The sequence below is a fragment of the Mobula hypostoma genome, chromosome 24 (genome assembly GCF_963921235.1).
Source record: "Mobula hypostoma chromosome 24, sMobHyp1.1, whole genome shotgun sequence".
NCBI lineage: Eukaryota > Metazoa > Chordata > Chondrichthyes > Myliobatiformes > Myliobatidae > Mobula > Mobula hypostoma.
Window position 1 is genome coordinate 6,827,815 of NC_086120.1, and position 60,948 is coordinate 6,888,762.

Sequence of the window (60,948 nt, forward strand, 5' to 3'; positions counted from 1 at the left end):
AAAGATAGTGGTAAGGTTGTAAGTCTATATTCAAAACCGTTGAAATAATATGAAAAATGTCTTCCCAATATTTTTTCAACAAAGGACATGACCAAAACATGTGAGTTAAAGAAGTTGTCTCGAAATGACACCTATCACATATAGGATTTATATAAGAGTAATAACGAGATAATTTATCTTTGGGCATATGAGCCCTGAGTGCTACTTTAAACTGTATCAATGCACGCTTAGCACAGATAGAGGATGAACTAACTAGTTGAAGAATTTTTTCCCATTTTTCAATAGTATAATAATCTTAAGTTCTCTTTCCCAATCAGTTTTAATTTTATTAGATACATCAGGACATAAATTCATAATTATATTATAAATAATTGCTACAACACTTCCTGAGAAAGGTTCAACTCTAAAATTTTTTCCAAAATGTCCAAACTTCCAATTCTCTGGTACTTCTCCTGTCCCTATTGATGATGCAAAGATCATCACCAGAGGCTCAGAAATCTCCTCCCTCGCTTCCCACAGTAGTCTGGTCTCAGTGACTTACCTAACTTAATACCTCTCGACAGCTCCAGACTCCTTCTTAATGTCTATACACTCAAGCATTTCAGTTTACTGGAAGTCATCCCCACAAATGCCAAGGTCCCTTTCCCTGGTGAATACTGAAGCAAAGTATTCATTAAGTACCTCTGCTACCTCCTCTGGTTCTATGTACACATTTCCACTATCACACCTGATTGGTCCTATTCCCACACGGCTCATCCCCTTGCTCTTCACATACTTGTAGAATGCCTTGGGGTTTTCCTTAATCCTGCTCACCAAGACCTTCTCATGGCACCTTCTAGCTCTTCAAATTTCATTTTTGAGCTCCTTCCTGGCACCCTTGTAATTTTCTAGAGCTCTAACAGTACCTAGATTTTTGAATATTTCATAGGCTTTTTTTTTCTTCTTAACTAGATTTTCTACATCCTTTGTACACCATGTTTCTTTTACCCTACCATCCTTACCCTGCCTCAGTGGAACATACCTATGCAGAACTTCATGCAAATGTTCCATGAAAATTTCTGCCTGGCATTTCCCTGAGAACATCTGCTCCCAATTTATGTTCCCAAGTTCCTGTTTAATTGCATCATTTTTCTCCAACCCTAATTAAATGTTTTCCCAATTTTTCTGCTCCTATCTCTCTGTTTCTTTCTCCAGATTTATGGTAAAGGAGAGAATTGTGATCACTATCTCCAAAATGCTCTCCCACCAAGAGATCTAACACTTGACCAGGTTCATTTCCCAATACCAGATCAAGTACAGCCTCTCCTCTAGTTGGCTTATCTACATATTGCATCAAGAAACCTTCCTGAATACACTTAACAAACTCCACCCCATCTAAACCCCTTGCTCTACGAAGATGCCAGTCAATACTAGGAAGGTTAAAATCAGCCATCACAACAACTCTATATTATTGAACCGTTCCAGAATCTGCTTCCTTATCTGCTCCTCGATGTCTCTGTTACTATTGAGGGGAGTCCATAAAAAACACCCAGTCGAGTTATTGGCTCCTTCCTGTTTCTGACTTACACCTACAATGACTCAGTAGACTTCCTCCTTTTCTGCAGCCGTGATACTATCCTTGATTAGCAATGTCACTCCCCCACCTCTTTTGCCTCCCTCCCTGTCTCTTTTGAAACATCTAAAGCCCAGCATATTCAGCAGCCATCCTTGCCCTGAGGCATCCAAGTCTCTGTAATGGCCACAACGTCATAGTTCTACGTATTGATCCACGCTCTAAGTTCATCTGCCTTGTTTATGATACTCCTTGAGTTAAAATAGACACATCTCAAACCATCTGGCTGAGCGCAACTTTGCTCTATCATCTGCTTATCCTTCCTCACAAATTCCCTTCAAGCTGTCTCTACTTGTGTGCCAACTGCCCCACCTTCTGCCTCTTTCACTTCGGTTCCCACCTCTTTTCAAATCTAGTTCAAACCCTCCAGTTCAGGTGCAAACCGTCCCTCTTGTACAGGTCACTCCTTCCCCAGAAAAAGTTCCGATGATCCACGGACTTGAAACACTGGCCCCTGCACCATCTCCTCAACCAGTCATTCATCTGAGCTATCTTCCTGTTCTGATCTTCCCCAGCTCATGGCACCGGGAGTAATCCAGAGATTACCACCGTGGAGGTCCTGCTCTTTAGCCTCCTTCCTAACTCCCTAAACTTACTGCGCAGGACCTCTACCCCTCTCCAGCCTATGTCATTGGTACCAACATGTACCATGACCTCTGGCTGCTCACTCTCCCCTTCAAGAATATTCTGCAACAGCTCAGAGACATCCTGGACCCTAGCACCAGGGAGGCAACTCACTATCTTGGCATCTCTTTTGATACCGCAGAATCTCTTACCTGTCCACCTAACGACTGAGCTCCCTTTAAATATTGCTCTGACAGACTTCACCTTACCCTTCTGAGGCTGAGAGGTGACCACAGTGCTATTGGCCTGGCTGCTGCTGGCTTGCCCAAAGGGGCATACCTGTTGCTGAGGGGAATGGCCACAGGGGAACCCTGCACTGACTACTTTCTCCCTTTATCTCTCCTGGTGTTCACCTATCTACTCCCCGAATTCTGCACTCTGGCTGTAACCACCTGCTCAAAAGTCACATCTACCAATTTCTCTGCCTCCTGGATGATCCCAATTTCATCCAACTTCAGCTTCAGCTCCTTAATGCAGTCTTCCATGAGCCGGAGTTGGTTGCACTTCCTGTAGGTATAGTCATCAGGGGGACTATCAGATTCCATGAATTTCCACATCCTACAGGAGGAGCATTCCACTGCCATATCTGCTATCCTGCCTGCACTGTACAATGGGGAACCAACACCCAATCTTCTAATCTGTTTTGTTGGCCTCAGCCTCTTCAAAGCCTCTTGAGTCAAAGCCTGACACTCCCACTCTCACCGTTGGCCTACTCCCAACAATGGCTGCCCCGCTTGACCCTTCCGTACTTTTATTTACTTCGGAGCGCTCTGCTCCTGATGATGATTGGGCCTCTGGAATGCCGTTGCTTCCCTCACCACAGACTCAACTTGCAATTAGCCTTTAGGGAATCCTGCACAAGGTCTCTCAAGTCCCTTTGCAGCTCAGTTTTTTGTATTTTCTCTTTCATTTCTTCTACTGAAGTTTATGACCACACATTTTCTGATGCTATATTCCATCTGCCATTTCTTTGCCCATTCACCTAATCTTTCTAAGTCTTTCCGTAGTCTCTCCACTTCTTCAACACTACCTGCCTCTCCACCTATCTTCATATCATCTGCAAACTTTGCAACAAAGCCATTAATTCCAGTATCCAAATCATTGACATATAATGTAAAAAGAATTGGTCCCAATGCAGGTCCCTGTGGAACACCACTACTCTAGCAGCCAGCTAGAAAAGGCTCTCTTTATTCCCACTTGTTGCTTCCTGCCAGTCAACCACTGTTTTGTCCATGCTAGTATCTTTCCTGTAATACTAAAGGCTCTTAAATTGTTTAGCAGCCTCATGTGTAGCACCTTGTCAAAGGCCTTGTGAAAATCCAAGTGCACAAAATCAACTGATACTCCTTTGTTTATCCTGCTTGTTATTTCTTCAAAGAATTCCAACAGATTTGTCAGGCAAGATTTTCGCTTGAGGAAACTACGGCTTATTTTATCATATGCATCCAAGTACCCTCAAACCTTATCCTTATTAATTGACTCCAATATCTTCCCAAACACTGAGGTCAGACTAACTGGCCTATAGTTTCCTTTCTCCTCTCTCCCTTCTTGAAGAGTGGAGTGACATTTGGATTTTTTCTGTCTCTGGAACCATGTAGAACCAATTGATTCTTTAAAGATAATTACTAAAGCCTCCACAATCTCTTCAGGAACCTCTTTCAGAACTCTGGCGCATATACCATCTGGTCCCGGTGACTTATCTACCATCAGACCTATCATTTTTCCAAGCACCTTCTCTCTAGTAGTGGTAACTTCACACACCTCATATCCCCTGACACCTGGAACTTCACCATACTACTAGTGTCTTCCTGCATGAAGATTGATGCAAAATACCTGTTCAGTTCATCTGCTTTTTCATTGTCTTCCATTTCTACCTTTCCAGTGTAGTTTTCCAGCAGTCCAATATCTATTCTTGCCTCTTTTTTTACACTTTGTGTATCTGAAGAAGCTTCTGGTATCCTCTTCAATATCACTGGCTAGCTGAATTTCATATTCCATCTTTACATTCTTAATGACTTTTTAGTTGCCTTCTGTTGGTGTTTTAAAAGCTTGCCAATCCTCTAACTTGCCACTAATTTTTGCTCTATTATATGCCCTCGCTTTGCCTTTTATGTTGGCTTTGACTTCTCCTGTTAGCCACAGTTGTATCTTCTTTCCTTCAGAATATTTTTCCTCTTGTATATAACCTGTGCCTTTTGAATTACTTCAAGAAATTTCAGACATTGCTGCAATGCTGTCATCCCTGCCAGTGTTCTTTTCTAGTCAATTTTGGTCAACTCCTCTCTCATGCCTCTGTAATTCCCTTTACTCCACTGTAATACTGATACATTTGACTTTAGCTTCTCCTCAAATTTCAGGGTGAATTCAATCATATTATGATCACTTACTCCAAAGGGTTCTTTTACTTTAAGCTCGCTAGACAATTCTGGTTCTTTGCACATCTCCCAATCCAGAATAGCTGATCCTCTAGTGGGATCAATAGGCTGCTCTAAAAAGCAATCTCATAAGCACTCTAGAAATTCTCCCTCCTATAATCTAGCACCAATCCGATTTTCCCAATCTACCTGCATATTGATATCACCCATGACTATCGTAACACTGCTGTTTTGCATTTTCTATCTCCTGTTGTAATTTGTAGGCCTTGCTACTGTTTTGGGGTCTGTATATAATTCCCATCAGGGTTTTTTTTACCGTTGCAGTTCCCTAGCTCTAGCGACAATGGATCAACACCTTCCGACCCTATATCACCTAATGATTTGTTTTCATTTTTTACCAACAGAGCAATGCTATCTTTCAGCCATGATTCAGTGATGCCTACAGCATCCTACCTGCAAATCTGCAATTGTGCTGCAAGTTTATCTACCTTGTCCTGTATACTGCATGCTTTCAAATATAACACCTTGATTTTGGCAGCCTTTTAAGTTGCAACTCATCCTGTTGACTGCAATTTTGCCCTGTCGACAATCTCGCCTCACTACACATTGCCTCTGTTTGTAAACCAGCTACCTTATCTTCAGCGCTATTGTCCACCTTTCCTACCATTCTTCTTGCACTGAAATAGATGCAGTTCAGGATACCAGTAGCACCATGCTCAACCTTCTGATTCCCAGCTTTGTCTGAGGTTTTACCAGGATCTGCCTCCACAACCTCTCCACTAACTGTTCTAGCACTCTGGTTCCCATCCCCCTGCAACTCTAGCTTAAATCCCACCATGCAGCATTAACAAACTTTCCTACTATGATATTAGTTCCCCTCCAGTTCAGGTACAGATTTGTACGGAAGGGATGATTAAAGGGATATCTCTCTAATTTTAAAAGTGCCAGTGAGAGAAATGTAGGTAATTAGCATACAAGTTTATTGATCAGATTTCAATTTAGTTGTAATTAAGTTTCAATTTTCTTGATTGTTAAAACCGTTGAGTTGACAGCACTTTTAGACTGTGTGATCCTGGATTTGAACTGTTCCTTTGGGATTGATTTGTTTTAATACTTCACATCTGGAGTTTTGCCTACATCTAAAACAGATTGAGCTACCTCTCTGTATGTCCTATCTATCACCCCTTCAGCCTCCCGAATAATCTGGAGTTCATCACTAGGTTCCCTGAGTAATAGATTAAGAGAGGCCTAAACTCACAGTCACCCTTGGCTTTGCCTCCAAGAAGATGATAATGGCGACCTTCAGCTGCCCTAAAGCTTGGCGCAGTTTTCTTGGCCTTGAGGCTAACTCTTCCAATAGGGCCCTGTCTCACCCACATTAAATACCTGTTGGGAGGATAGCCTCTTCCTCAATATGTTTCAGCCAGTTGGACATATTTTCTGCTGCCTCTGGATCTATACTTGCTGCTTTCCCTGCAAGAAACTTATTGTACAGATGAGCACGTTTGTTGAAATGTTCAAACTGGTCAGGGCTGCCCTTCTACAAAATCATTAACCCCGTGTTCTTTCAAATCTTGCTGTAACAACGTTGCTTTTCACTGGATCATCATCAAACTCAGGGGCACGTGCCAATGGCCGTGATAAGCCCCATGTTTAATATTTTTCCATTCTCTCCATTGTAGTGAACAGAACTCAGTGGGTCGAGATGCATCTGTGGGGGGTGGGCAAGGAATATCGAGGTTTTCAGTTGAAACCCTGCATCAGGACTGAGAATGGAGTGGGGAGGTTGCTGCTACAGGGAGGAGAGTGGGTGGGCTGACTTCGGGGCTGGTAATAGGTGGGTGGAAGAAGTGTGTATGACGACAGGTGGGGAGAGGAATGGGTGAAGGTGGAGAAAAAGGCTGGAGGGTGATAAACGGGAACACAAAGCTGAGTGCTGTAGCCTGGTAAATAAGGAAGGTGGTAATGAGACCCATGGAAAGAGAATTAAGGGTTGGGGGAGGAGATCTGGTTGGGTGAAGTGTGGATGGGACTAAGAGCGGGGAGGTTGAAAATGAGCAAGTGGTTTTGGAAGGAGAGTATGGAGGAGGAGAAAGATGAATGAGAAGTAGAGGGAGAGGGGAAGACAAGAAGTAAGGGTTAATTCAATGGAGAAAATGCAATGAAGACTCAAGAGACTGCATGGAATATGAGCTGTTGCTCCTCTAGTTTGTGCTGGTCAGTGTGGGAATGGGAAGTGGAATTGAAATGGCTGAGAGTTGGGGATGGCCTTTGCAGACAAAGCAGAGGTGCTCTGTGAACCGGTCATTCAGTCAGGACTTGTGCAGGAGGCAACATCAGGAGACCTGAATGCAATAGGCAAGGCTGGAGGTGGTGCATGTGCATCTCTGCCTCACCTGGAAAGTCTGCTTAGGTCCCTGGATGGTGATGAGAGAGCAGGTGTACGGGGGTTGACTGGATCAGGGAGTCACAGAAGGAATGATCCCTGCAGAAGATGGTAGGGAGGAGAAGATGTGGCGAGTGGCGGGAAGCCATTGCAGCGGTCGGAAATGTTGAAGGATAGAAACATAGAAACATAGAAAACCAGCAGCACAATACAGGCCCTTCGGCCCACAAAGTTGTGCTGAACATGTCCTAGGCTTACCCATAGCCCTCTATTTTTCTAAGCTCCACGTACCCACCCAGGAGTCTCTTAAAAGACCCTATCGTATCCGCCTCCACCATTGCCGCCAGCAGCCCATTTCACGCACTCATCACTCTCTGTGTAAAAAAACTTACCCCTGACATCCCCTCGATACCTACTTCCAAGCACCTTAAAACTATGCCTCTCATGCTAGTCATTTCAGCCCTGGGAAAAAGCTTCTAACTATCCACACGATCAATGCCTCTCATCATCTTATACACTAGATGATGTGCTGGAAGTGAAAGTACATTGGATAACTATTGATGCTCTGTCTAGAGGGAGGCAGGGTGAGGGCAGAATTCTGAGAGAGTGCAGAAATGTGAAAGTGGGCTCCATCAACCACAGCAGAAGGGAAGGGACAATTTCAGATGTTCCAGGATGAAAGGCCTCATCTTGAGAATCATTACAGCAGAAGTGGAGAAACTGGGAGAAACGAGTGACATCCTTATAAAAGACATTGTGTGTGGGAGGGGGGTAGAGAAATGTTGTCCAGGTAATTGTGGGGATTACTGTGTCTCCACTAGAGGATCTCTGCCCTTTTGTAACACATAATAACGTGTCCTGGTACAGTCAGTTGTTAATTGTGTGAATTATTAATTGTGACTATAGATCGTGGATTCTTTCAAAAAGTACTTATCCCAAAAGTTTGTGTAAATTGTAGTGTATTTCAGAGCAATATGAGTGGATGGTGAACTTTGTTGATACCGCTATCTGGGATATTAATTTCTACCATTGCTAATATTGTTATAATCTTGCAGTTTCCCCAAACATTAAGGAATGTTTTTTGATTTATAGTGAGAAAATATTTGTAAATTGAGGGAAAAAAAAACAAAACTGTCAGCTCTTTGTAAATTGAATGTTCAAAAATTGAGGGTTATTCATAGATACAGGTGACCAGAGGATATGGTGTACTTGGACTTTCAGGTGCTCTTCAATGAATGCCGTATAAAAAAGTATGGTGTCAGAGCTAATATTTTGGCATGGAATGAGAATTGGTTGATGGACAGAAAGCAGTTAGTGAGAATAAACGGATAATTTCTTGGGTTGTAAAGTTGTGCCAAGTGAGATGGCATGGAAACCCCATTTGGGGTCTCAGCAGTTCAATCATTCCATGAGGGGCCTGTGTAAATCATCCAGGCTGCAGGTGGCAAACACTGGTGGACGTGGCAGTGTGAGTTGTAAGAAGGATGCTAAGAGCATCTGGGGAGAGTTAGGCAAGTTCAGTGAATGGCTAAAATACATGTGGTCATCTTTCCTTGCTGGAGTGACTTGACTCACTACTGTGCCAACACCTTTGGACTTTAGCTCTCTTGGATGCCCTTTCCACGAACATAGCAAATTTGCATATACGTTCACTTGCTTTGAATTTGAACTGGTTAATCCACAAGCCCAAACCCACGGCATGAGCCAAAACGTTGCCAACACTGCAATGGCAGAACAAGTTCTTCGGTGAACCCACATATCCACTGATTGCTCAATTACTGAATATAGAATCTTTTTATGCCATTTCAGTGGGTTGAATCCCAACATTTTCACATGGACATTAAGCACTTCCATCTCCAATTGTTTTTAAAGATCCTCATCAAGGCAACCAGGGAAGAGATGGGAAGTAATTTGTTAAATTCCAAGCTGTGATGTACAAATGCAACTATTTGGCAAAGCGGTGGAATAACAATTTCATTTGCAAAGATGGAGCAACAGTTTCAGAGTACATGGGAGCAGGTGAAGTGGAGTATAGATTATTGAAAAATGACTATGATTATTTTCTTTTATTAACTGTCTGATATAAATGTTTTGTTCTTTTAAATATCTTAACTGTAGGTTTTATCTAAGCATCAGCAGAGGGCAACATTGTACTCTGAACATGAGTAACCTACACTCTTTGACTGTGCTGCAGATTTTGTGATGCCTGAATGTTCCAGTATCTAGACAGCATCTCAAATCTTTAGCAATCACTGCTGATTGGTGCATGTGCTGACATTACATTCAGCTGGGCCTGTGACCTATGGGTTTTATTAATAAAATTCCCCAAATTTTTGCACCTCTTTCTTGTTTAAGAAGGCAAATGACCCTACAAGTAACACTTACATTAAAACGGTGTATGGTCATGGAAGTGGACTTATCTACATCTTTATCATGGGACAGAAGACATGGGCCGAGCTCACACCTTATACGTAGGGAGGCCCTCTTGCTCAGGTTTAGAGAAGACTGGAATCAGGAGCCCGATAATGTCAGCTACGGACTCCAACCTAAGGTGAGCATAATGTGTTGACTGTTGGCCTATTTCCTATCCATTCCCCTCCCTGTTCCGTGATAAGACCAATGAAACAGGAGCAGAATTAGGCCATTCAGCCCATCAAGTCTGCTCTGCCATTCCATCATGGCTGATTTATTATTCCTCTCAACCTTATTCTCATCCCTTCTCCCAATAAACTTTGAATATCTGACTAACCAAGAACCCTTCAACCTATGCTTTAAATATACTCAATAACTTGGTCTCCACAGCCATCCGTGGCAATAAATTCCACAGATTCACCACTCTCTGGCTAAAGAAATTTCATCTTATCTCTGTTCTAAATGGACACCACTCTATTCTGTAGCTTTGCCATCTAGTCCTATTTTAAAGAGTGGAGTGACAATTGCAATTTTCCAGTCCTCCAGAAGAATTCCAAAACGTAGTAAATCTTGAAAGATCATAACTAATGCCTCCACAATCTCTTCAGCCACCTCTTTCAGAACCCTGGGGTGCAGTCCATCTGGTCCAGGTAACTTACCTACCTTCAGATTTTTTCACCTCTCCCTAGTAATAGCAACTATACTCACTTCTGCCCCCTGACATTCTCAAATCTGTGACATACTGCTAGTCTCTTCCACAGCGAAGACCGACACAAAACACTTATTAGGTTCGCCTGCATTTCTTTGTCCTCCATTACTATTTCTCCAGCAGCATTTTACAGTGGTCCTGTATCCATTTTTGCCTCTCTTTTACTCTCTGGATATCTGAAAGACCTTGCGGTATCCTCTTTGATATTATAGGCTAACTTATCTTCACATCTCCCCTTTCCGATGCCTCTTTCTCCCTCCCTGGAGACAAGCTGTCTATTGACACTTTCTATAGACCAGCTGATTCCCTGACTATCTTGATTATGCCTCTTCCCACCCTATCTCCTCTAAAACTGCTATTCCCTTTTCTCAGTCCCTTCATTTAGCTGTACCTGTTCTCAGGACATCAGAGCTGTCCTTCTTTTTCAAAGAATGGGGTTTCACATTGATACTAACCTCACCCATGTCCCCTCCATTTCCTAGACATCTGCACTCACCCCATCTTCCCGCTGCTTTAACGCAGACAGAGTTACTCTTGTCCTAACCTGCCACCTAATGAACCTCCGCATCCAACACATCGTTCTTTGCAGCCTCAGTCATCTCGAACAGGATCCTACCACCAAAAATATGTTTACCTCCCCACACCACTCTTCATTTTCCCCAGGGATTTCTCCCTCTATGATTCCTTTGTCCATTGTCCCTCCCCACTAATTTCCCTCCTAGTATCTATCCCTGCAAGCAACAGAAATGTTACACCAGCCCATTTACCTCCTCTTTCACCTGTATCCGGGGCCCCAAACAGTCCTTCCAGGTGAGCCAACAATTCACCTGCAAATCTTTTGGGGTTCTCTATTTTATCCAGTGCTCCTGGATGTGGCCTTCTCTACTTTGGTAAGATCCGTAATAAACTGGGGAACCGCTTTGTCAAGCACCCTCACTCCATCTGACAAAAATGAAATTTCCTGGTGGCCAGTCTTCTTAATTCATTTTCCCATTCCCCTTCTGACACAGTGGTCCATGACCTCCTCTTGTGCCACAATGAAGCTATTTTCAGGGTGAAGGAGCAACACATATTCCATCAGCGTAGCCTTGAACCTGATGGCATGAATGTCGATTTCTCCTTCCAGTAAAAAGTATTTTCCCTCCCCCTTCCCTCTTCTTCTATTCTTATCTCTGCGCTCTTACCTCTTCTCATCTGCCTAAAACCTCCCCTCAGGTGCCTCTCCTTCATCCCTTTCTATCACGGTCAACTCTCCTGTTCTGTCAGATTCCTTCCTCTCCACCCCTTTACCTTTCCCACCCACCTGGTTTCACCCATCAACATGTGGCTATTCCTGCTCCCACTCCCCCACTTTATTCTGGCATCTTCCCCCTTCTTTTCCAGCCTGAATTGTCAGTTTTTTAAATTCATTTCCTGCAATTCAGAAGAATAAGGGGAGATCTTATAGAAACATATAAAGTTATGAAAAGGATAGATAAGATAGAGGCAGGAAAGTTTTTCCACTGGTAGGTGAGACTCGAACTAGGGGACATAGCCTCAGGATTCGGGGGAGTAGATTTAGGATGGAGATGAGGAGGGACTGCTTTTCCCAGAGAGTGTTAAATCTGTAGAATTCTCTGCCCAATGAAGCAGTGGAGGCTACCTCAGTAAATATATTGAAGACAAATTGGATAGATTTTTGCATAGTACGGGAATTAAAGGTTATGGGGGGAAAAGGCAGGTAGGTGGAGATGAATCCAGGGCCAGATCAGCCATGATCTTATTGAATGGTGGAGCAGGCTCGACAGGCCAGATGGCCGACTCCTGCTCCTATTTCTTATGTTCTTATGCCTGACCTGCTGAGTCCCTCTAGCATTTTATGTGTGTGTTACTTTGGATTTCTAGCATCTGTAGATTTTCTTGTATTAAGGAGGTAATACATTTCCTCTTCCACATTGTAGAAATGGTGTTGGTTACATATTTTGGAAGGCTCACAAGTAGCCTGAAAATCACCAACAAGATGGCAGAATGGCATAGAATAGACCTAGTCTCTCAGCAACGATCACCACCTAACCAGCTTCCGAAACACAAGCATCATGAAGTGAAACACACTGAGGAAGATAGCTGATTCTGCCTGCTGTGCAGCTGGCAGATGGATGAACCAATGTGGTACATTTCATACCAGGAGCACTTCATTTTTGGAAACTATTAACTAGTAAGCGATCCACATGATGTAAAGAACGGGACACTGAGACGCATTTCAAAGTTCCCACCCTGCTAAAGTAAAGCCCTTACATTCAGAGACCAGACTCTTGTAGGTTCTCTGCAGCAAACGTTCAGATTTTAGGGTGGGAAGGAGATCCCTGGGATGAGAATCACTCTTTCTGAATTGATAATAACTTCAGGTACAATTTGAGGATAAATAATTGTGTGTTGTATTAGAATCTTGTGATTGCAGAGGTACAAACATTATTTCTGCAATGACCACTTTGGGTAAACTTCGGTAAGGCAGCGCAGCACAACTCTAGTATACATACAGGAGTCTCAGCCATTGTTATAACAAGGTTACATGATGCTCATGTTCTGGACTGAACATAACCTTGTGGAGTTTTTAACAAAGCATACGGACAAGCTGAGGCTAGGCTCCATAAACGGTTTCACAAATGAAGAACTCTTGTTTGGGAGTCACAGCTGGAGATAAACTTCAGCAGAACACTGATGGCTGGTAAGTTTTCATTTGTTCAGCTGCTCTGGAGAGATGAAGTCACCCTTAAAGGCGTGGCCCAGCTGTAATGGAGCTTCAGTTCTCTAGTGAAGCCTTGGGGAACTTTATTAGCGCTTTGGAAGGTGGCTGATGCTGGCTGTGTTTCACTGGATTTTATCTAAATGGCTTCACAGACTATTTTAAATGACAGTAATATTTAACCACATACTCTGGAAATTTAGCCCCATACAGACCAACCAAAGTAGTTAGGGCAGCTGCTTGTCCCTGCAGAATTTGACTAATTCAGCTAAACTTTTAAAAGGAACTTAGAAACTTTCTTGCCTGTTTCTTCTAGAATCAGGATGTAAAAATATCAAAAGTGTTGTACCATTTCTGGCTGTTGGTAGCTGGCAGTTTTGATGGGAATGGATGGAATTCAGCCATTTGAACAGAAGTAATTCCTAGATCCAAGTGCAAGGAATGCTTATTGACACATCTGTGACGGTGGGTGGTGATGGGGGGGTGAGGGTGAGCGGGTGAACTGAATCTGTCAGATCCATTAAAAATAATCACTTACATACTAACAGTTTTAGAAGTATCTCACTATGACTCCTTGAGACTCTATACACAGTTAAATCTCCAATCAGCCTCCACCATTCTAAAGTATCAGATTTATATTTTTCATAACATAGGACACCATTCAGCCGATCAAATCAATTCGCGTTCTCACAGCTTTTCCATCGATCCCATGCTCCGGTTTATTTCTTGCAGCCCAATATTAACCGAGCCTTGTCAATCAACCCTGGTAAAATGTCCCATCCTGGGCAACACACTCAAATATTTTTTTAATGCCCCCTCTAGTCCCACACTGAGTTGACGAAACCACATATACTGCTCCAGATCAACGTAAGATCAGGTTCCTCTGCAGTAACAAAATTAAGGAACAGTGTTGAATGCCACAGCAAGCTTTCTGAGATTACTTTCCCTAGGGACCCAGTCTAATCAGCATTTTGTGCAAAAATAAAGAAAAAAAATCTGGAGTGAACCTTAAACCTTTATTTAAATTATTCACATGTATTAAAGTTTCCTGAGTGTCAATGGTTATATATCAAAGAAGCTTATTTAAAGATTAGAAAAATGTACACTTATACAGCATCCTAAAACATCTTTTGCAAAGTTCTTGGTGCTGCCTATGAATTACTTTTTGAAGTGCAGTGACTTTGCTCTGTACTGGAAAGGATAAAAAAACTTATTCAGCAGCATTTATGTAATATACTCTCCCATAACGCACAGGTAATATTACTTGTTGTATTAGTGACCCCGACCTTTCCAATCAGTTTTGTTACAGCAGCTTCTTGGCAAGAGACGGACAAGCAAGAGTACATAAACAGCGCAGACTTTCTCTGGTACATTCACAGCAAGGGGAACTGCAGGATAAAACTGAGAGGTAAGCTTAGTGTCTTCTTTCTGATTCTGTAAGAATTAGTATTCTATTTTCCAGGCAATGATGTGTGCAAGGAGTAGAGAAAGGAAGCACAGTAAATTACAAGCTGCTTCATTTAGTTCATATGGTAAAATCACATTCATTTAAACACTGAAATTCAAAATAAAAAGTCAGCAGGTGCTAAACATCTGAAACATAAATGGAGAATGCTGGAAAACTCAGCAGGACAGGCAATATCTGTGGAGAGACAAACAGTTAACCTTTCAGGTCAGGGACCCATATTTCAGAACTGGGAAAGAAGCAAAATCTAGTTATCTGCTACTGAAACGTGATTTGTTTTACTCTCTCCCCATTTTTTCACAAGGTCCTTTTAATGGTTTCTCTTTCCAGAGATGCTTCCTAACCTACTGAGAATCTCCAGTACTTTTTCTTTTTGCTTTTTGGGAATTCAAAGGCCAAATCTGTATCTCCGCTGAAAATTTCACTAAGGAGGTGGGAGAAGGGTTCACAGAAACAATGGGTACAGTGCCCAAAAAGCTGAGGGCACTCCCATTTTATGACTAAAATATTTTGATGTACTAAAACAAAGTTTACGCTCCATGTTACTGAAATAGATTTTGCAGAAGGATCATTCCTGTAGATGTCACACCACTGGTTTTTTTCCATCATGAAACTCCTTCTGCTCTTGGCCTGTGAGATGGTCTCCACTGGGGCGGCACGCTCCAGCTCAATGTTTGACCCAACGTTAGATGAAGGTTGGAAGAGCTGGAAGTCATTCCATAAAAAGCAATACGAAGAGGTAAGAAGCAATAAATGGATTCCTTCGGGTTATCATAGCTGGTGGGGGCAGGGGTGTGGCGGGAAGAAGTTCCGAATCCCAATCAGAATCAGGTTTAATATCACTGGCATATGTCGTGAAATTCGTTGGTGTACGTTGCAATACACAATAAAACTATGAATTGCAATAAGAAGCATGTATAAAGAGAAGATTAAAGTTTTGCAACATGAGCGGAACAATAATGAGGTAGTGTTCAGGGGTTCCTCGCCCATACGGAAATCTGATGGCGGAGGGGAAGAAGCCACTCCTGAAATTTTGAGTGTGTTTCTTTAAGCTCCTGTACCACCTCCTTGATGTGGCAATGAGAGAGGGCATGTCCTGTGTGATCGGAGTCCTTGATGTGGCAATGAGAAGAGGGCATGTCCTGTGTGATCGGAGTCCTTGATGTGGCAATGAGAAGAGGGCATGTCCTGTGTGATCGGAGTCCTTGATGTGGCAATGAGAAGAGGGCATGTCCTGTGTGATCGGAGTCCTTGATGTGGCAATGAGAAGAGGGCATGTCCTGTGTGATCGGAGTCCTTGATGTGGCAATGAGAAGAGGGCATGTCCTGTGTGATCGGAGTCCTTGATGTGGCAATGAAAAGAGGGCATGTTCTGTGTGATCGGAGTCCTTGATGTGGCAATGAGAAGAGGGCATGTCCTGTGTGATCGGAGTCCTTGATGTGGCAATGAGAGAGGGCATGTCCTGTGTGATCGGAGTCCTTTAGAGGCATCTCCTTTTTAAGGTGCACTGGATGCTGGGGAGGCCAGTGCCCATGATGGAGCTGGCTGAGTTTACAACTTTCTGCAGCTTTTCCCAATGAAGTATAGCTAATGTCTTTGTAATTGCATCAACATGTTGGTCTTGGGATAGATCCACAGAGAAGATGACAGCCAGGCACTTGGAAATGCTTACCCTTTCCTTTCTGATACCTCGGAGAAGACTTCCCCTTCCTGAAGTCCACAATCAATTCCTTGGCCTTACTGACATTGTCTGTAAGGTTGTTGCTGCAACATCACTCAACTAGTTGATCTATCTTGCTCCTCTTCACCCTCTGAAATTCTGCCATGCCAATAATAGTTGTGTCATTGGAAAATTTATCGATGGCATTTAAGTTGTGCCCAGCGACACAATCGTGGTTGAATTGAATTGAATTGACTTTACTATTTGCATCCTTCGCATACATGAGGTGTAAAAATCTTTATGCTACATCTCCGTCTAAATATACAATGTGTAATTTATAATAAATAGTATGTACAACAGAACAGTTAATATAGGAGGAGGCAAGAGATAGCAGCGTGCCGTGTGCGCGTGGCCCTCCGGTGAAAATGATATCGTATCCGTTAAATAGGGGCCGTGGACAATTCTGATTTGATGGAGACAGATGTGAAAGCACAGAGGAACATCTGGAGAAATTTCTGAAATGCCAGTTTGCTGCCGTGACATCTTCCGGAGGGAAGGCCCCAAAATCCCCGGCTTTGCCCGCTGCTGGCGACCGAGATTGAGGTCAAATCGTCCAGATAGAGATGGTGCTCAGTGCTCGATATCGGAGGGCTGATCGGAGGGTCCCTCAACACTACCTACCCCACCACTTTTCTTTGTATCATCTGCATACTTGGCCACAAAGCCATTGATTCCTTTATCTAAATCATTGATACATATAACATGAAAAGAAGCTGTCCCAAAAGTGGCCCCATTTAGCTGCAGCCAACCAGAAAAAGCCCCTTTTCTCCCCCCACTCTTTGCCTCTAGCCACTCAGCCAGTCTTCCATCCATGCTAGTATCTTTTCTGTAATACTATGGGCTCTTAAACTATTGAGCAGCCTCATGTGTGGTACCTTGTCAAAGGGCTTCTGAAAATCCAAGTAAACGACATCCACTGACTCTCCGTTGTCTATCCTGCCTGTTTTTTCCCTCAAAGAATTCCAACAGATTTGTCAGGCAAGATTTCCCCGTAATGAAACCATGCTGACTTTGACTTATTTTGTCATGTGTCTCCAAATGCCCTGAAGCCTCATCCATAATAATACGCTCTGAAATCTGTCCAACCACTGAAGTCAGGCTAACTGGCCTATAATTTCCTTTTCTTCTGCCTCCCTCCCTTCTTAAAGAGTGGAGTACATTTGTAATGCTCCAGTCCTCTAATGATTCTTGAAAGATCATTACTAATGCCTCCACAATCCCTTCTACTGCCTTTTTCAGAACCCTGAGGTGTAGTCCATCTGGTCCAGGCGATTTATTTACCTTTAGACCTTTCAACTTCCCAAGAACCTTCTCCATAGGGCAATGGCACTCACTTATGCTCCTGACATTCTCACATTTCTGGCATTCTACCAGTGTCTTCCACAGTGAAGACCAATGCAAAATACTTCGTCTGCCGTATCTTTGTCTCCAAGTACTTCTTTAACAGCAGTCCAATATCCACTTTCATCTTTCTTTTACTCTTTAGATGTCTGAAAGACTTTTTGTATCCTCTTTTATATTATTGGCTGGCTTAGCTTCATATTCCATCTTTTCTCTCTCAATATTTTTTTTAGTTCCCTTCCGTTGGTTTTTTAAAAGCTTTTCAATCCTCTACCTTCCCACTATTTTTGCTATTTTATATGCCCTCTCTTTTGCTTTTATGCTTTCTTTGACTTCCCTTGTCAGCCAAGGTTGCCCCATCCACCCTTAAGAATACTTCTTCAGTGATAGGATGCATCTTTTCTGTACCTTCCGAATTGCTCCCAGGAACTCCAGCCATTGTTGTTTTACCATGATCCCTGCTGGTAAACTCTTCCAATCAACTTTGGCTAGCTTCTCTCTCATGCCTCTGTAATTTCCTTTACTCCACTTTAACACTGGTACATTTGACTTTAGCTTCTCAAATTGCAGGGTGAATTATTTCATATTATGATCACTATCTCCCAAGGGTTTCTTTACCTTAAGCTCTCTAATCAAATCTGGACCATTACATAACACTCAATCGGGAATTGCCGTTCTCCTAGTTATCTCAACCACAATATGCTCTAAAAAGCCATCTCATAGGTATTCTAAAATTTCACTCTCTTGGGATCCAGCACTAATCCAATTTTCCCAATCTACCTGCATTTTAAAATCCTCCATGACTATCTCAACATTGCACTTTTTAGAAAAATAGAAAACCTACAGGACAATACAGGCCCTTCGGCCCACCAAGCTGTGCCAAACATGTCCTTACCTTATAAATTACCTAGGGTTACCCATAGCCCTCTATTTTTCTGAGCTCCATGTACCTGTCCAGGAGTCTCTTAAAAGACCCCATCGTATACGCTTCCACCACCGTTGCCAGTAGCCCCTTCCACGCACTTTTAACAAGTGTATCGCGCTGTAATGTTCCACTGCTAATGTAACGGCTTCTCTGTAATATTCCACTGCTGAGGTAATGGTTTCTCTGTAGCAGAAAGGTTTGGGTTATGACTAGAGATAACGGGGCATGTTAGCCAATGAGCAGGATCTTGCTCTTTCTTGTGTGTCTGGGAGCTGGGAATTCGCGGTCTTTTGCCGGGGAGAGATGAGGAGAGAAGACGCAAATGGAGAGAGCTGGTAGACCGCCAGATGGAGTGGACTTGGAGCAAGGGTCCGAAGGTCAGCGATGATCGGAGAAGGCCGATGGTGGACGACCAGCTCATCAGTGAGCTCCAACGTTGCACATTAAACTGTTTCATGTGAATGGGCCCCTTTTCTGTTTTTGTTTTCTTTACTAACCATATAGTCAAATTAAGAATTTTCGAGCTCAATCATTTAATCGCATATTGTGTGCTGTTTGTTATTTTGTGGTACTGATTTGTAACAGGGACACATTGCACAGCATCCACACAAACAAGATTTCTTAAGTTTGGCTGGGCCGGGGATCTATCATCCCCTATATTAAGCCACTAGCCGAAGCAAGAGTAACACAAACTTTTTCTATCTCCCACATCCTGGCAACTGTTCAGAATCTATATCACTCCCACCAGAATCTTTTCCCCTTACAGTTTCTTAACTCTACCCACGAGCATTATACATTTTCCAATCCTATGTCACCTCTTTCTAAGAATTTGATTTTATTTTTTTGGGAACAGAGCCAATCCACCCCCTCTGCCCACCTGCCTGTCCTTTTGATACAACGTGTATCCTTGGATGTTAAGCTGCTAACCATGATATTCTTCTAGCCATGACTCAGTGATGTTCACAGCTTCATACCTGCCAATCTCTAACTGCACTACAAGATAATCTGTGTGCATTCAAATACTACACCTTCAGTCCAGTATTCATCACACTTTTCGATTTGGGCCTCCTGTTATATTTTACTCATGATGTCATCCCATTGAATGCAATTTTTCTCTATCAGCCACCTACCCTTCCTGACAGTCTGCATCTAGTTGTATACCAACTGCCCCATCCTCAGCCTTATCACTCTAGTTTCCATATCCCTACCAAATTGCTTTAAACCCTCCCCAACAGCTCTAGCAAACCTGCCCACAAGATTATTAGTCTCTCTCTGATTCTGGTGTAGCCCATCCTTTTTGTACAGTAAAGCCTTCCCCAGATGAGATCCCAATGAAACAGAAACCTGAAGCCCTGCACCCGCTCCAGACCTTCCGCCACATATTCATCCACCAAATCATCCTACTGGCATGTGGCACAGGCAGCAATCCAGAGATTATTGCTCTAGAGTTGTTGCTTTTCAGCTTTCTACCTAACTCCCTGTGTTCTCTAATCAGGGCCTCCTCCCTTTTCCTACCTATGTCATTAGTATAAATATGTACAGTAAAATGACTTCCAGCTTTTCACCCTCCCCTTCAGAATGCTGTGGACCCAATCCAAGACATCCCTGACTTGGTACCTGGAAGGCAACATACTGCTTGGGTGTCTCTTTCACGTCCACTGAACCTCCTGTCTGCTCCTCTAACTATGGAATCCCCTATCACTACTGCACTCGTCTTCCCTTCTGAGCCACAGAGACAGACTCAGTGAAAGAGACCTGACTGCTATGGCTTTCTCCTGTACCAATTCCATTTTCTACCGCATTGCTTTAGTCTTGGCTACCTTAGCAAGTCAAGTGTTGCATCACCACCACCCTTCAGGCAGCTTTTTCCAGATTCCATCCACCCTTGAGGTGACAACCTTTCTTCCTCAGATCCCCTCCAACCCACTAACTCCTCACCTTAAACCTGTGGTTTTGGCTTTCTGTGCCTCTGCTATTTAGGAAATGGTCCTGACTATCTAACCTCTCTCTGACCCTCCTAATTTTTGTGTACCCTATTCAGAAACCACTTAACCTCGTCCATTCTAGGGATGACCTAGAGATAGGGTAGATAGTCAGGACCATTTCCTAAATAGCAGAGGTGTAGAAAGACAGAAAACACAAGTTTAAGGTGAGGAGTTAGAAGTTTAGAGGGGATCTGATGAAAATAAAGCCATCCAGTCTTTTCTCATCACTGAAATTCTTGATCTCATGCAAAATACTGATGAATTTATCCTGAAACTTTCCAACAGAATCTTACCATTCCTACAGTATGACAGCTAGAACTGCATATACTGTAGTTTTCCAATTGCATCCTACCAATGCTTTATAAAATTATATTCTAATCTTCCTATCCTTGTATTCTATTCCAGCTAATGAAATTGTGTCTTCTTAACCATTGTATCTGCCTATGCTCAAATTTCAGAGATATTTGGATGTGCACCCGGGTCTCTCTATTCCACAACACTTCCTAAGATCCTAACATTCATTGTGTATGTTCAAACCTCATTAATCCTCCCAGAGTTCACCTCAGAGTTCAATTGTCCTGCCCAATTTAACAGCAGATCAATATCATCCTGAAGCCTAAGACTGTACTTCTCACGGTGGACATCATCAACTTTTGTCATCTGATAGCTTACTAATCATACTTGCAGCATTCGCATCCAAAAAGCTAGCATATACGACAAACAGTATTGATTGTTGTTTTAAGCCGCTGATCACAGGCTTCCAATCACAAAAACAGCTCTCGATCATTGCCCTCTGCCTCCCAATAACCAATCACTTTTGGATCCAATTTGCCAAATTGCTCTGGATCCCATGTCTTGTGATCTTTTGAACAAGTCTCCAATGTAGGATCTTGATAAGGGTCTTACTGAAGTCATGTAGACTATATCAGCTGCACTGTCCTCATCAATACACTATTCCCTGAAACATTTAATCATATTTGGCAGAAAGATCTCTCCTTAACAAAGCCACACTGACCGGCTTTGATTAATCCTCACCTTTCTAAGTGTAAGTATAAGTATAACTGTCCCTTAGTTTTTTTCAATAACCTCCTTACCTTCATTGCCCTTCTAGAATAACAATACATATGCTATCCTTCAGTTATCTGACACCTTTCAGTTTAAAATCTCCGTTATGGCCCCAAGAATCTCTCCCTTGCCTTCAATTGAAGTCTTAGATTCATCTTATTAGTCCTTCTGAATTTATCCACCTTTAGGCCCACTAACACATCCTCCTTTTTGAGTTCAACTGTTCCACCCTGCTCCGCCACTGAATTCTCCAGCTATAAAATCCTTCTCCTTAGTCAACATATGTCATCTCCCACCACCTCTGGCTTCACATACTGAAAGTTTCTTGATCCCAGCTTTTTCCTTGTTTAGTTTAATGTCCTGAATATACTTATAAAATACTTTATGACTTTCCTTAGTGTTGTCCATTTCTGATCAAATTCAACTTTATTGTCATTCAACCCTATGCATGTCTACCACCAAATGAAACAATGTTCCTCTAGACCAAGGTTCACAACACAATATGTATAACTTACACACAACACAAGAAGTAATATTACCACAAGTAAATTAACAAATAATAAGGTGCATTTATGACACAAGTCATAAGTGTCATGACTTGTAAAAAAGAAGTAAACAATATTACGCTGCTGGTGCTTCATATGTGATGAGACCCGGGTGGTGGGAGAGAGCTCAGTAGTCTCATGGTCCGGACGAGAAGCTGTTTCCATCCTAACAGTCCTTGTCCTAAGCTATGGTACCACCTGCCTGATGGTGGTGGGGGTCAGTGAGATTGTTGGACAAATGGGAGGTAACGTTGACAAAACTAAGGGCCCTGCATATACTGCACTTCTGGTATGTTTCTCTAATGGTGGAACAGAGACTCTGATAATCCTCTCATCAGTCCTCGCATTCCTTTGTAGGGTCTTGTAATTACCATACCTGCCTGTGATGCACTGGTCAGGCACTCTGAATGGTGCTCTTGTAAAAAATTGGTTAGAGTGTGGGGAGGGTGTTTGGAGGAGGTAGCTCGCTCACCTCACTCTCCTCCAGAAGTGGAGACACTGCTGTGTTTTCTTGGCCAAAGAGGTGGTATTGAAGGTCCAGGTGAGATTGTCCGTTATGTGCACCCCCAGAATCTTGGTGCTCCTAATTCACTCCATGGAGGAGCCATTTATGTGCAGGGAGGAGTGGTGAGCCCGCACTTTTCTAAAATTGATAATCATCTCTTTAGTCTCGTCACATTGAGACTGAAGTCGCACATTCTACTCGCCACTCTACTTCCTCTCTGATTGCTGTCGCATCATTGTCGTTGATGTCAAACACTCTTGTGTCATTGGTGAACTTGATTCATTTGAAACTGGATCCAGCAATACAGTCAGGTGACAGTAGCGTGAAAAGCAGTGGGTTGAGCACACAGCCCTGGAGTGTGCCACTGCTCAGCTTGATGGAGCGAGAGATATTGCTGTCAACGCTGATTGATTGTGGTCATTCTGTTAAGAAGTCCAAGATCCAGTTACAAAGAGAGGTTTTGAGATCCAACAAGGACAGTTCACCCACCAGGTTCTAAGGGATGATCGTATTAAATGCTGAGCTGAGATCGATAAATCGCACCATTTTCTAGGTGGGACAAGACAGAGGGGAGTGCGTAGGCTAGGGCATCAACAGTGGACCAATGTGAGTGATAAGCGAACTGGAAGTGTAGCAGGAAGATGGGATTTAATGCTATCCGTGACCAGCCGCTCAAAGCACTTCATTATCATTGAGGCCAGTGCCACTGGATGGTAGACATTGAGGCAGATTCCTTTTGTCCTCTTGGGCACTGGGATGATGGTGGTTGCCTTGAAGTCTGTAGGGACAGTGGATTGTTCCAGAGAAATGTTGAGGATGTCTGTTAGAAACTCTGTTAGCTAGGCTGCATCTGACCAGATCTGCTTACCTGCCCAGCTCAAACTAGTTTTCAGTGTAAAGAAAGACCACGAGTCAGATTATTTGTGAGTTGGTTACTGTGAGAGTTAGTTCCCTGCTGCTGTGTAACTTGCTCACAGAGCTTTACTGTTATTTCTTTGTTATGAAGATCTAATAAAATGGCTGTAACAACAAGGTTTGTTTCTCATTCTTTACTTCCAAAGAACTTTCTGTCCAGATCCAAAAGAGTTGACGAGTCATACAGCACCGGATCAAGCTCTTCAGATCATCCCGATTCATCCTCACCATGCCGCACCCAGCTGTGCGAATCCTGTTTATCAGCACTTGGTCTGTAGGCCTCCCATTGAGATACCATGTCCAGCCCAATAGTGACACTGACAGGACTGAGAACGTACTGTCCAGATGCATTTTGTGACTCTGCCTAGTTTGCTGCAGTTCTGGTTACCACTGGGCTCAGGTGATACCTGCCAGTTATGGAAATGTACAAAATTCTTCAAATATGAACAGACAATTTCTTGTGTGTGATATTGTTACAGACCATTCAGAACATTTTCAGAGACTTGGCTTCCTGCTTTCGTGATTCTCTGACCATTATTTATAATTAATAGAAACAATAAATCCTGGTGTTATAGGAAATTAATCATCGAATTCTAGTCTTGTATCATGTAGGGTGTTGTTGTCATGCATGTGGCTATTTAACTAATCCTTCTTATTGGGACTTGGGTAGAAATTCCCAGTTGAAATCTTATGGGACAGTTTAAAAAAACTTGTACCTATTAAGCATATTTCATAGCTCTAGGATGAATTACTGATGAATTATTTCTAAGAGGAATTACTATCCTCTCTTCAGAAATGCAGCTGTTCAATGTAATCAGACTACTTAAATTGTGATTAAATAAGTGAGCAGATAATTATGGTGGTTAGAGTAATCAGCAGTAGCCAGGGTGAAAAGCCAGTTATCCTGCCCTTCTAACAGTGCTGTGGGAAATTTTTTTTTTGTTGTCTACCCATGAAGTCACTGTCCAGAGTTGAGGTCTCTGTCAAAAGACGGTGGCTACGATGAAGCAGTGTGGTAAAGCTCCCATAATCCAGCACCTAATTGTTTGGAAACAGGGCCTTGTTTGATGCCTGGCTCATTCATTAGTCTGGAAAGTGAGCTGGGGGTCTGGGGTGCCGCTGAACCTGGGGTCTAACTGTGGGCTGGGTGCACGGCTAGAGCTGGACTGAGGGTGTGGAACACCAGAGGTCAACGTGAGTGAGTCGGTGGCTGGAGCCAGGGTCCAGAGTGTTTCAACTTTTCCTGCTCCTCTGAATTTCATCAAGTTTATTGGAAAGTTTATTATACTACTGTGTAGCAGGTAAATGTGATGTTAGAGTGTGTTAGGATAGCAATAGGAGAACATCAGATAGTCCTGAAAATCTGCCTGTCTAGCATCAATGTGTTCCAGTGAAGCCAGATTATTGTAATTTTACAGTGTACTACATTAATGTCAGCAAAGAGTGCACAATGAGAAGTTTCTTGTAGGGAATAATCCCACAACTTTAGCGGCAAAAATCTTCTCTGTGACTAAAATAAATTAAATCTGTTCTGAGTTGGTCAGATATAAGTAAATAATTTCCCAATCTGAAGTCAGTACTTTCTGTTGTCCACCTGAAATATTTCCCTACTAATCTCTCTGAGAATCTCAGCGACTGAGGAGTGTGGTTTAAAACTGCTGTAATGCTGTTGCTCCGTAAGTGTTTCATTCTCGGAGGATAATTAGAGGAGGATTATTTTTTGTGGATTTGGATTTCAAGACATTTTACAACAGAATTTTCTGTTTATTTTGCTGTGATGTGGTAAGGGAGCAATTTCATGTCCTTTGTGACTATTGTCTCGAACATAAAGATAAAAAGCAATAAAGACAAAATGAATTAGAATTTAACTTTGTCACGTTTATTTCAGAATGATGAAAATTACAGAAGATTGGTTTGGGAGGAAAATATGAACTTCATTGCGAAGCACAACCTTGAGCATTCCATGGGAAAGCACACATTTACTGTAGGAATGAATCAGTTTGGAGACCTGGTACGTACAGAGGCACCTAAAGTAGAATTAATAGGGAATAACAGGCCCTTTGGCCCATCTGACCTGTACCAATATTCATGATCCATTTGAGTCTTCTCTCTCCCTTCTAAACCTGTCAGCTGCTTTTTCAGATTCAGTTATGTTTATCACATTAAAACATAGAGTGAAATGCATTGTTGGTGTTAAGAGTCAAAACACCCAAGGATGTGCTGGGTCAGCTGGTTAGTGTGGCCACACTTTCCAACGGCAAGACAGCATGCTCACAATGTTCTTCAGAGCAACACTACCAACAACAGCTATACCAAAACAAGACATCAACAGCTAAACAAGCCTCATTCCCAGCCCTCCAGCCCTCCAGCCCTCTAGCCCTCTCACACCACCCCCCACCCACTTAAACACATGCACACAACTTCCAGCCTCAGGAAAGACTGCATCTGGGTCTGCAGACCTTGTCCCCGGATTCTCAGACTCACAGACATGGGGCTTCCAACTTCAGACTTCACCCCAGGACTCACTGATCACAGGTTTGACCTTTGGACCTCGCGTGGATCTCTAACCCAGGTGACCCCGCCCCTCATGACTCCTTCACACCTTTGGGCCTCCACATTGGGCCTTTAATCTTCAGGCTTCCACCTCCAGACTGCGACCTTCGGTTTTGCCTCCCAGACTTCATTGGGTTTGATTTGGGGTGGTGAGGAGAGGGTGTACATCGGTGGCTAGCCTGGGACTTGCTGTCCTGTACGGTTCTCTGACCTGGGCACACTGATCTCCTCAGCACCAGCGACTGGACCTCTGGGATCGCTGACTTTCGACCACAGAGTGCTTGGACCTGGACTTGACCTCCTGCCTAGACTCTCCCTTTATGGCCCCTAACCTCTAACTCCCTGTCATCACTGTCCCTGAACCCTAACCTGATGTTTGACTCTCAGCACTATTCCCAAAACCATCCCTATAAACCAAAAAACAACAAATAAGTCTGAGCCACAAATTTGACAGACGTTGTAGTTTGGCATCACCATGACCAGAAGTCTAGATGTCCTCATACACAGGGAATGAAAGCAAATATGAGAAAACCTTTCTATGCTCTTCTCTCTCAAATGTCCTCTCAAAGGAATCCATGTTTACCACATGTATTCTTAGCCGTAGCATGTTCCACATATTAGCAGTGGTTGGTAAAGAAATCCATGATAACTTCAGTGAGCAGATGAGTTCCTGTTTTACATCCAACACGCATCAAAGTTGCTGGTGAACGCAGCAGGCCAGGCAGCATCTCTAGGAAGAGGTGCAGTCGACGTTTCAGGCCGAGACCCTTCGTCAGGACTAACTGAAGGAAGAGCTAGTAAGAGATTTGGAAGTGGGAGGGGGAGGGGGAGATCTGAAATGATAGGAGAAGACAGGAGGAGGAGGGATGGAGCCAAGAGCTGGACAGGTTATTGGCAAAGGGGATATGAGAGGATCATGGGACAGGAGGCCCAGGGAGAAGGAAAAAGGGGAGGAGGGGAAAAACCCAGAGGATGGGCAACGGGTATAGCAGACTGGGAGATCCTGCTTTCTCTGGCGGACATTCAGTGCCTTTTCTATCTCTTGTTGTAATTTGTAGTTCACATCCTGGCTACCATTCGGAGGCCTGTATATAATATAACTACCATCAGGATCATTTTACACTTGCAGTTTCTTCACTCTATCTATAAGGATTCTACATCTTCTGATCCTATGTCACCTTTTTCTAAGGATTTGGTTCATTTTTAACCAACAGAGTCCGGTGCTCCCGATGTGGCCTTCTATATATTGGCAAGACCCGACGCAGACTGGGAGATCATTTTGCTGAACACCTACGCTCTGTCCGCCAGAGAAAGCAGGATCTCCTAGTGGCCACACATTTTAATTCCACATCCAATTCCCATTCTGATATGTCTATCCACGGCCTCCTCTACTGTCGAGATGAAGCCACACTCAGGTGGGAGGAACAACACCTTGTATTCCGTCTGGGTAGCCTCCAACCTGATGGCATGAACATTGACTTCTCTAACATCCGCTAATACCCCACCTCCCCCTCGCACCCCATCTGTTACTTATTTTTATACACACATTCTTTCTCTCTCTCTCCTTTTTCTCCCTCTGTCCCTCTGACTATACCCCTTGCCCATTCTCTGGGTTTTCCCCCCTCCCCCTTTTCCTTCTCCCTGGGCCTCCTGTCCCATGATCCTCTTGTATCCCTTTTGCCAATCACCTGTCCAGCTCTTGGCTCCATCCCTCCCCCTCCTGACTTCTCCTATCATTTCGGAACTCCCCCTCCCCCTCCCCCTTTCAAATCTCTTACTAGCTCTTCCTTCAGTTAGTCCTGACGAAGGGTCTCGGCCTGAAATGCCGACTGCACCTCTTCCTAGAGATGCTGCCTGGCCTGCTGCGTTCACCAGCAACTTTGATGTGTGTTGCATGAATTTCCAGCATCTGCAGAATTCCTCGTGTTCCTGTTTTACATCCTTATTTTGGATGCACACTAGTGGAATCGTCCTCAGTAGGTCATCATTTTAAAATTATTAATTTGCACCTCTGTCTTCTCTGCTGTAGAAGGAAGAGGTCCACCTTGCTTTTTGACATCTGCAATCTTTCTGTTGTGTTGTAAAAGGGGAGGCGAAGAGAACAGCAGCTCATGCAGGTTCCTTTAGAGAACCAGATGTGACTGCTGCATCAGCAAACAAGTCAATCATGGGTCAGTTATCTACTGAATGTGCCAGTGTTTCTGGATGAATGGCAGTTACCTTTCCCTGTTTTGTTCTGTCACACTTGCTTCAATTTCCTGTGTATGGAGATGTTTGGAAAATGCATTTGGTTTATTGGCTGGGTCCTCTGATTTATTCTTGTGGCCTGACAGAACTCCCAAAGCAATCTTCTAAAATCTTAAAGCTGCAGAGCAGGTGTTCCTAACCTTTTTTTACGTCATGTACCAACACCATTAAGCAAGGGTTCTGTGGATCAGTAGGGAACCGCTGAAGTAGAAGATCCCACCATCATGACCAGCAGCCAGAGGAAACCACACACACACGGGAGGAACGTACAAACTCTTGCAGAGGACGCTGGAGCTGAACTCTGCACTCTGATGCCCGAGCTGTAATAGCGCTACATTAACCGCCACGTTACCATGCCGACTATGGTAGTGTAGCAGTTGGCATAATATTGTTATAGCGCTCGAGATCACTGATTAGGGTTGCCTGTAAGGAGTTTGTACGTTCTTCCCTGACCAGATGGGTCTTCTCGCTGTGCTCCGATGTCCTCCCACATTCCACAGATAGGTGGTTAGGGTTCGTGAGCACACTATGTTGAAGCCCTAAATGTGGTGACACTGGTGGGTAGCCCAGCACAATCTTCACTGATTTGATGCACATGTGACAAATAAAGCTAATCTGTATAAAAAATCTTTTCTTTAACTGTGGTGCAAGGACTTGTATATATTAACAGCTGGGTGCTTGATCTGTCATCTGAGTCTTTCTCAGCAGACTCAAACAAAAAGCCAGACGCTGACCTTTCTTGCCGCCTGCACTGCACTTGCTCCCCTGTGTTTGGCTAATCCCAGTGAAATGTCTGCGGACTCACTGCCAAGTTCTCGCCAGCTTCAGCACTGGCTCTTGATGTAATAAGAGAAAAGAGAATAATGGTGTATCATTTATAACATTTCCATTTTCATTTGGGGTTGAATCAAGGTGGCCAAGAACCTACAGTGGCCACTTACCAATCAACACTTTTATGCCACTTGGCAGAGAACTGGAGCCTTAGAGGTAATATGCACAACTCGCACAGCGAGCACCCAAGGCCAGGTGTGAAACAGCAGCACTAACTGCTGCAACACAGCCATAGGGGAAACAGGAAACAAAAATAAAATTTAAACAAATATTTTCTAACCATTTTCATGGAAGTAGACACACAGAAAAACTACCAGACATACTGGAACGAAGGGTCCAGTGATAACGGGGAACTGAAAGACATTAATGTTAGTAAAAAAACACCTTACTGAAGAAGTTGGTGAGACCGAAATCCTAAAGCCTAAGGATCCATTGGTGTATATCGCTGAATTTTAAAAGAGATGGCTATGGATATATAGATGTATTGGTACTATCTTCCAAAACTTTTGGGTTTTAGATTGCATCCTACTGACTGGAGGGGAGAAAATATGAGCCCGTTATTGAAGAAAAGAGTGAGAGAGAAATCTTGGAACTATTGACCTCTTAACCCAGTGTTCAGTGATGAGGAAAATTCTGGAATCCATCATGAGACCTGCAGTAAAAGAGCATCTTGAAGAACATCTCAGAGGGTTTAAACTAGATTTGCGGGGGGTAGGAACCGAAGTGAAGAGGTAGAGGGTGGGGAGGGTTGGAGCACAAGTAGAGACAGCTTGTAGGGAGTTTGTGGGGAAGGACAGGCAGATGTTAGAGCAAAGATGTGCTCAGTCTGACAGTCTATTTTAATGCAAGGAATATCATAAACAAGGCGGATGAATTTAGAGCGTGGGTCAATACGTGGAACTATGATGTTGTGGCCATTACAGAGACTTGGATATCTCAGGGGCAGGAATGGCTGCTGAGTGCGCCGGGCTTTAGATGTTTCAAAAAGAACAGAGAGGGAGGCAACAGAGATAGGGGCATGGCATTGCTAATTAGGGATAGTGTCATGGCTGCAGAAAAGGGGGAAGTCAATGGGGGGGGGTGAATTACTGAGTCAGTGTGGATGGAAGTTAGAAACAGGAAAGTGGCAATAACTCTGTTGGGTGATTTTTATAGACTCCCCAGTAGTAATAGGGATTTTGAGGAGCAGATAGGGAGGCAGATTCTGGAATGGTGCAATAATAATAGGGTTGTTGTGATGGGAGATTTTAACTTTCCCAATATTGATCGGCATCTCCTTAGCGCAAAGGGTTTAGACGGGGTGGAGTTTGTTAGGTGTGTTCAGGAAGGTTTCCTGACACAATATGTAGATAAGCCAACAAGAGGAGAGGCTATATTTGATCTAGTATTGAGAAATTAACCTAGTCAGGTGTCTGACCTATAGGTGGGAGAGCATTTTGGAGGTAGTGACCACAACTCTATTTCCTTCACCATAGTGCTGAAGAGGGATAGGATTAGACAACATTTAATTGGGGGAGGAGGAAATATGATGCTATTAGGCAAGAACTTGGGAACATAAATTGGGAGCAGATGTTCTCAGGGAAATGCACAGCAGAAATGTAGCAAATGTTCAGGGAACCTTTGCATGAAGTTCTGCATGGGTATGTTCCATTGAGGCAGGGAAAGGATGGTAGGGTAAAATAACCATCTGTACAAAGGATGTAGAAAATCTAGTGAAGAAGAAAAGCTTACGAAAGGTTCAAGAAACTAGGTACTGTTAGAGCTGTAGAAAGTTACAAGGTTGCTAGGAAGGAGCTTAAGAGTGGAATTAGGAGAGCCAGAAGGGGCCATGAGATAGCCTTGATGAGCAGGATTAAGGAAAACCCCAAGGCATTCTACAAGTATGTGAAGGGCAAGAGGATAAGCCATGTGAGAAAAGGACCAATCAGGTGTGATAATAGAAATGTGTGCATGGAGTCGGAGAAGTTAGAGGAGGTACTTAATAAATGCTTTGCTTCAGTTTTCACCGGGCAAAAAGACCTTGGCAATTGTGGTATGACTTACAGTGGACTGAAATGCTTGAACATATAGACATTAAGAAAGGGGATGTGCTGGAGCTTTTGAAAAACATTGTTAGTTAAGTCACCGGACCAGATGAGATATACGCCAGGCTACTGTGGGAAGCGAAGCAGGAGATTGCTGAGCCTCTTGCAATGATCTTTGCGTCATCAACAGGGACAGGAGAAGTACTGGAGGACTGGAGGGTTGCAAATGTTGTTCCCTTTAGAGGGAGTAAAGGGAGTAGAGATAACCCAGGAAATTATAGACCCATGAGTCTGACTTCAGTAGTGGGCAAGTTTTTGGAAAAGATCCTGAGAGGCAGGATTTATGAGCATTTTGAGAGACATAATCTGATTAGAGATAGTCAGTATGGCTTTGTTAAGGGCAAGTCATGCCTTACAAGCCTAACTGAATTCTTTGAGGATGTAACAAAACATCAGGTAATAGTGTTTCCGACTTGTGGAAACTTTAGATTACAGGCAGTTTTTGTAACCCTGGGAGTGTCTAAAAGAAGTGTTAAATTGCTGAGTACCTCAGCTCTGAGAAAATAGATCGCAGTATTTTCTGCAGTCTGGCACTGGTCTGTTCTCAAGGGTACTGATCTAGAAAGTTTCAACCTTTAACAGGCATCTTCTGTAGACTTTCCTTCATCACTCAGTGGCTCATTAGTGGCTACATTTGGTTTCTAAGGAGATCCACACTCTGAAAATTTCCTCCTGACTGTTGATATAGGGATTTGACCTGAAACATTTACAATTCTTCTCCTGCTTGGCATGTTGAGTTCCTCCAGCAGATTATTTGTTGCTATAAATTTCTCCATCTGAAGTTAGGACAGCTTCTGGATGGGTACATAGGACAGCTCTCGAGTTACTAAGCTGCTCAGATCTGAGGCACACTTTTGATGTGCCAGGATGTTTTCTTTCTTTCCTTTCTTTTTAAATCTTTTTTATTAATTTTTCCAAAATTATAAACAAAATAACAATGTTGATACAAAGGGATTGGAATAACCTTATTGTTAATAAACATATATAGAAAAGATTTCAGATAACACAGGTATCCAAACTCCAGATGTAATTAATCATAAAGAAAAAAGAAATAAAAAGAAAAAAAATAAAAGAAAAACACCCCAAAAAAAGAAAAAAAAAGAACTAAATTCTAAACCCAAAAAGCAAATGGAACAAAACATGGCTAGACCAATATCTTAAATCGAACACGTTCAGTGATGTCGTCAACTCCGCTCCTCTATTCATATATTTTAAGTTAATAAGAAGGATTTGGAAAGGTCAAAGATGTTTTGAACAGTATGTAATGTCATGCAAATTCATTAGTGATGCAATAAGAATCAAACTCTGCAATGTATCGATAATAGATCTAAAGGATCTCAAGTTTCTTCATCTTCTAGACCATGAAGGAGTTTTCACAACTTCTGAATAAGTTCAACAAAAATGAAGTTGGGAACATGACTTACAAGTTGTTTACAGCTCAGAGGAATGCTGACCTGCCATCATTTGTTGACTGGCGTCCTAAAGGCTATGTTACTCCAGTAAAGGACCAGGTAAGAAGGGTTAAGGACCATTGTTGATTAATAAGCTGTGAAGTTTTGAGGAATTGTTGGGTGAAATATGATATCGTAACACAACACATACATTATGCAACCCTTTCGTTGAAGTTTTCAGATCGATTTTGAGTAGTTTGACTTAATTTCAATGCAGAGCAATTATTTGCATATACAATCAGTGACCACTTTATTGGATGCACCTATACACTTGCTCATTAATGAAAACATCTAATTAGCCAATCATGTGGCAGCAACCCAATATACAAAAGCATGCAAACATGGTCAAGAGGTTTAGTTGTTGACCAAGTAACAGAATGAGAGAAATGCGATCTACATGACTTTGATGGTGGAATGATTGTTGGTGCCAGATGGGGTGGTTTGAGTATCTCAGAAACTGCTGATCTCCTGTGGTTTTCATGCACAGTAATTCTTAGAATTTACAGAGAATGATGTTTTAAAAAAAAATCCAGTGAGCAGCAGTTCTCTGGGTGAAAATGCCTTGTTAATGAGAAAGGTCAGAGGAGAATTGCCAGACTGGTTGAAGCTGACAGGAAGGTGACAGTAACTCAGATAACCATGCGTGACAACAGTGGTGTGCTGGAGAGCATCTCTGAACACACAACATGTTGGACCTTGAAGAGGATGATCTACAACATCGGACGACCACTCCTGTACCTAATAAAGTGGCTACTGAGTGTATCTTACATTCTTAAAACAGTACAGCATCCAAAGAAACTTTTTCAGGAGTAAAGTATACAGTAAACCATAGGAGAATGTACTGAGCCCAACAATGCCATTTGAGCTCATGGCTCCCAAGGAAACAGCAGGAGCAATTCCTACTGTAGCTGCATCCACCATGGGTCTATAGTTAACTGATAGATTTTGGGTCTGCATGCAGAGCATACGCCATGGAATTGCACCTTGGACCCTACATTGGTCAGACTGCCTAGGGTCTGAATCACTGTGCATCTCACTGGTAATCCAATCTGTGATGAGAAAACAAGGGCATGGTCAGTTAGGTGATCATCATTTTGGTTTTAAATTATTTCTTAGTATATTTATCCAGTTTTAATTAACTTTGTGTAGTTTCTTAAGTTAAAACAGAAAATGTCGGAAATATGCAGTAGGTCAGGCAGCATTTGTGAAAAGTGAGGCACAAGAATACAAGAAAATAGGAGCAGAAGGCCACTCAGCCCTTCAACCCTAACCCAACATTCCATCTGATTGTGCCAGATCTACTCTGTACTGCTTTGCCAATTCCACCTTCAATGCCCTGATTGCCCAAAAATGTATCCTCTTTCACCAGTTAGAGGATTTACCCGCTACACACTTACCCCTCGCTTTACCCCCATCATGAACTGGGCTTCAGCTGATGGACTACTAGAAAGGTTTCAAAGTACCCCAGGCATTTTAATCTCAAGTGGTTGTTTATTTTGCAGGGACAATGTGGCTCTTGCTGGGCCTTCAGTACAACTGGAGTACTCGAGGGCCAGGTATTTAAGAAAACGGGAAAACTCTTTTCTCTCAGTGAGCAGTATCTGATGGACTGTAGCAGAGACGTAGGAAACCACGGCTGTAATGGTGGATATAAAGTGCGATCGCTTCTATTTATCAAAGAAAAAGGCATCAGTTCAGAACAATCCTACCCCTACACTGCAAAGGTAACTAGCTGCCCTCCTTCAAGCTTGCTAAGGATTTTTGTTGTGCTCAGAAAGAGGACCAGCTGTCAATCAGCACAGAGGCTTTGCCTCATCAGCCAAACAGGGTGACTCCTTTTTAATTTTATATAACCTCCGTAACATAAATGCACTTTCTCTCTTACTATAACACTTCATTCTGCATACTGCTTATTTTTCCCTTGTACTGCATCAAATGTATGGATGACACGTTAAAGAGTTTCCACTGAACCTCAGTACACATGACAATAATAGACAGATCTATCAGTTTCAAACAACAGGAATTCTGCAGATGCTGGAAATTCAAGCAACACACATCAAAGTTGCTGGTGAACGCAGCAGGCCAGGCAGCATCTATAGGAAGAGGTACAGTCGTTGTTTCAGGCCGAGACCCTTCGTCAGGACTAACTGAAGGAAGAGTGAGTAAGGGATTTGAAAGTTGGAGGGGGAGGGGGAGATCCAAAATGATAGGAGAAGACAGGAGGGGGAGGGATGGAGCCAAGAGCTGGACAGGTGATTGGCAAAAGGGATATGAAAGGATCATGGGACAGGAGGTCCGGGGAGAAAGACAAGGGGGGGGGAACCTAGAAGATGGGCAAGGGGTATAGTCAGAGGGACAGAGGGAGAAAAAGGAGAGTGAGAGAAAGAATGTGTGTATAAAAATAAATAACGGAGGGGGTACGAGGGGGAGGTGGGGCATTAGCGGAAGTTAGAGAAGTCGATGTTCATGCCATCAGGTTGGAGGCTACCCAGATGGAATATAAGGTGTTGTTCCTCCAACTTGAATGTGGCTTCACTTTTACAGTAGAGGAGGCCGTGGATAGACATATCAGAATGGGAATGGGATGTGGAATTAAAATGTGTGGCCACTAGGAGATCCTGCTTTCTCTGGCGGACAGAGCGTAGGTGTTCAGCAAAGCGGTCTCCCAGTCTGCGTTGGGTCTCGCCAATATATAAAAGGCCACATCGGGAGCACCGGACGCAGTATATCACCCCAGTCGACTCACAGGTGAAGTGTCGCCTCACCTGGAAGGACTGTCTGGGGCCCTGAATGGTGGTGAGGGAGGAAGTGTAAGGGCATGTGTAGCACTTGTTCCGCTTACAAGGATAAGTGCCAGGAGGGAGATCAGTGGGGAGGGATGGGGGGGACGAATGGACAAGGGAGTTGTGTAGGGAGCGATCCCTGCGGAAAGCGGGAGGGGGGGAGGGAAAGATGTGCTTAGTGGTGGGATCCCATTGGAGGTGGCGGAAGTTACGGAGAATAATATGTTGGACCCGGAGGCTGGTGGGGTGGTAGGTGAGGACCAGGGGAACCCTATTCCTAGTGGAGTGGCGGGAGGATGGAGTGAGAGCAGATGTGCGTGAAATGGGGGAGATGCGTTTGAGAGCAGAGTTGATGGTGGAGGAAGGGAAGCTGTCAGTTTGCCAATTTACAGTATATATAACTTGCTCACACATACACTCACACTCTCTCACACGCATGCATGAATTTATAAAAAACTCTATATAATGTGCATAGCGAAACGAATCCATTCATAATATAATTTAGTAAAACCAAATAAGAAAGGACTAAGCTGCAGGAAGGTTAAGAATATTTTCCTCAGCTGCCGATGGCCATGGCTGCTTTGTTTGGATCTACCCCATGGGAGTAATTTATGTTTTTGATGGTGGTGGAGTGGAGTATGCAGTCTGACAGAGGACATCTCAGTGCTCCCTGCTGCTGAAGTAAACGGTGAGAAAAATCACTCCCTGTTGCTCCATGGGATAATTGAACCCCTTTTAAAATGTTGGGTTAGTGATTTGAGAAGGAGCTTTTTCTTCAGTTTCCTTTTAAGGGAAAAGGTGATTATTTTTTGTAGAATTGCTAGCAATTGAAAGGTAACACATCACGGTTCACCTATTTGAGCAGCATGCTGCCGTGAACAATCAGTGACAAGCTTTGTGTGTATGTGGTTGGGATTTACTGCCTCGATAGCAATCAGCAGTCACTGTTTAGGTTGTGTAAATTCAAGTTCAAGTTTAATTGTCATTCAACCATACAGGAATACAGCCGAATGAAACAGCATTGCTTCAGGGCCAAGGTGTAAAACACAATACCTACATTCAAACACAGCACCAAACACATACAAGGTAGCTACACATATAAGAAATCAGTAAAATAGAGTCACACAAAAAATACATAATCTAAGACCTGGAGTCCATGAACGATGCAGCAATCTGCCGTCAACCACGATACAGCTTGTCTTCTACTGAGTGAACACTGGGGGGCAGCACTGACTCTGCCTTGGATGCCTCGCCACACTGCCTCCAGTGGAGGGTACCAACCCTGACGGTTCTCCCGGGCAGCTGCAAACAGGCGACACTGAGGCTTGAGGCCCAGACCTCGCTCCGACCTAGGCCGCACGGCTCCCCTGCCGTCTGCCAATAAATCAGTGAATCGGACTTGCAGGGATCCACATCAACGATATCGCACAGGGTCTTTCGATCACAAGGAAAGCATCGAGGATGATCACTCGCTGTTAGACTGCACACCACCTGCGAGCTCCATACCCTCCAACGCCTCTCTGACACAGTCACGTGTACAATCTGTACCAAGTCCAGCTTCACCGGTTTCTCCACCTATGAGCAACTCGCTGATGCGGTAGACCTACAGTACTTTAAGATTTTAATGTCCAGCAGGACTTGTGATCCTGTGTTTTAAAAAAACCATTTAGAAAGGGCATTAACACCTTTGGTTGACCCTGTTGAAGCCGCTGTAATCAAAGACACTGCCATCTTACCAGAAACCATTCTTCTGTTGCAGGCTGCAGCAGGAGATCCAGTTCATCTTGTGCACACTTCTTCCTTCTGACTGCACAGCCTGACTCCACCGGAATTCCCTCCTTATCATGAAGAAAACCATGGATCCAGCAGAGAAATCCCAACCGTCCCATTCCCATTCCCTGTAGCCCAGCACACTCATCCTGGGTCACTTAGGTGCCTGTGGGGGACTGGTCATTGTCCAGGCCGAGCAAGCTGAGGAATTTATTGAGAGAGGACACATTAGGAGCAGAAGGCTTGTTTGAATGTATCAGTTAATAAGGATTTAAGCTGTAAGAGAGTTAAGAACGTGGCTATGTCCTGGATTTCCTCAGCACCTTGTTAATTGGCTGCTTTTTTGGACACGTTGAAACTGAGGTGGTCTGAGGCCCCGGACTGAACTGGGCCCACGTTAGGAGCGGGACATCCTCTGCACACTCCACCAGTGCAGGCTGTCAGGTAAATTAGGGGCTGGGTCGTGGTGTGGGGCGAGGAGGCTGGGGTTAGTGTGGGGCAGGGGAGACCTGGCTGGAGAGGGCTGTGGGATGAAAGGGAAGTCATGAGGGGTCTCCTGTTCAAGTGATGGGTAGGTAGTGTGACCTGTGACTATGGATGGGGGAAACTGTCAGTCTGGGTGGTGATTCAGCTCGGTGTTGGAAACCATGCCCTGTGCCTGTGACTGGTGGTGTTGGATACTGCAGGGGGCAGGGGGGACGGGTGGTTAGAGGGATAGTGCAGGATGCTGAGGCTGGAGGGCTGCACTTGGTGGCCTGGTGTGGTCTTGGTGGGCAAGTAGACGAATAACTTTGTGGGAAACACTCTTTGTACAGCTTCCAGTACTGGGCTGGGAGTTGGTCAGAGAGACCCCCCCTTTAAATCAAGCAGTTGTGGAACACCATTAAAGCCCATCTGGGTTGTGAGTAGGGTTGCCAACTGTCCTGTATTAGCCGGGACATCCCGTATATCGGGCTAAATTGGTTTGTCCCATACGGGACCGCCCCTGTCCCATATTCACCCCCTAAAGTAGAGCGTTCCTATGAAAACTTTCCTGCCAAAATGGCATAAAGCAAAGAAGCAATTACCATTAATTTATACAGGAAAAATTTTTGAGCATTCCCAGACCCAAAAAATAACACATAACCAAATAACACATAAAACCTAAAATAACACTAACATATAGTAAAAGCAGGAAAGATATGATAAATACACAGCCTATATAAAATAGAAATAATGTATGTACAGTGTAGTTTCACTGAACAGAATCGCTAAAACCGATTTGAAGAAACAAAACATGATGTGCCCACATCATGTAAGCGCACAGCACGCATGCGCACACAGGTGCCCGCGCAAGGCTTCATGGTCATGGTAGTCTTTCTCAGGGTAAACACAAGTGTCCCGTACCTGACTGCTACTTTTGTCCTTTACCTGGGAATGAGAAAGTTGGCAGCCCTATTTGTGAGTGACGGGTGCAACTGGTAACATTGGGATTGTTCTTCCTACAGTACTCCAAAGGTCTGACAGTGGTAGTGCTCACCTCTGTAACACAGGCTCTGGGGGAGGGGGTGTGGAGAGGAGGAAGTACTGACGCTTAATTTTACTTATTTAGTGAACAACACAGTCCCAGGCCCTTTTGGCACAAACCCGCACTGCCCAATTAGCCTACTAACTCCCGTGTTTGGAGTGTAGCAGGAAACCTGAGCACCCGGAGGAAACCCACGTGGACATGATTAGATTGTACAACGTCCTTACAGTCAGGGGCAGAATTGAACCCACATTGCTGGTACTGTAGTACTAACTGCTATGCTACCACATGGCCCCAGTCTCACCTCACACACCCCCCCACATCAAGCTGAATCCTGAAAGTGAGAACCACCACCCTTAAGGATAGCTTCCACCCCGCTGTTATAAGGTTAAGGGATGATAAGATGGAGTTAACCTCACAATCTACCTCTTTGTGACCATGCACCCTACCGTCTGCTACACTACACCTTCTCCGCACTTTATTCTGCATTGTTACGACCACCTCAATGCACTGTTGTAATGGATTGATCTGTACGGATGGTATGCAAGACAGGTTGTTCACTGTATCTTGGTGCATGTGACAAAAATAAACCAATTTAGAGTGATACAGCATAGAAATGGGCCCTTACTTCAGTCCACTTGTCCACGTTAACGAGCCCTTCCTTCAGTCTGCTTGTCCATGTTAGTGGACCCTTCCTTCAGTCCACTTGTCCATGCTAATGGGCCTCTCCTTGAGTTGTTACGTACCCCGTAACTGGGTTGCCAAACCAGCAGAAATGGATCATTCAGTTGGAGTCTGGATTACTAGAACTAAGAAAGTTTTATTAAAGAAACAAGCAACACAGTAATCGAAAGGATAATAAATGCAACAGTTCAGCAATGATAAACACACATGTGCACAGAACTAAGATAACAGGATCAATCAAGCCCTATCGTTGTCTAGGGGTAAATGACCAATTTCAAAGTGACGCAAAGTTCAGTTCAATTTAGTTCAGTTTGCAGTAATCGTTGCCGTGGCGATGGACAATGTGGGGGGAAGGAGAGAGAGAGCAAAAACAGATGAATATTCAAAAACGGCTTCCACACACAGACCGGCGATATTGCTCACAAGCAGCTTTCGGGCGGGTCCTTTGTGATGTCACCTGAGGTCACCGACTGTGACCCCTCCTCCAGATGCGGTCGATCCTCTGCAGTGAACCTGGCACCCAAGCAAGGGTGGACACACACCGGGTTCCCGCTGATCGTACCTTTCCACCCTGTGCGTCTATGGCTTGGTTCCGCAACCAGCCTTCCAAACGACTCCCGCCGACTTGCAGGGGGGCACCGCTTCCAGGGTCTCGTTACCTCGGGGTGTCGTGTGTGTCCTGCCTTAGCGAACTTGTTCCTTTTTATCCCTCTGCTGGGGTATCGCCTGTCCATCACTTCAAACAGTTCAGGGTTCAAAGGGGGAGCCGATCTTGACAATACCCAGACTGATGGCTCCTTCATTAACACCTCCAAACACTGCTTCATTGTGTTCCTTATCACTCCTTCTCCTGAGGACAGGTGGCAGACCAACTGCTGATGCACTGGTGCTAGCCCAGGCCAGCAAACATCTTAATTTATGTGTATTCTCGTCACAGAGCCCACTTGTCCATGCTAATGGACCCCTCCTTCAGTCCACTTGTCCATGCTAACGAACCCTTCCTTCAGTCCACTTGTCCATGCTAATGGGACCCTCCTTCACTCCACCTGTACAGCAGTGGCATTTGAGGCTTTTGGATAGACACATGAGTATGCAAGGAGTGGAGGATATGGATCACGAGCAGACAGAAGAGATTTAGCTTAATTTGACATTGAGAGCTGAAGGACCTGTTGCTGCGCTGTATGGTTCTGTGTCTCTGTGAGCTATCAGCTTTCTACAATCTCTTTGTTTCAGGATGGGGAATGCAAGTATAACAGGAATGATATTGTTGCCACTTGCAAAGGTGTCAGGAAGATTCCGACAGACTCTGAAGCAGATTTGGCTGAGGCAGTGGCCACTGTTGGACCGATCTCGGTTTCCATCGATGCGGAGCACAGATCCTTCATGTTGTACAAATCAGGTGAGAGCCAGGGACCAGGAGGTCCCACTGCAGTGCCCCCACTTTGTACCCTCCAATTGTAAAACACTTGAGCAGTAGTGGCTGCTCTGCTGTTCGTCTTCATTGTCAGAAGACAGTGTTTTGTATGTATGATGTCTGTTAATGGCAAGGGGCTACTACACTGAAGCAGGCTTCGTCTGCAAGTACAGCCTCCCTTGGTGTTGTTGTTAAAGGGACCTCTTCCTTTCCCTGCTGCTGGTGGTACTTCAAAACCTCCATCTTAAGGGGCAAGAACAGCTGATCCAGTCCCTCTAGCAGCCACACTCCTTCATATCTGGACCAATGTGGACAAACTCTCGTCCCTGTGGTCCAGTCTTGGTCAAGATAGTGCCCCCATGGACACGCCTGACAGGTGGCAAAGCTGGAGGGGGAGATCAGCAAAAATTCTCATTGATTGTAATGAGTTTTACATAGTAGTTTAAACCGAAGTACATATATCCAGCGGGCAGCAGAGTGAGCCAGGAGCAGAGTGAAGGCTTAAGGGCTTTGGCTCAACAGGCTTAGGCGGAAACGGGTGAGGCAAAGAAGGTTTGGTTTTAAATTTTTCCTGTTATTTGAGGAAAGGAGGAAGTTTGACTGTGAGGGCAGCTTGTTGTTCTTGGTGCTGGATGTGGGAGGCCCTGGAGTCTCCCAGCCTCCCGGACGTCCACATCTGCTCCAGGTGCGCCGAGATGCAGCTCTTAAGGGACCGCGTTAGGGAACTGGAGCTGCAGCTCGATGACCTTCGTATGGTCAGGGAGAGTGAGGAGTTGATAGAGAGGAGTTGCAGGCAGGTGGTCACACCGAGGCCACAGGAGGCAGACAACTGGGTCACGGTTAGGAGGGGGAAGAGGAAGAGTCAGGTAATAGAGAGTACCCCGGTGGCTGTACCCCTTGACGATAAATACTCCTGTTTGAGTACTGTTGGGGGGGACAGCTTACCTGGAGGAAGCGACAGTGGCCGTGCCTCTGGCACAGAGTCCGGCCCTGTAGCTCAGAAGGGTAGGGAAAGGAAGAGGAGGCCAGTTGTGATAGGGGACTCGATAGTTAGGGGGTCAGATAAATGATTCTGTGGATGCAGTCCAGAGACCTGGATGGTAGTTTGCCTCCCTGGTGCCAGGGTCCAAGATATCCTGAAGGGGGTGGGTGAGGAGCCAGAGGTCGTGGTACATATTGGTACCAATGACATAGGTAGGAAAAGGGAAGCGGTCCTGAAAGGAGAATATAGGGAGTTAGGAAGGGAGTTGAGAAAAAGGACAGCAAAGGTAGTAATCTTGGGATTACTACCTGTGCCTTGCGACAGTGAGAGTAGGAATGGAATGAAGTGGAGGATAAATGTGTGGCTGAGGGATTGGAGCAGGGGGGCAGGGATTCAAGTTTCTGGATCATTGGGACCTCTTTTGGCGCAGGTGTGTCCTGTACAAAAAGGACGGATTGCACTTGAATCCTAGGGGGACCAATATCCTGGCGGGGAGATTTGCAAAGGCTACCAGGGAGACTTTAAACTAGAATGGTTGGGGAGTGGGAATCAAATTGAAGAGAGTAGGAGAGAGGAGGTTAGCTCACAAATAGAGAAGGCTAGTAGATAGTGTGTGAGGCAGGATAGGCAGGGGACAGAGAACGGGAGCACTTAGACCGAAGATATAGGGGAGAAGGAAGAAAAAGATAACAAAGTTGTTTGCACAATTAGGGATAAACAGAGAGTAAGAGGTGGAGAGTTTCTTAAGTACATCTATTTTAATGCTAGGGGCATTGTAAGAAAGGTAGATGAGCTTAGAACATGGATTGATACCTGGAAATATGTTGTTGTAGCTATTAGTGAAATATGGCTGCAGGAGGGGTGTGATTGGCAACTAGATATTCCTGGATTTCATTGCTTCAGGTATGATAGAATCGGAGGGGCAAGAGGGGGAGGTGTTGCATTGCTTGACAGAGAAAATATAACAGCGGTGCTTTGGCAGGATAGATTAGAGGACTCATCCAGGGAGGCTATTTGGGTGGAATTGAGGAATGGGAAAGGTGTAGTAACACTTATAGGGATGTATTATAGACCACCTTATGGAGAACAAGAATTGGAGGAGCAAATTTGTAAGGAGACAGCAGATATTTGTAGTGAGCACAAGGTTGTGATTGTGGGAGATTTTAATTTTCCACACATAGACAGGGAAACCCATTCTGTAAAAGGGCTGGATGGTTTGGAGTTTGTAAAATGTGTGCAAGATAGTTTTTTGCAGCAATACACAGAGGTCACCAACGAGAGAAGGGGCAGTGTTGGATCTTCTGTTAGGGAATGAGATAGGTCAGGTGACAGAGGTATGTGTTGGGGAGCACTTCGATTCCAGTGATCACAATGACATTAGTTTCAATATAATTATGGAGAAGGATAGGACTGGACCCAGGGTTGAGATTTTTGATTGGAGAAAGGCTAACTTTGAGGAGGTGCGAAAGGATTTAGAAGGAGTGGATTGGGACAATTTGTTTTATGGGAAGGATGTAACAGAGAAATGAAGGTCATTTAAAGATGAAATTTTGAGGGTACAGAATCTTTATGTTCCTGTTAGGTTGAAAGGAAAGGTTAAAAGTTTGAGAGAGTCATGGTTTTCAAGGGATATTGGAAACTTGGTGTGGAAAAAGAGAGAGATCTACAATAAATATAGGCAGCTTGGAGTAAATGAGGTGCTCGAGGAATATAAAGAATGTAAAAAGAATCTTAAGAAAGAAATTAGAAAAGCTAAAAGAAGATATGAGGTTGCTTTGGCAAGTAAGGTGAAAATAAATCCAAAGGGTTTCTACAGTTATATTAATAGCAAAAGGATAGTGAGGGATAAAATTGGTCCCTTAGAGAATCAGAGTGGACAGCTATGTGTGGATCCAAAAGAGATGGGGGAGATTTTGAACAATTTCTTTTCTTTGGTATTCACTAAGGAGAAGGATATTGAATTGTGTAAGGTAAGGGAAACAAGTAGGGTAGTTATGGAAACTATGATGATTAAAGAAGAGAATGTACTGGCGCTTTTATGGAATATAAAAGTGGATAAATCTCCGAGTCCTGACAGGATATTCCCTAGGACCTTGAGGGAAGTTAGTGTGGAAATAGCAGGGGCTCTGACAGAAATATTTCAAATATCATTAGAAATGAGGATTGACGTATTGCTCATGTTGTTCCATTGTTTAAAAAGGGGTCTAAGAGTAAACCTAGCAATTATCGGCCTGTGAGTTTGACGTCAGTGGTGGGTAAATTGATGGAAAGTATTCTTAGAGACGGTATATATAATTATCTGGATCGGCAGGGTTTGATTAGGAACAGCCAACATGGATTTCTGTGTGGAAGGTCATGTTTGACAAATCTTATTGAATTTTTTGAAGAGGTTACTAGGAAAGCTGACGGGGGTAAAGCAGTGGATGTTGTCAATATGGACTTCAGTAAGGCCTTTGACAAGGTTCCACACGGAAGGTTAGTTAGGAAGGTTCAGTCGTTAGGTATTGATATTGAAGTAGTAAAATGGATTCAGCAGTGGCTGGATGGGAGATGCCAGAGAGTGGTAGTGGAAAACTGTTTGTCAGATTGGAGGCCAGTGACTAGTGGTGTGCCTCAGGGATCTGTACTGGGTCCAGTGTTATTTGTCATATACATTAATGATCTGGATGATGGGGTGGTAAATTGGATTAGTAAGTGTGCAGATGATACTAAGATAGGTGGAGTTGTGGATAATGAAGTAGGTTTTCAAAGCTTGCAGAGAGATTTAGGACAGTTAGAAGAGTGGGCTGAAAGATGGCTGATGGAGTTTAATGCTGATAAATGTGAGGTGCGACATTTTGGTAGGACTAATCAAAATAGGACATACATGGTAAATGGTAGGGCATTGAAGAATGCAGTAGAACAGAGGGATCTAGGAATAATGGTGCATAGTTCCCTGAAGGTGGAATCTCATGTGGATAGGGTGGTGAAGAAAGCTTTTGGTATGCTGGCCTTTATAAATCAGAGCATTGAGTATAGGAGTTGGGATGTAATGTTGAAATTGTACAAGGCATTAGTAAGGCCAAATTTGGAGTATTGTGTACAGTTCTGGTCACCGAATTATAGGAAAGATGTCAACAAAATTGAGAGAGTACAGAGAAGATTTACTAGAATGTTACCTGGGTTTCATCTCCTAAGTTACAGAGAAAGGTTGAACAAGTTGGGTCTTTATTCTTTGGAATGTAGAAGGTTGAGGGGGGACTTGATAGAGGTATTTAAAATTATGAGGGGGATAGATAGAGTTGACGTGGATAGGCTTTTTCCATTGAGAGTGGGGAAGATTCAAACAAGAGGACATGAGTTGAGAGTTAAAGGGCAAAAGTTTAGGGGGTAACATAAGGGGGAACTTCTTTACTCAGAGAGTGGTAGCTGTGTGGAACGAGCTTCCAACAGAAGTGGTTGAGGCAGGTTCGATGTTGACGTTTAAAGTTAAATTGGATAGCTATATGGACAGGAAAGGAATGGAGGGTTATGGGCTGAGTGCAGGTCGGTGGGACGAGGTGAGAATAAGAGTTCAGCACGGACTGGAGGGGCCGAGATGGCCTGTTTCCGTGCTATAATTGTTATATGGTTATATGGTCATTTAAACTTGTAACTAATTTAAAAAGTGCATATTAACAAGTAAAACATTAATAAAGCAAAATCATTTAATGGTAATTCTTGTTGTCCAGTTAGGCCTGAAGTCAGGTGGATTTCGAACAGGCACGGTCAAAGCCTCAGGGAGGTTTGCCCCGTGGCGAACGATGAAGTCCCCAGGAATACTCGGCCCTGTAGATGGGGTACAGTGGTTCCCCAGCGGTGACTGTAGATACCACACTTGTGTTTTTCCCAGCACATCGATGGGTGTGGGAGATTGGCGGCAGTTCCAATGTCCAGCACATGAGGTGCTGCTGAGATCAGTGGCTGCACTGTTTGGCACCAGTTGTATCTTTGAACACACAAGAGAATCTGCAGATGCAGGAAATCTTGAGAAACACACAGAAAATGCTGGAGGAACTCTACAAGTCAGGCAGCATCTATAGAAGGGAAGGGTAGCCTTCAACTTGATGGCATATGCATTGACTTCTCTAGCTTCCTGTTTCACTCCTCTCTGCTTCCCCCACCATCCCCATATTTTGCATTCCCCATTCTGGTTACCCTCTCACTTACTTCTCTTCGCCTTATCTGACATCTCCACTCTCTGGTTCCCCTCCTCCTTTCCTTTCTTCCATGGTCCACTATCCTCTCCTATTAGATTTTTAGCCCTTTATCTCTTCCACCTACCCTCTCCCAGCTTCTTGCATCATCCCCACCACCTGCTCCCTCGGCTGCTCTCACCTATCACCTTTCATCTTCTGCCCCTCCTCCTCCCTCCACCTCAATCTGGCCTCTGCCCCTCTCCTCGCCAGTCCTGATGGAGAGCCTCAGCCCAATATTTTGACTGTTTATTCCTCTCCATAAATGCTGCCTGACCTGCCGAGTTCCTCTGGCATTCAGTGTATGTTGCCTGGTGTTTCTCTGAGTGCTCCTTCCAACCAATCGTGCTCCTGGAAAGCAGAGAATATTCCCAGCCACTCTCAATCCTTTCCCTAAAGGACGTTCACCTTTTTGTTTCCGCAAGTCCACCCAGGTTGCTTTCCTGATCCTCGTTTCCCTGTTCGTCTCCTCAAGCAATCAGTCTTCTCCCACCATTCACCTTCCCATCCCGACAAAGGAAGATGCCCAGGATGCCTGCCAGGAGACATGCCCTTGATCTTTATTCTCCACATTGGTACCAGCTCATGGGTGAAGGGATGTTTTGGGCATTAAAGACTATTCTATCACCGCCAACATCTTGGGCTTCCTGATGTGGACAATCTCCACTCCAGGGTGACAATGCATTGTCCTTGTAGGTGTATTTTATGAGCCTCGCTGCAGCCCTGCCAGACTGGATCATGAAGTGCTGGCTGTCGGGTATGGGACTGAAGATCAGAAGCCGTACTGGATCGTTAAAAACAGGTACATCAGTGGGAACAGTGCAGGCACGTTCACCACCGATTAGCACGGCCATGGAGTTCGAACTACAGTGCTGTACCACTTCAGTCTCCCCAGTTACACGTAGCGCAAAGGGCAGCACTGCGGTGCACCTGTTCTCCCTGTCACTGCGTGGGTGTCATCTGGGTGCTCTTGTTTCCTTCCACGTCTCAAGGTGTGAGTGGGTAGATGTACAGACCACAGTAAATTGTCCCTCGTGTGAAAGTGAGCAGAATCAGGGAGAGGGATGTAGAGGGGAAGGAAGGGGCTGGGTAGTGGGGTTGATACAGAATGGGATTACTGAAATTGAGTGGGTTGAAAATGGTCAGACTTGGTCGGCTAAAGGACTTGTGTGTGTGCTCATTCCTCGTTTAAGCTCTCTTGCCTCTTTGTTATCTGGAGCTGTTAGAATTTCTTCCTGGCAGAGTTTCTGAGACACAGTGGGCTCTAATTGTATCTCACTTGCTCTGAGATGTATATTGATTGGGAACAGAATGTCTGTGTATCCTCTTTCCCCAGCTGTAGGGCCATAAGACATTGGAGCAGAATTCGGCCACTTGACCCACTGAGTCTGCTCTGCCATTACATCATGGCTGATTTATGACCCCTCTCAACCCGTTTCTCCTGCGTTCTCTCCGTACCACTGATGCCCTGCCTAATCAAGAATCTATTAACCTCTGCTTTAAATAAACTCTATGACTTGGCTCCACAGCAATCTAAGGCAATGAATTACACAGATTCACCACCCTCTGGCTAAAGAAATTCCTCCTCATCTCTGTTCAAAATGGACATCACTCTATTCTGAGGCTGTGTCCTTTGGGCCAAAGTTCATCCACTATAGGCAATATCCTCTCCACATCCACTCTATCTAGGCCTTTCAATATTCAATAGGTTTCAAAAAGATCCCCCTTCATTCTTCTAAATTCCAGCTAATACAGGCCCAAAGCCATCAAATAATCCTTAAACTCCTCTGAACCCCCTCCCCCTAATGCCAGCACAGCCAAAATTGCTTACAATACTCCAAGTCTGGTCTGATCAATCTCTTACAAAATCTCAGCATTACATCCTTGCTCTTATATTCTAGTCCTCTTGAAATGAATACTAACATTGCATTTGCCTTCCATACCACTGACTAAACCTGCAAGTTAACCATTAAGGAAGTTTAGAAAATAGTCTAGGCCTTTATTCCTTCTAGCTAGGTGCATGATCATAAAGTTCCCTATACTATAGTCCAGCTGCCACATCTTTGCCCATTCTTTCATTCTGTCTGAGCCCTTCTGCAGACTCCCTGCTTCCTCACCACTATATGCCCCTCCACCTATCTTTAGTATCATCTCCAAACTCAGCCACCAGCCATCAATTCCATGATCTAAATAGCATGAAAAGAAGCAGTTGAAGTACTGACCCCTGTGGAACACCACTAGTCACCGGTAGCCAGTCTTTGCCTCCTGCCATTCAGCCAGTCTTTTTTCCATGCTAGTATCTTTTCCATAACCATGGGCTCTTATCTTGTTGTGCAGCCTCATGTGTAGTGTCTTGTCAAAAGCCTTCTGAAATCCAAGTGAACAACATCCACTAACTCTGCTTTGTCTATCCTGTCTTAGTTCCTCAAAGAATTCCAACAGATACTAAGGAAACCATGCCATCTTTGACCTATTTTATCAAGTGCCTCCAAATACCATGAAACCTCATCCTTAATTATGGACGACAACATCTTCCCAACCACTGAAATCAGGCTAACTGGCCTATAATTTTCTTTTCTCTGCCTCCCTCCTTTCTTAAAGAGTGTTGTGATATTTGCAATTTTCCAGTCCTCCAGAAACAGTGGAGAATCTATTCATTCTTGGAAAATCATTATAATGCCTCCACTATCTCTTGAGCCGCCTCTTTCAGAACCCTGGGGTGTAGTCCATCTGGTCCAGTGACTTTTCTACCTTCGCACCTTTAGCTTCCCAGACACCACCTTCTTAATAATAGCAACTACACTCACTTCTGCCCCCTGCCACTCTCGAATTTCTGGTGTTCTACTTGTGTCTTCTACAGTGAAGTTGACACAAAATAGTTATTAAGTTCATTCACCATTTCTTCATCTCCCATTATTACCTCCTCGACATAATTTTCCAGTAGTCTGATATCCACTCGCTTCTTTTACTCTTGAAATATCTTTAAAAAACTTTTGGTATCATCTCTTATATTATTGGTTAACTTACTAGCATATTTAATCTTTTCTTATGGCTTTTTAGTTGCCTTCTGTTGCTTTTTTAAAAGCATCCCACTTATCTAACTTCCCACTAATTTTTGTTATATTATATGCCCTCTCTTTTGCTTTTACGCTGTCTTTAACTTCCCTTGTCAGTCACAATTACCTCATACACTGCTTCATCTTCAAGATGTATCTATCCTGTCCCTTCCTAATTGCTCCCAGAAACTCCTACCATTGCTGTTCTACCATTATCTCTGCTAGTGTCTCCTTCCAATCGACGTTGGCCAACTCCTCTCTCATGCCTCTGTAATTCTCTTTACTCCACTGTAATACTGATACATCTGACTTTATCTTCTCCCTCTCAAACTGCATGGTAAATTCTATCATATTATGATCACTGCCTCCTGAGGGTTCCTTTATCTTACGCACCCTAATCAAATCTGGTTCATTACACAACACCCAATCCAGAATTGGCTTTCAACCACAAGCTCCACTAAAAAAACATCTTGTAGATATTTTACAAATTCCTTCTTTTGGGATCCAGCACCAACCCAATTTCGCCAATCTACCTACGTATTGAAATTCCCCGTGACTATGTTAGCATTGCCTTTTTGTACATCTTTTCTATCTCCTGTTGTAGTTTATATCCTACATCCTGTCTACTGTTTTGGGTTCTTTCCTGAAGGTAGGGCCAGCAAGATATTGTTGAGTACTTGCACCATCTGGAGCCAGTCCTTGTGTGAAGTGGAGCAGTATGTTGGTGGTAAAGAGATACCTAGTCCAGACTGAGTCTAGGCACATAGCATTTGTGGAGGTAAGAGGTGCTGAAGTCTAAGTCCAGCCATGGCCTTTTTGGATGGTGGAACCAGGACAAGGGGTCATGGCCATCCCCTGATGATCTGAACATGACTCCTTACTGCACAATGACTACACTGCAATACTTGTTGTCAGGGTGGGACAGAGGGCGCCAGAAGCTAGAGTTGCTTCGGTGAAATTGATGGGAATATGTTGATCAATCTCTTCTCCCATTTTCTCCTGATTGTAGACCGAGACCCTGTAAAAGGCACTCAGCTTGTCCTCTAATGGGAATCATAGGGTCTTTGAGAAGGGAGGGCTGTGAACTTCTTCCCCAGCCTGAACTCCAGCAGGGGTAGCTGTAATGGTGTTACAGTGCCAGTGACCCTGATTCTACTCCGCTGCGGTCTGTAAGGAGTTTGAATTGTACATTCTCCCCAAGACCATGTGGCCTTCCTCTAGGTGCTCTGGTTTCCTCCCACATTCCAAAGGCATACAGGTTAGAAGGTCAATGGCTCACATGGGTGTAATTGTGCCCAATTACAATTATAGCTTGTTTAAAAATATGGTGCTGTAATCTCTAAATAGATAAAATCAGTCTCGGTATTACCTTAACTTATTCCAGTTCTACAGCAGCTAATCTCTTCACCTCTCATTTGCCCCCACCTCTCCCTGCCTCTCATCTGAAGCAAAAGTAACTGATTTAAAAAATGCATAAAGATTTGTTTAGCCAGGAAATTAATGCAAAAGTTTCTGTTCCATTTAGTTGGGGAACGAGTTGGGGCATGGATGGTTATGTCCACATGTCCAGGAATATGGATAACAACTGTGGAATTGCAACGGACGCTGTTTATCCTGAGGTGTGACGGCTGGAACTGGATGGCACACCACAACGTGAACTAGATTCCACTTACCTGAAGCAGTTGATCCATTGTTTCATTGTTAACCACATAACCGTGCCTTGCCATTTACATTTACATGGTCATTTACAGCTGCAGCAGGGTATAACAAATTGCATAGAAACTTCCCTTTTGGAAAGATTATTAATAGTTGTTAGAATCAATGTAAGAGTTTCTGCTTGTGCTTTCGTAGTTGTATTTGAATATTTTATGCTCATTGTAGCAAAATCACACTAAACTTATTTTACTATGATACTAAGGCTATTATAAGTTGAACTGCAATAATCTAATAAATATTATTGCTTGTCAATCTGTGAGTCCTGTTTATGCAGTTAAGGATAAATAAAGATTAATGGGTAAAGTAAAATTACTATAGATACTCTGGTCCAGTCTTGCCTTTCTTCCTCTATCAATATCTTTATCACAAAACATACTCAACAGAAGTGTTCAAGGTGTTGGCATTGTTGTTTTCATAGGCTTTTTGAATTTTCTGTGTGTTAATGGCAATAGTCATAGAAACATAGAAAACCTACAGCACAGTAGAGGCCCTTCGCCCACAAAGTTGTGCCGAACATGTCCCTGCCTTAGAAATTACTAGACTTATTCATAGCCCTCTATTTTTCTAAGTCCTTGGGATGAATCTTTTCCCTCTGGAACCCTCTGTGGTTGCCGCATTATGTATGTTGCCAGATGTAGCTCCAAGATGAAGGAGCCAGTGATGTCAAACGTTCCAACAATTCCGTTGGCTCCAAGGTCCAACATGAGGTCAGCTGGAGCCAGAGTGATGAATCAGTGATCAGTCTCCACAGTTGGCCGTTTGTTTGGCTGGAGCATGTGACCTCACCATTCTGAGAGAGACCGATTCTGGCTTAAGCTTCCACCCAAAGTCTTACTAATGCCAGAGCACCCTGTTTTAACAAGAAGGAGGCATGAGCAAGTAGCACTGTGAACACCCAGTGGCAAGGTCTGTTCACAATAGAGCCAATCACATCAGGGTAATTAACCTCATGTAAAGGCAGCTCTCACCGGATAAAGGCAGCATCAACAGAACAATCAGTCCAATGATCTGCAAGCAGCATTGCCCCTCAAAGTTCTTTGGGATGTGGACATCACTAGTTCCGCTGTTCCTGAATATACTTCTGAGGCCAAGCCACCTTTGGAGCTACTGGGCCATTCAGATGCTAGTCAAGGACAACCATGTTGGTCAGTCTGGACTCGGCTAACAGCAGCATCTTCTCTCAGAGGGAGCACTAGTGGACCAGAGGAGATTTTCTTCCAACAATTCACTGGTTTCAAAATTACAGAAATGATATATATTTTTAAAATTATGTACTATTAATTAACAGAAATCAAGTTCCAGAGTGGGTTTTTAAAAATATATTTTGCCAAAGGAGAGCTTTTGGCCCATAGCCTCCATGTGGATCCTATCGGACTATTAATTTAACCTCACATTAAAGGTTACGGACCTACTAATGTAACTACTGATTTGTTTCTCTGCCCACTAGTGCAGTGAAAAAAAGTTCACTAAGGTCTGCGTAGCTGCTGATATGATGTTAAACGTGGCAGTTGTGGGTGACGAAGCAGTGCAAATGACAGAGCTGCTCTCTCACAGCTCCAGCAGCTCAGGGTTAATACTGAGCTCTGATGCTGTGTGTGGGGAGTTTCTGCTTTCCCTGTTCCAGTGTCCTCCTGCAGCCTAAAGAGTGCAGGCTGGTCGGTTAACTGGCCACTTTCAGTTACCCTGATTGTAGATGGGTAGCAGGAGTTGGAGGGGCATAGGTTGCTGAGAAATAAGGGTAGCAGGAGTTGGAGGGGCAGGTAGGGTAGTATAGGTTGCTGAGAAATAAGAAGGGTAGTAGGAGTTGGAGGGGTAGGTAGGGTAGTATGGGTTGCTGAGAAATAAGAGGGGCTCTGGGAATAAGGAAATACTGTAGCTCAGAACAAGCACAGACTCAATGGGCTGATTGGCCTTCTCTGGCCACAAGAATTTTGACTTCAGCAGAACCTTGTGGTACATTACCAACATTGCATTGATAACTATGGGCTGACCAGAAGTGCACTGAGAGCGGTAAGTGTAAAGGAGTTGGGGGCTTGCTGTTCTGGTTAACAATGGATGGTGCAATCCTGGTCATATTACGATCGAGGAACGTGTTTGTAGCCCGGATATTGAACTTTTTGCTGTTGGACACCGGCCATATTCCACCGAGATACAACACTGGATGTCATAGGAAGTCATTCCTGCCTGTGGCCATCGAACTTTGCAGCTCCTCCCGTGGAGGGTCAGACACCCTGAGCCAATAGGCTGGTCCTGGACTTATTTCCATCTGGCATAATTTGCATATTGTTGTTTGATTGTTTGTGGTTTTTGTATTTCTATATTTATGTTCTATTCTTGGTTGGTGCAGCTGTAACGAAACTCAATTTCCCTCGGGATCAATAAAGTATGTCTATGTCTATGTCTAACAATGCAATGTTAGTAATGTACCACAGAGGTTGTAAGTCCCTGCAAAACAATAATCTCACCTTACTTGGTGGTCATCGGTCAAACATCCGGATATGTTTCATATAACTTACACTGATCCATACGCTGAAACCAAAGCCTGAATCCAACCTCTCTGAATATCTCTTTTTCTCCTCCCACTGGTTCCCTTCCTCCACTGTTCCCGTCTGCCCTTCCCATCCCCACTTGATTTCATGCCCCAACGTCCTCTCCTGTCTGATTCCAATATCTTCAGCCCTTTGTTCCATCCACCTATCATGTGCCAGCCTCCATCGCCATTTCCCCCATCTGCCCGTCACCCCTCCTCACCTGAATCCACACATCACTTGCCAGTTGCTGTACGAACCCTTCCCTCCACCTTTTCATACCGGCTTTCTCTCCTCCGTCTTTCAGTCCCAATGATTGGTCTTGACCTGAAACATCGACTGTCTATTTCCCTCCATGGATGCTGCCTGACCAATTGAGGTCTGGCAGCGTCTGGTGTGTTGCTCCAGATCCCAGCATCTGCAATCTGTTGTGTCTCCATCTCTTTCTCTCACTCTGTCTACTTGGACCCTGGTTTGGACTCAAGTTTGTAAGACATAGGAGAAGAATTAGGCCATTCAGCCCATTGGGTTTACTCCACCATTTTTTCAATCGTGGCTGATTTATTATCCCTTCTCCAGCCTCCTCCCCATAAACTTTGCCACCCTTGCTAATCAAGAATAAACCCAATGACTTGGCCTCCATCTGTGGCAATGAATTCCACAGATTCACCACCTTTTGGCTAAAGAAATTCCTCCTCATCTCTGTACTAAATGGATGGCACTTCATTCTGAGGCTGTACTCTCTGGTCCTAGACTCCCCCATTATAAGCAACATCCTTTCCACATCCACTCTATCTAAGGCTTTCAATATTTGATAGGTTTCTATAAGACCCTCCTCATTCTTCTAAACTCCACTCTTAAAGGAGAGAAAGAGACAGAAGAAAGGAAATTACAGGCCATTCAGTATGACCTCAGTGGTTGGGAAGATGTTAGATTCAATTGTTAAGGACATGATTTAGGGATACTTGGAGGCACATGATAAAATAGGTCAAAGCTGGCATAGTTTCCTTAAGGGAACATCTTGTCTGACAAACCTATTGGAGAAATAACAAGCAGGATAGACAAAGGAGAATCGGTGGATATTGTGTACTTGGGTTTTCAGAAGGCTTTTAATAAGGTGTCACACATGAGGCTGCTTAACAAGTTAATAGCCCTTGGTATTGCAGGAAGGATACTAATATGGATAGAGCAGTGGTTGATTAGGAGGAGGCAAAGAGTGGGAATAAAGGGAGTCTTTTCCGGCTGACTGCTGGTGACTAGTGGTCTTCCACATGGGTCTGTGTTGGGACCAATTCTTTTTACATTATATCTCAATGATTTGGGTGATGGAATTGATGGCTTTGTTGCAAAGTTTGCAGACGATATGAAGATAGGTGGAGGAGCGGATAGTTTTGAGGAAGTAGAGAGGCTACAGAAGGACTTAGATTAGGAGAATGGGCAAGTGAATGGCAGATGGAATACAGTGTTGGGAAGTGTATGGTCATGCACTTTGGTAGAAGAAATGAAAGGGTTGACTATTTTCTAAATGGAAAGAAAATACGTAAAACTGAGATGCAAAGGGACTTGGGAGTCCTTGTGCAGGATTCTCTAAAGATTAATTTGCAGGTTGAGTTGGTGAGGAAGGCAAATGCAATGTTGTGAGAGTAAGAGTTTGGCACGGACTAGAAGGGCCGAGATGGTCTGTTTTCGTGCTGTAATTGTTATATGGTTATATGGTTAATGTAAGCATTCATTTGGAGAGGATTAGAATATAAAAGCAAGGTTGTAAAGTTAAGGGTCTTTAAGTCACTGGTGAGGCCTTATTTGGAATATTGTGAACAGTTTTGGACTCCCTTTCTAAGAAAGGATCTGCTGAAATTGGAGTGAGTTGAGGGGAGGTTCACAAATATGATTCCAGGATTGAAATACTTATATAAGGAATGTTTAATGGCTCTGGGCCTGTATTTACTGGAATTCAGAAGACTGAGGGGGATTTCATTGAAACCTATTGAATGTTGAAAGGCATCAACAGAGTAGATTTGGGGAGGATGTTTCCTATGGCGGAGTCTAAGACCAGAGGACACAGTTTCACAATTGAGGGACATACATTTAGGACAGAGATAAGGAGGTATTTCTTCAGCTAGTGAGTGGTGAATCTGTGGAATTCTTTGCCACAGGTGGCAGTGAAGGCCTTGTCATTGGATATATTTAAGGCAGAGCTTGATAGTTTCTTGATGAGTCAGGGCATGAAGGGATATTGGGAGAAGGCAAGAACTTGGGACTGAGAGAGAAATGGATCAGCCATGATGAAATGGCAGAACAGATTTGATGGGCTAAATGGCCTGATTCTGCTCCTATATCTTATGGTCATATGGTTTTAAAGAATACTGGCCCTGAACTATAAGACGCTCCACATACTTTCATTCCCAAGATTATTCTTGGGAACCAACTCTGGACCCTCTCCATTGCCAGCACATACTTTCCTCGATCAGGGGCCCAGAATTTCTCACAATAGTCCAAGTGTGGTCTGAACAATGCTTTATAAAGCCTCAGCGTTACAATCTTGCTTTTATATTGTAAAGCTCTCAAAATCAGTGTTAACATTGCATTTGCCTTCCTTATTGTTTTTCAACCTGCATGTTAACCTTCAAGGAATCCTGCATGAGAATTCCCAAGTTTGCTTGCAACATTGATTTCTGAATTTCACCCAGTTTAGTCTAGGTATTATTCTTTCCACCAAAGTGCATGACCAAGCTTTTCCCTATACAATATTCCACTTGTCACTTCTTTGCCCATTCAACTAATCTGCCATAGTCCTTCTGCAGAATCTCTGTTTCCTCAACTCTACGTGCCCCCTCAATCTATCTTCTTATCATCCTCAAACTTGGTCACAAAACCGTCAATTCCATCATCCAAATTAACTCCTGCAGAGCACCACGAGTCACCAGCAGCCAAACAGAAAAGGCCTATTTTATTCCCACTCTTTGCTTTCTGACAGTCAACCAATCTGCTATCCATGCTAGTATCTTTCCTGTAATCCCATGGGTTCTTATCTTGTAAAACTGCCTCATATGTGACAGTTTGTCAAAGGTCTTCTAAGAACCCAAAACAATGTCCACTCACTCTCCTTTGACTATCCTGTCTGCTGTTTCCTCAGAGCAATTCCAACAGATCTGTCAGGTGAGATTTTCTCTTAAGGAAACAATGCTGACGTTGGTCTATTTTATCATGTGCCTTCAAGCACCCTGAAACCTCATCCTTAACAATGGGCTCCAACATTTTCCCAACCACTGAAATCAGGCTAACTGGCCAATTAATTCTTGCCTTTTGCCTGCCCCCCCCCCCACTTCTTAAAGAGTGGAGTGACATTTGTAATCCTTCAGTCCTCTGTAACCATTCCAAATTCTAATGATTCCTGACAGATCACTACTAATGCCTTCACAATCTCTTCAGCTACCTCTTTCAGAACCCGGAGTGTAGTCCATCTGGTCCAGGTGACATATCTACCTTCAGACCTTTCAGCTTCTGAAGCACCTTTCTTTAGTAATAGCAGCTACGCTTCTTCCTGCTGACACTTGAGTCTCACTCTGGAGTTTAAGGCTTACTGCTGCCGGCTTCCATGTGGAAAACTGACACAAAATACTTACTGAGTTTGTCTGTTATTTCTACCCCTCCAGCATCATTTTCCAGCTGTTATATATCTACGCTCTTTTATTCTTTATATCTATATTCTTTGGTATCCTCTTTTGTAGTATTGGACAGCTTGCCTTCATATTTCAACTTTTCTTTCCTTATTGCATTTTAGTTGTCTTCTGTTGGTTCTTAAAAGCTTCCCAGTCCTCAAGCTGCCCACTAATTTTTGCTATATTGCATGTCCTCTCTTGATTTTCCGTTACCTTTGACTTCTCTTGTCAGCCACCGTTGTCTCCTCCTCCCTTTAGAATACTTCTGCTTTGGGATGTGTCTACAACAAAGCCAAGCTGCTACAAATGTTGCCAATTAGTCCATCTGACAGGGGAAGGATCTTATTGAAAAAAATAGACTCTTCCCCAGCGTACATCTGGATTTACTTGCCAGCATTCTGAATGCTTCAGTTGTCAATAAGATGAACGACAACAACATTGTGGTGAGGGAAGGACACTGCAAACATTTACAGTATAAAATACATCCTCAGGACTTCATCTTGATGCATTTAGACAACAGACGCTGGGAGGTAAGTCCTTTGATATAATTTTTTCTTGATTATTATTGCAATGTTGAAGTACTTGTGTGTGTTGTTCAGTAACTGTTTGATTAAATTAATATTATTGGTACTAATGTCAGTATTTCCACATGTGCTCTGATAGCTCTCCAATATTCCAGAAGAAGAATATCTTTGCTTGTACACACAAGAGAAAATCTGCAGATGCGGGGAATCCAAGCCATACAGTTAAAAAGCTGGAGGAACTCAGCAGGCCAGGCAGCATCTATGGAAAAGATTGTACTCTTTTCCAGGGATGCTGCCTGGCCTGCTGTGTTCCTCCAGCATTTTGTGTGTGTTGCGTATCTTTGCTTGTACTGCTTAAAATGGACAGGCTCAAAATGTAAGCAAGTTCAGATATATTGGCAATAACTGCACTTCTTCTTCATGTGCCTTGCGCATTACACCCTTGGGTGATCATGGCTCTCCGCATTGAACGATCCCTTGCAGTGTCAATGATATCTCGCACACTTAGATCTGTTAGTTCTTTCACAGTGTCCATATATTTTCTTCTTTGCCTTCCTCTTCCGTGTTTCCCAGGCGTACGGCCTTGTAATGTGAGGCATTCTATTTCTCCCTTGCTGATAACATGGCCCAGGAATTTAAGTTTCCTCTCACTTAATGTTCTCATTAGAGATCTTTTTGTATGGGCATGTTGGAGTACTGCCTCATTAGTTACCTTATGTCTATATGATATTTTTAGCATTCTTCGAAGAAACCACATTTCTATTGCTTCTAAGTTTCTTTGGAGTTCTGGTGTTATAGTCCATGTTTTGGAAGCATACAGCAAGATTGACCAGATGTAACATTTTAGTAGCCTGTGCCTTGTTTTCATAGAAATGTGTCTGTTGGTAAAAATAGGTTTCATATTTTGGAAGTTGGTTTTGGCAATGGCAGTTCCTCTTTTTATTTCTACTTTACTCAGACAGGACAGATTAGAGGGCTTGTCTACTGAGTCCTTATGAGTGGAGCTGAGAAACAGGAAAGGTATGGCCACATTAGTGAGGTTGTATTATAGACCACCCAATAGTCAGTGAGAACTGGAGGAGCAAATCTGCAGAGAGATAACAGGCAACTGCAGGAAACATAAAGTTGTGGTGGTAGGGGATTTTAATTATCCACATATTGATTGGGACTCCCATACTGTTAGGGGTCTAGATGGGTTAGAGTTTGTAAAATGTGTTCAGGAAAGTTTTCTAAATCAATATATAGAGGTACCAACTAGAGGGGATGCAATATTGGATCTCCTATTAGGAAAGGAGTTAGGACAAGTGACAGAAGTCTGTGTAGGGGAGCTCTTTAGTTCCAGTGATCATAACACCATTAGTTTCAACTTGATCATGGATAAAGATAGATCTGGTCCTAGGGTTGAGGTTCTAAACTGGAAGAAGGCCAAATTTGAAGAAGTGATAAAGGATCTAAAAGCGTGGATTGGGACAGGTTGTTCTCTGGCAAGGATATGATCGGTAAGTGGGAAGGCTGCAAAGGAGAAATTTTGAGAGTGTAGAACTTGTATGTTCCTGTCAGGATTAAAGACAAAGTGAATAGGAATAAGGAACCTTGGTTCAAGGGATATTGCAACTCTGATAAAGAAGAAGAGAGAGTTGTATGACATGTATAGGAAACAGGGAGTAAATAAGGTGCTTGAGGAGTATAAAAAGTGCAAGAAAATACTTAAGAAGGAAATCAGGAGGGCTAAAAGAACATATGAGGTTGCCTTGGTAGTGAAAGTGAAGGATAATCCAAAGAGCTTTTACAGGTATATTAAGAGTAAAAGGATTGTAAGGGATAAAATTGGTCCTCTTGAAGATCAGAGTGGTTGGCGATGTGCGGAACCAAAGGAAATGGGGGAGATCTTAAATGGGTTTTTTGCGTCTGTATTTACTAAGGAAACTGACATGAAGTCTATGGAATTAAGGGAAACAAGTAGGGAGATCATGGAAACTGTACAGATTGAAAAGGAGGAGGTGCTTGCTATCTTGAGGCAAATTAAAGTGGATAAATCCCCAGGACCTGACAGGGTATTCCCTCGGACCTTGAAGGAGACTAGTTTTGAAATTGCCGGGGCCCTGGCAGATATATTTAAAATGTCGGTGTCTATGGGTGAGGTGCTGGAGGATTGGAGAATGGCTCATATTGTTCCATTATTTAAAAAAGAATCGAAAAGTAATCCGGGAAATTATAGGCTGGTAAGTTTGACATCGGTAGTGGGTAAGTTATTGGAGGGAGTACTAAGAGACAGAATCTACAAGCATTTGGATAGACAGGGACTTATTAGGAAGAGTCAACATGGCTTTGTGTGTGGTAGGTCATGTTTGACCAATCTGTTGGAGTTTTTTGAGGAGGTTACCAGGAAAGTGGATGAAGGGAGGGCAGTGGATGTTGTCTACATGGACTTCAGTAAGGGCTTTGACAAGGTCCCGCATGGGAGGTTAGTTAGGAAAATTCAGTTGCTAGGTATACTTGGAGAGGTGGTAAATTAGGTTAGACATTGGCTCAATGGAAGAAGCCAAAGAGTGGTAGTAGAGAATTGCTTCTCAGAGTGGAGGCCTGTGACTAGTGGTGTGCCACAGGGATTAGTCCTGGGTCCATTGTTATTTGTCATCAATGATCTGGATGATAATGTGGTAAATTGGATCAGCAAATTTGCTGATGATACAAAGATTGGAGGTGTAGTGGACAGTGAGGAAGGTTTTCAAAGCTTGCAGAGGGATTTGGACCAGCTGGAAAAATGGGCTGAAAAATGGCAGATGGAGTTTAATACCGACAAGTGTGAGGTATTGCACTTTGGAGGGACAAGTCAAGGTAGAACATACAGGGTAAATGGTAAGGTACTGAGGAGTGCAGTGGAACAGAGGGATCTGGGAATACAGATACAAAATTCCCTAAAAGTGGCGTCACAGGTAGACAGGGTCGTAAAGAGAGCTTTTGGTACATTGGCCTTTATTAATCAAAGTATTGAGTATAAGAGCTGGAATGTTTTGATGAGGTTGTATAAGGCATTGGTGAGGCAGAATCTGGAGTATTGTGTTCAGTTTTGCTCACCAAATTACAGGAAGGATATTAATAGGGTTGAAAGAGTGCAGAGAAGGTTTACAAGGATGTTGCCGGGACTTGAGAAACTCAGTTACAGAGAAAGATTGAATAGGTTAGGACTTTATTCCCTGGAGTGTAGAAGAGTGAGGAGAGATTTGATAGAGATATATAAAATTATGATGGGTATAGATAAAGTGAATGTAAGCAGGCTTTTTCCACTGAGGCAAGGGGAGAAAGAAACCAGAGGACATGGGTGAAGGGTGAGGGGGGGAAAAGTTTAAAGGGAACATTAGGTGGGGGGGCTTCTTCACACAGAGAGTGGTGGGTGTGTGGAATGAGCTGCCAGACGAGGTGGTAAATGCAGGTTCTTTTTTAACATTTAAGAATAAATTGGACAGATACATGGATGGGAGATGTATGGAGGGCTATGGTCCGTGTGCAGGTCAGTGGGACTAGGCAGAAAATGGTTCGGCACAGCCAAGAAGGGCCAAAAGGCCTGTTTCTGTGCTGTAGTTTTTCTATGGTTCTATAGTTCTACTTCTAGCATCTTGTGATATAAAGCTACC

The 60,948-nt window shown here is 43.6% G+C and overlaps 1 protein-coding gene across 1 annotated transcript; it reads left to right on the forward strand.

Annotated features, from left to right (window-relative positions):
* The first annotated feature begins 14,987 nt into the window (after positions 1–14,987).
* LOC134337442 (procathepsin L-like) lies at positions 14,988–50,508 on the forward strand. Its single transcript, XM_063032446.1, has 7 exons — positions 14,988–15,044; positions 25,196–25,318; positions 32,381–32,533; positions 33,976–34,197; positions 40,451–40,616; positions 46,524–46,629; positions 50,409–50,508. The coding sequence occupies exons 2-7, from the start codon at positions 25,235–25,237 to the stop codon at positions 50,506–50,508; spliced, it is 831 nt and encodes a 276-aa protein (XP_062888516.1). The 5' UTR covers positions 14,988–15,044; positions 25,196–25,234.
* The last annotated feature ends 10,440 nt before the right edge of the window (positions 50,509–60,948 follow it).

Excerpts from the sequence above, each read along its gene's own strand:
- LOC134337442 (XM_063032446.1), top strand. The coding sequence starts at position 25,235 with ATGAACTTCATTGCGAAGCACAACCTTGAGCATTCCATGGGAAAGCAC. Across the intron at positions 34,198-40,450 it reads CCTACCCCTACACTGCAAAG|GATGGGGAATGCAAGTATAA; the intron begins GTAACTAGCTGC and ends TCTTTGTTTCAG. Across the intron at positions 40,617-46,523 it reads CTTCATGTTGTACAAATCAG|GTGTATTTTATGAGCCTCGC; the intron begins GTGAGAGCCAGG and ends TTGTCCTTGTAG.